This window comes from Lactuca serriola, chromosome 3, assembly GCF_051521515.1.
Source record: "Lactuca serriola cultivar US96UC23 chromosome 3, Lser_US96UC23_V15, whole genome shotgun sequence".
In the NCBI taxonomy this organism is placed as follows: Eukaryota; Viridiplantae; Streptophyta; class Magnoliopsida; order Asterales; family Asteraceae; genus Lactuca; species Lactuca serriola.
Window position 1 is genome coordinate 72,899,075 of NC_136410.1, and position 72,089 is coordinate 72,971,163.

The 72,089-nt window shown below is 36.7% G+C and overlaps 2 protein-coding genes across 2 annotated transcripts; both read right to left on the reverse strand.

Annotated features, from left to right (window-relative positions):
* Positions 1–42,466: 42,466 nt before the first annotated feature.
* LOC145092612 (uncharacterized) lies at positions 42,467–45,485 on the reverse strand. The gene is made up of 2 exons (XM_079030569.1): positions 45,010–45,485; positions 42,467–43,750 (listed from the first exon to the last, which is right to left on the reverse strand). The coding sequence occupies exon 2, from the start codon at positions 43,735–43,737 to the stop codon at positions 42,628–42,630; it is 1,110 nt and encodes a 369-aa protein (XP_078886695.1). The 5' UTR covers positions 43,738–43,750; positions 45,010–45,485; the 3' UTR covers positions 42,467–42,627.
* Positions 45,486–47,863: 2,378 nt separating this feature from the next.
* UGD1 (UDP-glucose dehydrogenase 1) lies at positions 47,864–49,790 on the reverse strand. Its single transcript, XM_079030570.1, has one exon. It carries the CDS (start codon positions 49,508–49,510, stop codon positions 48,056–48,058), a length of 1,455 nt encoding a protein of 484 aa, XP_078886696.1. The 5' UTR covers positions 49,511–49,790; the 3' UTR covers positions 47,864–48,055.
* Positions 49,791–72,089: the final 22,299 nt, after the last annotated feature.

The window sequence follows — 72,089 nt, forward strand, 5'->3', positions numbered from 1 at the left end:
AATTATATGTCTAAGTAGAGGAATCAAAAAAATTGAAGAAATGGTTAAATCAAGAAGTCAATCATACTTCGTTCCAAAAACAAGTCTCAGAGTTAAGATTGTGAATTGAGTGACAAGTCTCAAGAAGGTTTATAACATTCATCAAATGTGGAATTTGGAAAAGGTTTTCTTATTCTTGCACACTTGAAATTGGAAAGTTGTGATGTCTTGGATAAGACAAAGACCAACTAGGACCAATTTTGTGAAGTGTTTTGTCTTGATAAAAGCTACACTAACTCTTGAATATTTGTCTGTCAAGAAATGTTTATTGACAAGAGACTCTTATATGTCAAGGAGTCAGTGGGAGTCTCAATGGTCTTGAAAGGTTTCAAGAACAAATCATGAATAAACCTTATCAATCATCACTAGCACACGACTTGAGGTTTATGACCTATCGTGTTGACATTATTTTGTTTCTATGCCATTCCAATTGAGTTAATTATGCATGTGAGTTCTATGAGTTCTCATTTGAACGCATAAAAGGCAAGCACCTTGATCAATGAAAAGTACATTGATATGAAAGGGTGAGCTGCTTGGAAGACATGGTGGGCACTCGTGTTACCATAAGGCAAGAAATCAAGATTGAGAAAGTTCAGTCCATATGAGTTTGGATTTGTCGCAAACTTTGGTTTGACAAACTCACATGGATAGGAACACTTACACCATAAAATCTAAGTGTCATAAGATTCCCTCCTTCATGAAAATGACTGTGAGGAAATGCTTTCACTAAGAGAGATTTTAAGAAGATAGTGATTGTGAAAATTGTATTCTCGAATTCGATTATGGTAACGGTATCCCTTTCCATAATTCGAATTGTGAGATTTGGCAATTAGTCTGAATTGTTTAGACACGCATATGAGTTATCTAAGGCAAAGGTGTATAAGTTTAAGAAGCTTAGATAAAGGATTATCAAAGCATTAGGTATTAGAAATATGAACTTCAGAAATTCAATAAGTATTGTTTTCTGGAAGTTCAGTTGTTTTCTAAAACATGTCAAAGCTAGTGGGAGCATAAGTGTTATGCTTATATGATAATAATCATCATGATAGTGGGAGCATAAATGTTGTGCTTGTATGATTATTAAGGTAAGTATTGCAAGTTAGCAATATTAATTATAGAAAATAAAAGTTATACTTTGCAAAGTCGTTTGGGTTGAAAAGTTGTATTGCTATAATTAAGGGAGAGAATATTGTACTTTGTTTCAAAATCTAAAGCTTAGATTGAGAAATTTTAATAAATTTAGTCAAAGGATACATAGTGTGTTCTTAAATTTCGATTATGATTATAGTATCCCTCTTCATAGTTCGCATTGTAAGAACGTGACACATAAAATATTATGGGAAGAGATTGATAAAGTATCGTATCTTTATGTAAGACATTATGCATCGTGTCCCATACGCTTCGGGTATAGGATTGATTGCAAGTGCTATTATATTTGACCATTCTAAAATTTTCCAAATGTCTAGCGCATTTAGAGGGAAAAGGACTAGAATCGGTTTTGACTAAAATAATTAAACAACTATCAAAGGACGATCCAAAGCTTGCTGAGGATTGGTTGCTTGTGAGTAGTTGGAAGTATGGTATTGGATGACATTATTATGAATAGATAAGATTATATTAAGAATGAATTGTCATATGGCAAATATGGAAATGTTTCCATATTGGGAGTTTGAGAATCTATGTCTAAATTAGAAACTTTTTTGCAAGAAGGATGTTCAAAGGAATGTACTTTGAGTGAGACACATCATATCTATAGAATTGTTTCTGATAGAGATTAGCCAAGTCTTGATGATTTTGAGCTATGACTTTACGAAAGAATCATTGCATAAAATGTTAGAATCTAGCATAAGTAACAAGAATTTGATATTCTTGTACTTATGATAAGGATTGGGAGTTGTGAAATGAGTATGATTGGAAATGTGTTCATTTGATCTCTTTCACAAAGTAAGGACCATAGGTAAACATTGTGTGCATGCTGAGAGCATGGGACAAGTGTAGTAATAATTCAAGTAAGAAGTTGATTACCCGAAACAACAAATAATGAGTAATCAATATGGTGATTAAATAAAATGTTTTATTTATACCCAGAGTTTGGGGCCATATGGGATTAGTATTATTCTTGTGTTTCACTTTGCATGTTTTGACTTCCTGAATAATTAAATTGGTTCAGAACAATAAAATTATTCGAACGGACCACAGTCGTTCATATGTTGGAAGTAGGTATCAATGAAGACTGTCGTGAATTGGTGTGTGGATTGTCTAGAGTGTATTAGACATAAGCAAATGTTTGCTGCAACGTTCATGAGTGCTTATGAATATGATTTGAGCATTGGATTAAACCCACGCTCACTTGGATCACTTCATGGATTTTATCACGAGTGATTGGTGAGACGATAATATCTTATATTCTTGAAACCGAGATGTGCAAGTTGTATCTTGCGAGTTGGTTACACATTGATAATATGTAAACGCACCAGTAACTTGGTGTCATAAAACATATTGTTGTGTGTGATTCGGTGAGTGAGTGCAAGTAAGCATTGAATCAAAGTTTATCCGTTCCTTTTATCCAAAGTGGGATGAAAGCGATATTTGTGGGCCTCTCGATGATCTAGTGATGACACATAAGCGCTTGGCCAAGCCGGGACTAATTTGATGTGTTCAATTGTAGTTAGTCGTCAGTCGTCAAAAATCGGGAATTCGGGAAACAGTATAGAGAGAATGATTGAAATCCATGTCTCATGTCTATACGATATCTAGAATGGAGGAATATATGATCCCTTATCTAAAGGGCACGCTTCTAATAGGATCGACAACGGTTTTTTCTTAAAGCTACGATTACAGATCAGGATCTAAAGTCATACGCAGAATAGTTATTAGACTTATCCAAGTGGGAGACTGTTGGATTAGTGTCTAAGTCCATAACTATTTTGGTATGTACTTGACCCGATGGTGCATGGTCCTTTTGGGTTGCCTTCACCAAAGCAACTTGATAGGATGAATTATGGAGAGAGAGGAGGAGTAATTATGATTTATTAATATATTATAAGAATAATATATTAAAGGAGAAATCATATTGTTTAATTAATATTAGTCAATAATTAATAAGAATTGATTTTGTGGCTAAAAGATATTAATTAAATAAAGGGGACTAGAACTGTCAATTGTGTGATAGTTGAATATTGGGCTAATGGACTCCATAGAGGATGGAGTGGACGAATTCTAGGGGAAACCCATTAGAAATCGTCCGAGGCCTCTAAGGAGGGAGTCCATGGGTTGCTTAGGGTCTAAGCAGTCAAATTAGGGTTTCTTTGTTAGATAACCCTAATAGTCTCACTATTTAAGGACCCCTAGGGCACCAAAAATGTGGCCAACTAATTCCTTAGGGTTTCTACACGTTTTTGGGTGCCTCCTCTCTTATCATTCTTCATCCTCTTGCTCTTGGTGTTTGTGAGTCATTAGAGGAGTGACACTTGTGACTCTAAGCTTTCTAAAGCCATTACAAGGGAGGATTTGAGATTGTTATTGCTACATAACAATCAAGGTAAGATCTAAACTCCAATCTTATGTTAATATGATTAATTGTATGCTAGATCTAGGGTTTATAGCTTTGGATATTCAACTTCATGTTCATTAGACAAACTAGATCCAAAAGCTATTAGGGTTTGCATGTACACCATAGGAATGATGTTTTGCTCATAACCCATCAAATACAACATATTAAATATGGTGTACAAAAACATAAGCATTGATCTTAAAATTAAGAGGTATAAGGTTTTATGCTGAATTTACATCTAATACATCATTAAGCTCTCATTCTCCAAAATATTGACAATCCCGCTTATAAAATTAAAAGTAAAGTGAACAAATGAGTTTGAGGGGCAAATTCAATTTTTTTGAAAAACCTTCCATAGAAGTGTAATTCTAAAACTTGATATGTGGCCGCCCCACCTCCACCTCCTTTGGTAAAGAGTAGTGTGGAATTGTTTAAAAAAAATTAATTTGTATAATTTCTATTTGATTTTCATTTTATTATTTTATATCACAATTTTCGATTATTGTTATAATTGTAGAATTTGTTTTTAATATATTATAGCTACCGACATTACTTATATATTTGAAAACATAAATTGCTTTATCCATTCTTAGCATGATTTGAGCCTTACTCACTTTGACTTTCTAGTGGGTTGAAATAAAATAAGTGATATTTTTAATAACTTTTATTTGAATAAAAAATAACAATAAATGATATTTATTTAATAAAAAAATGATTTCGATTGGGTTAGTAGTGAGAGTAAGAGCTTGGATTTAGTTTGGTTATATAGGTGTAAGAAAAAGAAATTTTTTTTTTTAATGAATAGTTTGAGTTGTGAATGAGGACAGTGATAATAATCATTTGTTTTTTATTCCAATTTTTTTAATATAGGTTTGAAAATAGTTGAAATCGTATATAAATAAAAACTATTCGCGAAAAGAACTATCTGACACACAACCCCCACCCCCATCTCAAAAGGGTGAAACAAACTATCCGACATGAAAAAGAAACTAATCGCCAAAAAGAAACTATCAGTCGTAAGGAACAATCACGTGCCAATACAAAAGTGTTAGTGATCACCGATGAACAATTCAATGATAGTGAACTTTGTACTGTAAATGAGGTGTATAAAAAAGTATTGCATGGTCAATAATGCACAATCAATCATGTGTTCATTTACATTTGTAAAGAATCTCAATCTTCAAACTCAATTATAAGAGGTCATCGCCTCTAAAAACTAATTTCTAAAATAAATTATTTATACTCGTCGTTTAGCGTGGGTAAACAGCTAGTGTGTATATATATATATATATATATATAATTTCTTACCGTTAGAAATTAAAAAAATAATAATAATAAATTGTTTTTTAACCACTTGGAGGTGAGATTTAAGAAAAAACAAAAAAAAGAATATATATATATATATATATATATATATATATATATATATATGGTTAGGTTATTTTGTTTTTAGTAACTATTGTGTGTCATAATGCACAGATCTGGACCATTTGATGGAATATAATCAAAGGTCATGATCTGAGGGTCTATGATAGTAAAATAGGATAACATGTACCATATAATCACATAAATTTGAGCGTAAGAGCATTCTAGTCAATTAACCTATATTAAAAAAGGAAATTTTCGGATTTTTAGGGATAATTAATTCCTTTATTTTTAAAAATCTAAATATTTTAAATTAATTTAAAATTAAAAATCTGATTTTATTCTGTCAGAATGATAGAATTTTAACCATAAAGTAGTAAACATATTTTTCGATTTTATTCTGTCAGAATGACAGAATGTCAACCATAAACTAGTAAATATATTCTGAAAGAATTGCTGGGTCAAAATATGGTTTATACTTTGCTTTTTTGGGCAATTGTATTTTTCTGTAATATTTTTGGAGTTTACGGTCATGTTTACGGTTGAGTTTACGGTCGTAAACACCTTACGGCCGTAAACCCATTTACGGCCCATGTCCACCAAGCCCATATTCTCCAAGTATAAATATAGGTGTTAGGGTGAGGAGTATAAATTGATGAACCCTAGAGATTGTACGACCAAGAGAGAGAGGAAGAGAGAGCATATTGTGTGAGAGAATCTATTGTAAGGAATTTCATTCATATCATCAATACAATCAAGATTCTTAATATTCTTCTTCTCCTTCTCTTCTTATTGTGATCTGGCATCATCCGTTTGATTGGGATTCCGCACCATCAAACGGATCTGATTGATACACAGGCAAATTAGGGACTTACAATTGGTATCAGAGCCAAGTTGTATCAATCAATTTTGTCAGATTTAGGGCATAATTTAATCTTATATTTGAAATATTCTTGCGTTTTTGGATAGATCTCTGAAAAATAAGGAGGGTTTGTTCTTCGTGTTTTTCATAAAAAAAAAAAGTTTTTGATCGAGTTTTGGAGCTTCAAAGTCGAAAAATCGGTGTTTTTGGTCGGAGTTTGCGGCCGGCAGCTAGGGTGAGGAGTAGAGATTTGATGAACCCTAGAGAATTTACGGCCAGAGAGACAGATGAAATATTGTGTGTTAGTGTGTATGTGAATCTCTTATATCCGGATCATCATTCTATTCATTAATACATTGAGATTCATCATCTACTTCTTCTCATTCTCTTCTATTTGATATGACATCATCCGTTTGATTGAGATTCCGCACCATCAAACGGATCTGACTTACAAAAAGAGTTATAGTGGTTAAGTTTTGTTTTGTCAAATAATTTTAATTTGAATTTTATTTTTACTTTTATAATCTTAATTTTAATTTTTAATGTTTTTTTTCTAAACTTTATTTTTTTATTTTATTTATTTTTTTGTTTTTATTTTTGCATTTATTTTAATTATTTTTACTGTCATAGTTTTTACTTCATTTTAATTTTTCAACAGTTAAATTTTTAGTTTTCATTAGTTTTATTTTTATTTTTATTTTTCGAAATTATTTCTACATAATCCTCAAAGTTTTTTTAATTGTGTTGGAAGTTGAAAAATACTGGGTAGTTATCAGGTAAGAGGGTAATTGATGGTAAAAAGGTAAATAAGGAGTTCACTACCGGAATCTCCTCATTCACGAGATTCCGGCCGCAAACACCACCCAAATCCTCTCAACCTTCGAAAAAATTTTGTTTGATTTTTGGAAAACTGCTTCAACCATCACGTAGGTAATAACTTCTAGATCACAGATATGCATTTTATTACGATTTTCACCGTGTAATTTGACCGGAAATTGAAAAAACGACTCCGACGGAGCTTACGGCCGTAAGCTTGGGCCGTAAACTCCGTTTTGGCCTTCAATCGTTGTTATTTTATTGCAATGAGTTCATGATGGGTTTTGGTCCTAAGAACATCCTATGTGCTCATACAAACCCTAATGCTTGGATCTAGGTTTCTCTATTGTACATGCAAGTTATCCAAGACTATAAACCCTAATTCTAACATTTAAGTAATCATATTAACATGAGAATAGGTTTAAGATGTTACCTTGATTGTTATGTAGCAATAACAATCCCAAATCTCCTTGTATTGACTTTAAAAAGCTTAAAGTCACAATTGTCACTCCTCTAATGGTTCACAAACACCATAAGCAAGAGGATGAAGAGGAGAGAGGATGGAGGCTGCCCAAAAACGTCTACAAACCCTAGAGGAGTCTTGTCCATGTTTTTGGTCCTTTAGGGATCTATATATAGTGAGGCTATTAGGGTTATCTAACAAGGAAACCCTAATCTGGATGCTTAAGCCCTAAGCAACCCATAGACTCCTTTAATTAAGGCCTTGGACGATTTCCTTATGGGTTTCCCCATATAATTCGTCCACCCCTTAATACAAGGCAATCCATGGCCCAAATTGCAATTATCTTATAATTAGAATACCATTCCCTTAAGTTAAATTAATCTCTTTTAGTCACACAACTAATTACCAATTAATTATTGACTAATATTAATTAAACAATATGATTTCTCCTTTAATATATTATTCCCATAATATATTAATAAATCATATTTAATCCTTTCTCTCCATAATTCATCCTATCAAGTTGCTTTGGTGAAGGCAACCCAAAAGGACCATGCACCATCGGGTCAAGTACATACCAAAATAGTTATGGACTTAGACACTAATCCAAAAGTCTCCCACTTGGATAAGTCTAATAACTATTCTGCGTATGACTTCAGATCCTGATCTGCAATCGTAGCTTTCCAAAGCCGCTGTCAACTCTAATCCTATCAGATACGCGTGTCCTTAGATAAGGGATCATATATTCCTCCATTCTAGATATCGTATGAGACATGATTTCAAATCATTCTCTTTGTACTATATCTCGATTCCCGATTTATGACGACTGACTAATTGAACAAATCAAATTAGCCCTAGCCGGGCCGAGCATTTACGTTTATGATCACTAAATCATCGAGGGGCCTAAAGATATCGCTTTTATCCTTCTTTCGATAAAAGGAACGGATAAACTTTGATTCAATGTTCGCTTGCACTCACTCACTGAATCACACACAACAATATGTTTTATGACACCAAGTTACTGGTGCGTTTACATATTATCAATGTGCAACCAATTTGCAAGATACAACGCACACATCTCGGTTTCAAGAATATAAGATGTTATCGTCTCACCAATCACTCGTGATACAATTCATGGAGTGATCCAAGTGAGCGTGGGTTTAATCCAATGCTCAAATCATATTCATAAGCACTCACGAACATTGCAGCAAACCTTTGCTATGTCTAATACGCTCTAGACAATCTACAAACCAATTCATGACAGTCTTCATTCATACTTACTTCCAACGTATGACTAACTGTGGTCTGTTTGAATAATTCGATTATTCTTAATAAACTCAATTATTCAGGAAGTCAAAACATGCAAATGTGAAACACAAGAATAATACTAATCTCATATGGCCTCAAACCTTTGAGTATAAATAAAACACTTTTTATTTATCACCATATCGATTACTCATTATTTGTCGTTTCGGGTAATCAACTTCTTACTTGAATTATTACACTTGTCCCATGCTCCTAGCATGCACACAATGTTTACCTATGGTTCTTACTTTGTGAAATAGACCAAATTGAGCACATTTCCAATCATTCTCATTTCACAACTCCAAATCCTTTTTCATAAGTGAAAGAATATCAAATTCTTGCTACTTATAGAATATGCTAGATTCTAACATTTTATGCAATTGTACTTTCGTAAATTCACTGCACCAAAGTCACAAAGACTATTGCCAATGATATTACAAAGTTCTCTATCGTAGATTGTTACAAGACAATTCCTTAGATATGATGTCTCTCACTCAAAGTACATTCCTTTGAACATCCTTTTGCATAAAAGTTTCTAATCTAGACATAGATTTTCAATATTCAATTCCCAATATGGACACGTTTCCATATTTTCCATATGACAACTCATTCTTAATAGAATCTCATCTACTCATAATAATGTCGATATGATCCATCCAATATGGAAACATTTCCATATTTTCCAATACTATACTTCCAACTACTCACAAGCGACCAATCCTCGGCTAAATTTGGATGGTCCTTTGATATTTGTTTAATTATTTTAGTCAAAACCGATTCTTGTCCCTTTTCCCTCTAAATGTGCTAGACATTTGGAAAATTTTAGAATGGTCAAATATCATAGCATTTACAATCGATCCAATACCTGAAGCGTATGGGACACGATGCATAAAGATTTGATACTTCAACAATCTTCTGCCATAATATTTTATTTGCTATGCTCTCAAAATTTCGAATTGTGAAGAGGAATGTCGTAATCATAATCGAAATTTTAAGAACACACTATGTACCCTTGACTAAATTTATTAACATTTCTCAACCTAATCCTTTAGATTTGAAATGAAGCATAATATTCTCTCCCTTAATTATAGCAAAAACAACTTTACAACCCTTACGACTTTGCAAGGTATAACTCTTGTTTTCTATAATTAATATTGCCAACTTGCAATACGTGCCTTAATAATCATACAATCATAACTTTTATGTTCCCACTATCATGATGATTATTATAAACATAACACTTATGCTCCCACTAGCTTTGACATGTATTCAGAAACAGCTAACTTCCATAAAAACAATACCTATTGAATTTCTTAAGTCCATGTTTCTAATACTTAATGCTTTGATAATCTTTTATCAAGGCCTCTTAAACTTATACACCTTTGCCTTAGATAGTTCATATGAGTGTCTAAACAATTGCCAAACCTTACAATTCAAATTATGGAAAGGGATACCGTAACCATAATTGAATTCGAGAATGCAATTTTACAATCACTATCTTCTTAAAATCTTTCTTAGTGAAAGCACTTCCTCACAATCATTTTCATGAAGGATGAAATCTTATGACACTTAGATTTAAATGGTGTATTCATTCCTATCCATGTGAATTTGTCAAAACCAAAGTTTACGACAAATTCAAACTCATATGGATTGAACTTTCTTAATCTCGATTTCTTGCCTTATGGTAGCACAGCTGCCCACCACGTCTTCCAAGTAGTTAAGCAGCTCACCTTTTCTTATCAATGTACTTTTCATTGATCAAGGTCCTTGCCTTTTATGCATTCAAATGAGAACTCTTAGGACTCACATGCATAATTAACTTGATTGGATTGGCACAGAAACAAAATAATGTCAACACGATAGGTTGTAAACCTCAACTCGTGTGCTAGTGATGATTGATAAGGTTTATTTGATTTGTTCTTGAAACCTTTCAAGACCATTAATACTCCCACTAACTCCTTGACATATAAGATTCTCTTGTCAATAAACATTTCTTGACAAACAAATATTCAAGAGTCAGTGTAGTTTTTATCAAAACACTTCATAAATTGGTCCTAGTTGGTCTTTGTCTTATCCAAGACATCACAACTTTCCACATTTGATGAATGTTATAAACCATCTTAACACTTATCACTCAATGTCACAATCTTAACTTTAAGACTTGTTTTGGAACGAAGTATGATTGATTTCTTGATTTAACCATTTCTTCAATTCTTGATTCCTCTTCTTAGACATACAATTGTACTAAGACTCACTTAGAGGATCAATTGAGATATGGCTCTTAATCATTAAGACCTATCATAAAGCATAAAAGGTACTCTCCCTTCTTCTTAGAATGGAGAAACTTTTATTTTTCTGCCTACTTGATTCTTCTTATTCGTTCTGCTATTGATTTAAACTTTTTCAATCAATTCAGAATTACACTTAATCTTATAAGTATAATCATATTACTAAACCTTTAGTAAATCATGACGAATATCTTTGTTACTCTTATGGTGGACTTGATCAACACGCAACTTTGTGTATTCGATCTCCAAGTTCTTCACTTGACACTTTGTCAATGAATTAGTCTAATTTCCAAATATGAAATTTCTCATTCATCGTGCAACCAAGTTGCATGATTCCAAGTTTCTGTCCAATTGAAACTTGGGCGATGAGAAACTCTCCCTATTTGGTAAATTCTCGACTTTCCATAAATAACATAATAAGAACCAAATCCATTATTGCTAATATTCAAACATCAATTTTTCATATACGCCATTGCAAGGATATATAAATAATATAAAATCAAAATTTATTTTATTACGGAAAAATTTGTCCTTACAATGCAATTCATTGAAAAACTATGCTAATACATCTTTCTTAGCAATCTAATTCTAACTCCAAGTAGTAGCTCAAGAATCTAATCTTCGAGAAATGCGATCGAAATCCATTCCTTCACGGTTAGATTCTGCTCACTTCTTCCCTTAAGCTTCATTTCTTTTCTTCGATCCTACAAAACATCAATTGTAATCTTATCACATTATGTATTAAGGATCTAAAATAGAAGCTTAAAAGAGTTAGTTAATGGATTTTACCTATATTAGAGCCATACGTTTTGACTCTCCCATCTCTTAGATCTCTTAGGTAAATGGGGAAGCTTCGTCTCCAATGCCCTTTCTCTTGGCAATAAAAGCAAATTGACTCTTTTGGAACATGACATGGAACTACTTCAGACATTGCCTTTCTCTTATGATCAAACCTTTTGATCATAGCATGTCTTTCGTTGCCATTGTCTATATCCATAGAGGTCTTGAAGGCAGATTCACCAATCAACTTTGCTTTTCCATTGCACCAAAACATTTCTGACTCAGCAGCAATAAGCATATAGGTGAGATCTATAAGGTTCACATCGCGGTTCATCATATAGTACTCTCTTACGAACTCACTATATGAGTTAGGAAGTGACTGAAGAACCCAATCAACAGCCATTTCCTCACAGACAACGGATCCCAACATTCTTAACCTATCAATGTGTGACTTCATCCCTATGACGTGTGCACACACCGACTTTCCTTCTTTATGTTTACTTGCCAAAAGGGCTTGAGTGATCTTGAACTTTTCAAGCCTTTGAACTTGTGGGTTAGGGAGAACAATTGGAGGAGGTGGAGGAAGTGAAGCATGATTTCTTGTTCCTCGATCGAATCGTGGAATACCATCTTCATGTGGAATGCTTGTTCCACAGGATTTGGGAAGACCATAGTTGTCGAACTTTGACATCTACAAAACGGGAGAAAACAAACTCAAGTTAGTTGATTGAATGAGTCCTTAGTAAATCACCCAAATGAGATACTAAGGCTAGGACCCAACACAATATTCTACAATTCAGGAGAGGGATGCCGTAACCCAAATTGCAGAACATTTGAAGGTAAGTGAATGACGATTCACTAATTTCCACCATGAAAAACGAAAAGAAAATTGAAGTTTTAAATCTATGAAAACTCCTAGATCCTATGAGATTCATTGAACATTTCAATGGCATGTTTAAATCTCGATATGCCCCTCTAGTTTGTGACTGGGATGTTGAGGATCACAAAGCGGGTGTGAATAACCATGCAAACTACATGGTGCCCCCACATGTTACAGTCACCTATTCGATGTGCCGGTAAACCACACACGCTCCACCGAACTATGACAAACATTGAGTCACCCTTTGCTACCTTTGCTTAGAACCATATAGTGTGCCGGTAAACCACACACGCTCCACTAACGTCTTCGCAAGGGCACAAAGTGTAATTTCATGAAATTGCATCAATTCACTTTTGCCTAAGTAACTAAGATTGGGAATTTGAAAAACATTTAGTTACTTATGTACTTCATTATACTTATAATGGAAGGTTTCGTCTTATCCTACTCGTTCGGCTAACGACCCTCCACTAGTCAAGAGTACGGTGGGTAAGAGTGGATACCCATTCAATCGCCATTTTATAGGCAATTTCCTTAAACACCCCTTATAAACCAGCTTCGTGAATGAGGCCTACTAACGGTAAGACTGACTTTTACTCATACATATATATAATGTTTGACTTTTAATGTTATATATAGTATAAGGTGTATTTTACAACTTTTAAAATACTAGGTGGTCAAATTTAATAATCATACTTTTAATTCAATTAAATTGTAAACCTAAACTTTTATGGATTTATCAAACCTCTTTTAATTATACACCTTAATTAATTAATAAAACCATAAGGGTGTGATTTGAACTTTTCAAAACAATACTAGGGTTTTAGAATTTAACATTCCTAAATTAAACCTTTAATCAACTTTTAAATTCCAAAAGTTGAGGGCAAGTTTTGAAACATTTCAAAACATTAGGGTTTAGAATTTAAATATACATCAAAATTAAACTATTAATCAAAATTTAAATTCCAAAACTTGAGGGCAAGTTTTGAAACCTTTTTCAAAACATTAGGGTTTTAACTATTTAAATTTCAAAACAGCAAAACTTTTGGGTTCAAATTTAAACTATAAAACCTAAAGGTGAAAACATGAAACTTTTCATAACAACAAGAATCAAATAACAAATAATCTAAATTAACATTTAATCACATAATTATACATATTTGATTTATTTAATGATTTCTTGCAAAATAATTTACCAATTTAATCAAAATAATTAATCAATTATCACATAAGGAAACTAATATTTTATTAATTGATAAATATCTTAAATTAGATCAAGAATATAGTCAAATATATCATAAAATCGAATTTATATTGATCTAATATGATAAGGCAACTATCCTTAAGCAAAAACATCAAGAATTCCCGAGGTTTGCTCCATCTGACGAGTTGACTCGTCGAGTCAAGCATGGACTCGTCGAGTCAGCATGGACTCGACGGATTCAGCTATGGACTCGGCGAGTCCAGCCTCCAGAAACCAAAAAATCGAATTTTTCAAACATATGATGCATCAATACAATAGAAATCAGTCTAGGCTCTGATGCCACTTATGGGTTTTGGTCCTAAGAACATCCTATGTGCTCATACAAACCCTAATGCTTGGATCTAGGTTTCTCTATTGTACATGCAAGTTATCCAAGACTATAAACCCTAATTCTAATATTTAAGTAATCATATTAACATGAGAATAGGTTTAAGATGTTACCTTGATTGTTATGTAGCAATAACAATCCCAAATCTCCTTGTATTGACTTTAGAAAGCTTAGAGTCACAATTGTCACTCCTCTAATGGTTTACAAACACCATAAGCAAGAGGATGAAGAGGAGAGAGGATGGAGGCTGCCCAAAAACGTCTACAAACCCTAGAGGAGTCTTGTCCACGTTTTTGGTCCTTTAGGGATCTATATATAGTGAGGCTATTAGGGTTATCTAACAAGGAAACCCTAATTTGGATGCTTAAGCCCTAAGCAACCCATAGACTCCTTTAATTAAGGCCTTGGACGATTTCCTTATGGGTTTCCCCATAGAATTCGTCCACCCCTTAATACAAGGCAATCCATGGCCCAAATTGCAATTATCTTATAATTACAATTCCAGTCCCTTAAGTTTAATTAATCTCTTTTAGTCACAAAACTAATTACCAATTAATTATTGACTAATATTAATTAAACAATGTGATTTCTCCTTTAATATATTATTCCCATAATATATTAATAAATCATATTTAATCCTTTCTCTCCATAATTCATCCTATCAAGTTGCTTTGGTGAAGGCAACCCTAAAGGACCATGCACCATCGGGTCAAGTACATACCAAAATAGTTATGGACTTAGACACTAATCCAACAGTTCATTCCTATGCATCTGTTAGGGTATTGTTTGTCAATTCGACGTAATGGTGTGATTTTTGTAATTTATCCGAAAAATTGTTCATAGGCCGTAAACTCTCTTAGGTCATGAACTGGGAGTTTACGGCGCGAGAACTCGAAGTTTACTGCCCTCGAAAATTGTTCTTAAAATACATGTGTTATTTTCGTGAAATGTGTTTGTCGTGGTTCTTAGGCCGTAAACTTCGAGTTTACGGCCCAAGGAAAAAAGCTGTCAAATTTTTTAATTAATTTGGTATCTGTTTTTTTTTTTTTTTTGGCAGTAAACTCATTATTTAAATGTTTTTTTAAGAGAATTTTGTTTTGATCATATTTTTTAACTAAAGTTTTTTTTTGGGTCAAAATAAAATTTTATTTTTTTTAAATCATTCCTCTTACAGTTTGTGGTTGAGTGCAGAAAATGGCAAATTTGAAGTTTGCAGACATGCACAATCTCGCCATCGTACTTGCAGATCCTCCATCGATTCACTCAGACATGCGCTCAATGATTCACCGATTGCGGGAATGCTGTTTAGCGACTGCCATCACTGTCAACCCGGTCGTGTATCAGAACCTGATCAGAGAATTTTGGGCGACCGCCAGTACAAACATGGATGATGATGGTAACTTCACGGTGAAAGCTAGGGTCCAAGGACGTGAGATCGTGATCAATGAAGGTTTTATTCGAGAGGCTCTGCTCATTGATGATCAACCAAATTTCCCGACCGAAATTGGAATTGAAGATGCTCAACGAATTCTTCGAAGAATGAGCTATGAAGGAACATCTCCACCAACACTGAAAAAGTTATTGCATCTGTATTGGAGGTTCCTGGCGCACGTGTTTGTTAGTTGCGTCTCGGGTAGAAGGTCGGCAGCAGATGAGATTTCTCAACGCACAACTGGTGCCCTCGTCTCTCTCGCTGCTGGAGTAAGGTTTAATTTTTCCAAGTTCATCTTGGATGAGTTCGTCATTAACATTAGAGCCTCCACCCAGGACACCTTCCTCTTATATCCTCGTTTTATTCAGATGTTCATCAACATTCAGCTCCCAGATGTGAGAAAGGAAGGAGAGACTCTCGATATGAAGTCTTTGGGTCCACACACCGTGGGACTCATTAAACAAAATCGCAGAGGCAAAGTTGTGTTTCAGGGGTTGTATCCACTAGAAAATTTTGGAAAGTTCACCGAGCTAAATGAACCCACAGAGTCCTATGGTTCTTCCGAGCGAACCTCTTCTGAACCAGCTTCTGCTGAAAGATCGACTCCTAACAATCCAGTTATTGATGTTTCTGAGGATGAGAGTACTGAGGAAGAAGACACACCAACTCCTAATGCTCAAATAGTTTCAGAACATTATTTGAGAGTATGTGTCCTTGCGGGAAAGGAAGAAAGGAAGGGATCACGCATGGGGTTAGTTCTTAATGACGTAAAGAATTTTTCGGATCTATTCTGAGATGACGCATGCTATTCTCAGACCTTCTAAATGCAGATTCAATCGGTGAATTACGGTTTGCGTTTTCTTCTCTATACTACAGAGTTTTTCTTAAGCTGATTCGCTTTAAAGACTAATTTTTGTTTAAGGATAGTTTAAATTTGCGCATTTATTTTTGTTTCTCTCCTATGCACAAATTTAGGGGGAGAAATAAAATCAAAACAAAATTTAGAAAATTCAAAAAAAAATTCCAAAAACATTACAAAATCAGAAAATCCAAAAAAAAATATGGTGTTAATGGAATGTGCTTGCAGGAGATGTTTTGGGAAATGAAATTAGCAAGTGATAACAGGCAATCTGAATCGGCGTAACGTACCTAAGTTGAATCGTCTACGCTCTGTGTTCGATGCGCTGGTACGCAGGAAAGATTTTAAATGGACTTGACTAGGGAAAGTTGAACCTAATGAATTTAAGGACTTGACAAACTTTGACCTAGTTCGATCCGTTTAACCTAATTTCACGACGCTCGGATAGGTTGAGCAGGGAGATATACATGGGAACCTACCGGTCACATTAAATAACCCGTATCTAGAACTGTGGATTCACTTTTCCTCGATGTGCGGATTCTGTCCTTAATTCCGGTTGGATGGGGCGACTGGTAAATTCCGATAAATTAGGTCTGTAAAAAATCGTTTTCTTTCTTTCTGTCTGTTAGTCATATGTTGTTTCCTTTGTGTGACTTCCAATCCGACCTGGTACACAACATATGCAACTCTATTTCTCTGCAGGCTATATATATATATATATATATATATATATATATATATATGAAATTCCTCTCATCTGTTAGCCATATGTTGTCTCCTTAGCGTGACTTCTAATCCGACCTGGTACACAGCATATGCAACCTTCTACTTCTCAATCCCTCTGAAACAATAAGTAATAGAATTCTGAATCTATCCTCTCTCTGAATGGTTGTCTGCTCACCCGGTGTAAGGAGTACTCTGGAAGTTCTTCATGGTTGGGGCATATCAGGAAGCGGGAAACATGTTCTAGTACACTTAAAATTGAACACATACAGATTGTCTGTAGATCTCGCTGCTCGATATAGGTGGACAACAATATCCCTGGTTGTAGTCAGTTAAATGGTCATAAGAAAAATTTATTTAAGAATTAGGGTCAATCATGATAATAAAGTTACAATTAGATATATGCATGTATCATGTCATTGGTAAATTGTCCAAAATTGTCACAAAATTTTTCGTGTTTAAGTGGACCACAATAGTGGCGATCGATCAGACGAAGATGTGAAGATAAGGGTACCGACAAGTGGAATAAGGTTGTCCAACAAATTTGATCCCAAATCACTCTTAAAGTTAGCTATAAAGGGGAGAATTAAAAAAAACAAACAAAAATAAAAAAAAATCAAAATAAAAAAAATAGCGTTATTTTTGTTTTACTTTTATTCTAAGTTTTCTTTTAGTTTTGTTTTGTCTTGAAAAGTGATTTCAGGTGAAGATGAAATTCATGGAATTTGTGTTGAAGATTTCTGAGCCAAAGCCTCGTCCGTGAGCATCGAAGAATTCGCATTCGAAGGAGCAAGAAATGAAGATTATTCTTTCAACATTCAATCTTTCAACCCTAGAAGCAAGGTTAAGCTGAAACTGAAGATTATGTGACGGATTGAATTGAAGCCTCCTCAATCAGTCTGCTGCTATCTTTGTACCTGCTGAAGTGATCTAGAAGTTCAGTTTTCTCTGATGTTCTCTCTGAAGATTCTCAAGCTGAAAGCGCCATCTTTCAAGAATCAGTACGTGAAGCCTCCTCACCCAATGTGCGTTCAGAGTCAAATCTTGAAGAAAAATTCAAGGGCTCAAGATGAAGTCATTCATTGAAGATTCATCACGTTCATCTTGAAGTTGTGAAGAATTTGAAGATAAATGCTGAAGGCAATCTCCCAATGAAGATCAACAAGAAGAGCCAGCTACTTATTAGGGGGAGCTTGTTGGGTCAATTAAGAAAAGAAAGCTATAAACCAAGGGGAGATTGTTGGGTCAAAAATATGGTTTATACTTTGCTTTTTTGGGCAATTATATTTTTCTTTAATATTTATGGAGTTTACGGTTGAGTTTACGACCGTAAACACCTTACGGTCGTAAACCCATTTACGGCCCATGTTATACGGCCCATATTCTCCATGTATATATATATATAGGTGTTAGGGTGAGGAGTAAAGATTGATGAACCCTAGAGAATTTACGGCCAGAGAGACAGAAGAACTATTGTGTGTTAGTGTGTGTGTGAATCTCTTGTATCCGGATCATCATTCTATTCATTAATACATTGAGATTCATCTTATTCCTCTTCTTCTTCTCTTTTAAATAAATCAATTTGTTCCCGAAGAAATTTAATTGTAGCTTCACAAGCTGGAGTACATGTAACTTCAGTGACCGGAATGTTTTCAGAACTCATTGTTTCTCTACACTTCAAAGCATCAAGTTCTTGAATTACATCAGCAAGACTAAGATGATTGAGATCTTTTGTCTTCTTGATGATAGCCACGTTCATATCCCACGATTTCGGAAGTGAATTCAGTAGCTTTTTGTTTATCTCAGATTTGGTCAAGAAGATCTCAGCTATATTCATCTCAGTAGTAAGTGTAGTAAATCGCTGCAACTGAGTTTCGAGGGTTTCTCTAGGGATATAATCGAAAATGTTGAAATTTTGTCTTAACATATCCTGACGACTCTCTTTCATGTTTTCAACTCCCTCGTAGACCTTAAAATCAGTTAAAAAGCACAACTAAGACCCAAAATCAAACTTAAAAGTCAAACCCTTTGATTATAAACCTCAAAAGTTAACCTTAAAAGTCAAATTTAAAAAGTTAAACTCAAAAGTCAAACTTGAAAAGACAAACTTAAAAGTCAAACCGAAAAACTAAATTTGAAAGTTTAAAAGTTAAACGAAAAAATCAAAGTTTAAAATCAAAAGTCAAACTTGGAAGTCAAAGTCAAAATTTAAGGTCAAAAGTTGAAAAAAAAATAAAATATAAACTGATTTAGTTAAAATCCGATTTACTGCAGTATAAAGAGTTCACTTCCAAAAGGGGTTTGCGGCCATAAACTCAGAGTTTGCGGCCGTAAACTTCAAATTTCCGGTCGAGAGGAGAATACGGTTCTTTGATTTAAATGGATTTGACTTTAAGATTCCATTTTTGAGAATTAATTAAAATTAATTAAGATTCAAAAATAAAATAAAATTAACTGTTGAAAACAAGATTTTCTGCTGAATATAGTTTACTGCAGGAAAATATAGTTTACTGCCGAAAATAAAGCTTACTGTCGGAAGGAGTTTGCGGCCGTAAACTTCAATTATTCGATTAATATTTTTCAGTTCAATTGTTAACAAAAATTCAGGAGATTAATTTAATTCACGGTCCAGGGTTCAACGCGATTTAGAATACGGTCTTCAAATTAACAAACTTGCACCAAAAATCGGTTCACGGCCAAAGACCTACGATTCACGGTTGAAGAACTTGATTGGTTTGCGGCCGTGTATCGGAGTTTACGGCCGTAAGCTCGGACCGGAAACACCAATTATTCAGATTCCAGACGAAACAATAAAACATTTTGACTGATACAACCAGGCTCTGATACCAATTGTAAGTCCCTAAAATACCTGTGTATCAGTCAGATCCGTTTGATGGTGCGGAATCCCAATCAAACGGATGATGTCAGATCAAATAGAAGAGAAGAAGAAGAAGAATAAGAAGAGGAATAAGATGAATCTCAATGTATTAATGAATAGAATGATGATCCGGATACAAGAGATTCACACACACACTAACACACAATAGTTCTTCTGTCTCTCTGGCCGTAAATTCTCTAGGGTTCATCAATCTGTACTCCTCACCCTAACACCTATATATATACATGGAGAATATGGGTTGTATAACATGGGCCGTAAATGGGTTTACGGTCGTAAACTCAACCGTAAACTCCATAAATATTACAGAAAAATATAATTTCCCAGAAAAGCAAAGTATAAACCATATTTTTGACCCAACTTGCTGCTGTAACTGAAGAACTTGACGCTTTAAAAATTAAGTGTGGAAAAACATATGTCAGTTTCAAAAATTATACTGCGTCAAGTCAGACAGTCGGGTCCTTATATGAAACCCAATTAAAATTCAAAGAAAATCAAAACAAGAGTCTAGGGTATGATAGTGTACCTCCTCCTTATAATCATAATTACACATCCATCCCTATGAAACATGACGAAACTGACAGGGAGCCACATCTTCGATATGGCAAACGAGCTGGATTTGTGTCAGGAGGATTTATTAATGTTGAAAATACTAATGTTTCTACTTCATGTGCAGGTAAAGTAGCAGAAGATGAGAACAAAGAGAGCACTACTGAACAAACCAACATCTCCTTGAACTCTGAATCTGTTACTTCGAACTCACCTGTTTCTGATCAACCTGTTGTTGAGAAATACAGGCCACCAATTCCAACGCAACAGAGTTCTTGTGGAAACTGTGCATATGGGAACAACAAGAGGCAAGGCAAAGATACGCCACCAGGGGCAGGAATAAATAACTTCACAGACTGTGGAACACCTGGACACATTGCCAGAAATTGTCCTAATCGTGCATACGTTCCCTACTATGCACAAGGATGGAAAAACGCGCCAAGTGGGAGATACTTCAAAAGAAACCCTTCTAGGTCACGTTCAGACAATGGTGACTGGAACGCGCACAAGGCCAAGAATCAAACCCACAAGGCAAAGAATCTGAATCCCAATGGAAAGAAGGAAATGTCAGCCAAGAAGCCCAATCCAAGAGATGCTCCAGTGAAACAAAGACCGGTTAGGTCAAATGATGGGTTTTGGTCCTAAGAACATCCTATGTGCTCATACAAACCCTAATACTTGGATCTAGGTTTCTCTATTGTACATGCAAGTTATCCAAGACTATAAACCCTAGATCTAGAATATGACAATCAATATAACATATAATTAGGGTTTAGATCATACCATGATTGTTATATAGCAATAACAATCCCAATTCCTTCTTGTATTGAGTTTAGAAAGCTTAGAGTCACAAATGTCACTCCTCTAATGGTTCACAAACACCAAGAGCAAGAGGATGAAGAGGAGAGAGGAAGGAGGGTGCCCTAAAACGTGTGAAACCCTAGAAGATTTCTTAGCCACGTTTTTGGGTCATAAGGGATGTATATATAGTTAGGCTATTAGGGTTATCTAACAAGGAAACCCTATTTTGGATGCTTAAGCCCTAAGCAACCCATAGATCCCTTTCCTTAAGGCCTTGGACGATTTCTTATGGGCTTCCCCATAGAATTCGTCCACTCCTTAATATAAGGCAATCCATGGCCCAAATTGCAATTATCTTATAATTACAATTCTAGTCCCTTAAGTTTAATTAATCTCTTTCAGTCACAAAACTAATTACCAATTAATTATTGACTAATATTAATTAAACAATATGATTTATCCTTTAATATATTATTCTTATAATATATTAATAAATCATATTTAATCATTTCTCTCCATAATTCATCCTATCAAGTTGCTTTGGTGAAGGCAACCCAAAAGGACCATGCACCATCGGGTCAAGTACATACCAAAATAGTTATGGACTTAGACACTAATCCAACAGTCTCCCACTTGGATAAGTCTAATAACTATTATGCGTATGACTTCAGATCCTGATCTGCAATCGTAGCTTTCCAAAGCCGTTGTCAACTCTGATCCTATCAGATACGCGCGTCCTTTAGATAAGGGATCATATATTCCTCCATTCTAGATATCGTATGAGACATGATTTCAAATCATTCTCTTTGTACTATCTCTCGATTTCCAATTTATGACGACTGACTAACTAAACAAATCAAATTAGCCCTAGTCGGGCCGAGCATTTACGTTTGTGATCACTAAATCATCGAGGGGCCTAAAGATATCGCTTTTATCCTTCTTTCGATAAAAGGAACGGATAAACTTTGATTCAATGTTCGCTTGCACTCACTCACTGAATCACACACAACAATATGTTTTATGACACCAAGTTACTGGTGCGTTTACATATTATCAATGTGCAACCAATTTGCAAGATACAATGCACACATCTCGGTTTCAAGAATATAAGATGTTATCGTCTCACCAATCACTCGTGATACAATCCATGGAGTGATCCAAGTGAGCGTGGGTTTAATCCAATGCTCAAATCATATTCATAAGCACTCACGAACATTGCAGCAAAACTTTGTTATGTCTAATACGCTCTAGACAATCTACAAACCAATTCATGACAGTCTACATTCATACTTACTTCCAACGTATGACTAACTGTGGTCCGTTTGAATAATTCGATTATTCTTAATAAACTCAATTATTCTGGAAGTCAAAACATGCAAAGTGAAACACAAGAATAATACTAATCCCATATGGCCTCAACCCTTTGAGCATAAATAAAACACCTTTTATTTATCACCATATCGATTACTCATTATTTGTCGTTTCGGGTAATCAACTTCTTACTTGAATTACAACACTTGTCCCATGCTCCTAGCATGCACACAATTTTTACCTATGGTTCTTACTTTGTGAAATAGATCAAATTGAACACATTTCCAATCTTTCTCATTTCACAACTCCAAATCCTTTTTCATAAGTGAAAGAATATCAAATTCTTGCCACTTATAGAATATGTTAGATTCTAACATTTTATGCAATGATCCTTTTGTAATGTCACTGCACCAAAGTCACAAAGACTATTGCCAATGAAATTACAAAGTCCTCTATCGAAAATTGTTACAATACAGTTCCTTAGATATGATGTCTCTCACTCAAAGTACATTCCTTTGAACATCCTTTTGCATAGAAGTTTCTAATCCAGTCATAGATTTTCAATATTCAATTCCCAATATGGACACGTTTCCATATTTTCCATATGACAACTCATTCTTAATAGAATCTTATCTATTCATGTCGATCTGGTCCATCCAATATGAAACATTTCCATATCTTCTAATACTATACTTCTAACTACTCACAAGCGACCAATCCTTGGCGAACTTTGGATTGTCCTTTGATAGTTGTTTAATTATTTTAGTCAAAACCGATTCTAGTCCCTTTTCCCTCTAAATGCGCTAGACATTTGGAAAATTTTAGAATGTTCAAATATTAAAGCATTTGCAATCGATCCTATACCCGAAGCGTATGGGACACGATGCATAATGTCTTACATAAATATTTGATACTTTATCAATCTTCTGCCATAATATTTTATTTGCTATGTTCTCAAAATTTGAATTGTGAAGTGGAATGTCGTAATCATAATCGAAATTTTAAGAACACACTATGTACCCTTGACTAAATTTATTAACATTCCACAACCTAACCCTTTAGATTTGAAAAAGCATAATATTCTCTCCCTTAATTATAGCAAAACAACTATTCAACCCTTACAACCTTGCAAAGTATGAATCTTATTTTCTATAATTAATATTTCTACCTTGCAATACTTGTCTTAATAATCATACAATCATAACATTTATGCTCCCACTTTCATGATGATTATTATAAACATAACACTTATGCTCCCACTAGCTTTGACATGTATTCAGAAACAGCTTAACTTTCAGAAAAACAATGCGTATTGATTTTCTTAAGTTCATGTTTCTAATACTTGGTGCTTTGATAATATTTTATCAAGGCTTCTTGAACTTATACACCTTTGCCTTAGATAGTTCATATGTGTGTCTAAACAATTGCCAAACCTCACAATTCAAATTATGGAAAGGGATATTGTAACCATAATCGAATTCGAGAATGCAATTTTACAATCACTATCTTCTTAAAATCTTTCTTAGTGAAAGTATTTTCTCACAATCATTTTCATGAAAGAGGAAATCTTATGACACTTAGATTTAAACGGTGTATTTGTTCCTATCCATGTGAATTTGTGAAAACCAAAGTTTACGACAAATTCAAACTCATACGGATCGAACTTTCTTAATCTCGATTTCTTGCCTTATGGTAGCATAGCTACCCACCATGTCTTCCAAGTAGTTAAGCAGCTCACCTTTTCCTATCAATGTACTTTTCATTGATCAAGGTCCTTGCCTTTTATGCATTCAAATGAGAACTCATAGAACTCACATGCATAATTAACTTAATTGGAACGACACAGAAACAAAATAATGTCAACACGATAGGTTGTAAACCTCAACTCGAGTGCTAGTGATGATCGATAAGGTTTATTTGATTTGTTCTTGAAACCTTTCAAGTCCATTAAGACTCCCACTGACTCCTTAACATATAAGATTCTCTTGTCAATAAACATTTCTTGACAAACAAATATTCAAGAGTTAGTGTAGTTTTTATCAAAACACTTCATAAATTGGTCCTAGTTGGTCTTTGTCTTATCCAAGACATCACAACTTTCTACATTTGATGAATGTTATAAACCTTCTTAACACTTATCACTCAATGTCACAATCTTAACTTTAAGACTTGTTTTGGAACGAAGTATGATTGATTTCTTGATTTAACCATTTATTCAATTCTTGATTCCTCTTCTTAGACATACAATTGTACTAAGACTCCCATAGAGGATCAATTGAGATATGGTTCTTAATCATTAAGACCTATCATAAAGCATAAAAGCTACTCTCCCTTCTTCTTAGAATGGAGAAACTTTTATCTTTCTGCCTACTTGATTCTTCTTATTCGTTCTGCTATTGATTTAAACCTTTTCAATCAATTCAGAATTACGCTTAATCTTGTAAGTATAATCATATTTACTAAACCTTTAGTAAATCATGACAAATATTTTGTTATTCTTATGGTGGACTTGATCAACACGCAACTTTGTGTACTCGATCTCCTAGTCCTTCACTTGACACTTTGTCAATGAATTAGTCTAATTTCCAAATATGAAATTTCTCATTCATCGTGCAACCAAGTTGCATGATTCCAAGTTTCTGTCCAATTGAAACTTGGGCGATGAGAAACTCTCCCTATTTGGTAAATTCTTGACTTTCCATAAACATCATAAACAAGAATCATATCCACTTGTTGTAGAAATATGCAAACATCAATTTTCATAACGATTTCATTGCAAGGAAATAAACAAATTAATAAGTCAAATCAAAATTTATTTTATTTATAAAAACAGCGGAAAACATTTGTCCTTACAATGCAAAATCCATTGAAAACTATGTATTTTAAAAGGAAAATTTCTAACAACTCTATCATAACTATCTAAGCTCAAAATCTAATCTTCAAGTCCATGCGATCAAGATCCATTCCTTGTGATTAGATTCATCTTGCTCTTTCACCAAGCTTCCTTTCTTTTCACCGATCCTGCAAAACATTCAAATGCAATCTTATCACATCATGTATTAAGAATCAATGAATAGGAACTTAACGGAGTTAGATAGTGGATTTTACCTGAAGCGTAGCCATACTCTTTGACTCTCACATCTTCTGGACTCTTCAGGCTCTTTGGGCAGACTTGCATCCAACACCTTTTCTTTTGGCAGCAAATGCAGGTCGGTTCTCCTAGAACGTTCTCGGAAGCATGGTCGGTTGACTTTCCCAACAAATACGCTCCATTGCTTCGCCAAATCATTTCTGATTCAGCAGCAATGAGCATGTAAGTTAGGTCAATGAGGTTGTCGTCATGATCCATCATATAATACTTTCTTTTGAACTCATTATACGATTCAGGAAGTGACTGCAAAACCCAATTCACAGCCAACTCATCCGGGAATGACACACCCAACATTATCAACCTATCAATGTGTGATTTCATTTCTAGAATGTGGGCACACACGGGTTTACTATCTTCATGTTTCATTTCCAATAGGGCTTTAGTGATATTGAACCTTTCAATTCTTCGATCTTGTGGGTTAGGGAGAACAATTGGAGGAGGTGGAGAAAGTGAAGCATGATTTCTTGTTCCTCGATCGAATCGTGGAATACCATCTTCATGTGGAATGCTTGTTCCACGGGATTTGGGAAGACCATAGTTGTCGAACTTTGACATCTACAAAACGGGAGAAAACGAATTCAAGTTAGTTGATTGAGCGAGTCCTTAGTAAATCACCCAAATGAGATACTAAGGCTAGGACCCAACACAATATTCTACAATTCAGGAGAGGGATGCCGTAACCCAAATTGCAGAACATTTGAAGGTAAGTGAATGACGATTCACTAATTTCCACCATGAAAAACGAAAAGAAAATTTAAGTTTTAAATCTATGAAAACTCCTAGATCCTATGAGATTCATTGAACATTTCAATGGCATGTTTAAATCTCGATATGCCCCTCTAGTTTGTGACTGGGATGTCGAGGATCACAAAGCGGGTGTGAATAACCATGCAAACTACATGGTGCCTCCACATGTTACAGTCACCTATTCGATGTGCCGGTAAACCACACACGCTCCACTAACGTCTTCGCAAGGGCACAAAGTGTAATTTCATGGAATTGCATCAATTCACTTTTGCCTAAGTAACTAAGATTGAGAATTTGAAAAACATTTATGCTAAAACTCGGGAGAGGGATGTCGTAACCCAAATTGCAGAACATTTGAAGGTAAGTGAATGACGATTCACTAATTTCCACCATGAAAAACGAAAAAGAAATTTAAGTTTTAAATCTATGAAAACTCCTATATCCTATGAGATTCATTGAACATTTCAATGGCATGTTTAAATCTCGATATGCCCCTCTTGTTTGTGACTGGGATGCCGAGGATCACAAAGCGAGTGTGAATAACCATGCAAACTTACATGGTGCCCTCACATGTTACAGTCACCCATTCGATGTGCCGGTAAACCACACACGCTCCACCGAACTATGACAAACATTGAGTCGCCCTTTGCTACCTTTGCTTAGAACCATTTAGTGTGCCGGTAAACCACACACGCTCCACTAACGTCTTCGCAAGGGCACAAAGTGTAATTTCATGGAATTGCATCAATTCACTTTTGCCTAAGTAACTAAGATTGGGAATTTGTAAAACATTTAGCTACTTTTGTAATTCATTATACTTATAATGGAAGGTTTCGTCCTATCCTACCCGTTCGGCTAACGACCCTCCACTAGTCAAGAGTGCGGTGGGTAAAAGTAGATACCCATTCAATCACCATTTTATAGGCAATTTCCTTAAACACCTCTTATAGACCAGCTTCGTGAATGAGGCCTACTAACGGTAAGACTGAATTTACTCATACATATATAATTTTAGACTTTTAATGTTATATATAGTATAGGGTGTATTTTATACTTTTAAAATACTAGGTGGTCAAATTTAATAATTATACCTTTAATTCAATTAAATTGTAAACCAAAACTTTAATGGATTTATTAAACCTCTTTTAATTATACACCTTAATTAATTAAGAAAACCATAAGGGTGATTGAACTTTTTCAAAACAATACTAGGGTTTTAGAATTTAACATTCCTAATTAAACTTTTAATCAACTTTTAAATTCCAAAACTTGAGGGCAAGTTTTGAAACATTTCAAAACATTAGGGTTTAGAATTTAAATATACATCAAAATTAAACAATTAATCAAAATTTAAATTCCAAAACTTGAGGGCAAGTTTTGAAACCTTTTTCAAAACATTAGGGTTTCAACTATTTAAATTTCAAAACAACAAAACCTTTGAGGTCAAATTTAAACTATAAAACCTAAAGGGGAAAATATGAAACATTTAATAACACAACGATCAAATAACAAATAATCTTAATTAACAATTAATCACATAATTATCCATATTTGATTTATTTAATGATTTCTTGCAAAACAATTTACCAATTTAATCAAAATAATTAATCAATTATCACATAAGGAAACAAATATTTTATTAATTGATAAATATCTTCAATTAGATCAAGAATATAGTCATATATATCAAAAAATCGGATTTATATTGATCTAATATGATAAGACAATTATCCTAAAGCAAAAACAGCAAGAAATCCCGGTTTTCCCTCTTACTGACCAGCCGACTCGTCGAGTTAGCATGAACTCGACGAGTTCATCTAAAAAAACTCGGCGAGTTCAGCCCCCAGAAACACAAAATCGAATTTTTTTTAACATACAAAGAATCAATACAATAGAAACCAATCAAGCCTCTGATACCACTGATGGGTTTTGGTCCTAAGAACATCCTATGTGCTCATACAAACCCTAATGCTTGGATCTAAGTTTCTCTATTGTACATGCAAGTTATCCAAGACTATAAACCCTATATCTAGAATATGACAATCAATATAACATATAATTAGGGTTTAGATCATACCTTGATTGTTATATAGCAATAACAATCCCAATTCCTTCTTGTATTGACTTTAGAAAGCTTAGAGTCACAAATGTCACTCCTCTAATGGTTCACAAACACCAATAGTAAGAGGATGAAGAGGAGAGAGGAAGGAGGCTGCCCTAAAACGTGTGAAACCCTAGAAGATTTCTTAGCCACGTTTTTGGGTCATAAGGGATGTATATATAGTTAGGCTATTAGGGTTATCTAACAAGGAAACCTTAATTTGGATGCTTAAGCCCTAAGCAACCCATAGATCCCTTTCCTTAAGGCCTTGGATGATTTCTTATGGGCTTCCCCCATAGAATTCGTCCACTCCTTAATATAAGGCAATCCATGGCCCAAATTGCAATTATCTTATAATTACAATTCTAGTCCCTTAAGTTTAATTAATCTCTTTTAGTCACAAAACTAATTACCAATTAATTATTAACTAATATTAATTAAACAATATGATTTCTCCTTTAATATATTATTCTCATAATATATTAATAAATCATATTTAATCATTTCTCTCCATAATTCATCCTATCAAGTTGCTTTGGTGAAGGCAACCCAAAAGGACCATGCACCATCGGGTCAAGTACATACCAAAATAGTTATGGACTTAGACACTAATCCAACATCAAATTCATCTCGGCAGCCGACTTCAAGTTCCAAATCAAGTGCCGAGGCACCCATCGGATCGAAGAAGAAATGGGTTAAACCCGTATATAGATGGGTACCAAAGGTGAAAACTCTCAAATCTTCTAATGACTCTAATATTTCATTGTCTTCTGTTTGTGATAAGCAGGACATGTCATGGGAGAAAGTATTGTGTGTTGATGACAAAGGTCGACCCAGTTTCAAAATGGATTGGGTTCCAAAGACCAACTGATCCCGCTCTGTGTCGGAGCAGCTATGGAGGCATATCATCAGACTTCGGTTTGTTGGTAGTGGCTGCTCCTGGCATATGATTGGGGACATCTCTCAACTGTACAACACTCAGAACATTATTTGAGAGTATGTGTCCTTTGCGGGAAGGGAAGAAAAGTAGGGATCACATGGGGTTAGTGCTTAATGATATGAAGAATTTTTGGATCTGTTCTGAGATTATGCTTGTTGTTCTCAGACCTTCTGAATGCAGATTCAATCGGTGAATTATGGTTTGCGTTTTCTTCTCAATACTCCTGAATTTTTCTTAAGCTGATTCGCTTTAAAGACTAATTTTTGTTTTAGGATAGTTTAAATTTGCGCATTTATTTTCGATTCTCTCCTATGCACAAATTTTGGGGGAGAAATAAAAACAAAACAAAAATTTTAAAATTTAAAAAAAAAAATCCAAAAACATTACAAAATCAGAAAATCCAAAAAAAAATATGGTGTAAACGAAATGTGCTTGAGGGAGATGTTTTGGGAAATGAAACCAGCAAGTGATAACGGGCAATCTGAATCGGCGTAACGTACCTAAGTTGAATCGTCTACGCTCTGTACTCGATGTGCTGGTAGGCACGAAAGATTTTAAATGGACTTGACTAGGAAGATTTGAACCTAATGAATTTAAGGACTTGACAAACTTTGACATAGTTAGATCCGTTTAACCTGATGTCACGATGCTCGGATAGGTTGAGCAGGGAGATATACATGGGAATCTATCGGTCACATTAAATAACCCGTATCTAGAACTGTGGATTCACTTTTCCTCGATGTGCGGATTCTGTCCTTAATTCCGGTTGGATGGGGCGACTGGTAAATTCCGATAAATTAGGTCTGTAGAATATCATTTTCTTTCTTTCCTTCTGTTATTCATATGTTGTCTCCTTTGCGTGACTTCCAATCCGACCTGGTACACAACATATGCAACTCTATTTCTCTGCAGGCTATATATATGAAATTCCTCTCATCTGTTAGCCATATGTTGTCTCCTTTGCGTGACTTCTAATCCGACCTGGTACACAGCATATGCAACCTTCTACTTCTCAACCCCTCTGAAACAATAAGTAATAGAATTCTGAATCTATCCTCTCTCTGAATGGTTGTCTGCTCACCTAGTGTAAGGAGTACTCTGGAAGTTCTTGATGGCTGGGGCATATCAGGAAGCGGGAAACACGCTCTAGTACACTTAAAATTGAACACATACAGGTTGTCTGTAGATCTCGCTGATCAATTTAGGTGGACAACAATATCCCTGGTTGTAGTCAGTTAAATAGTCTTAAGAAAAATTTATTTAAGAATTAGGGCCAATCATGATGATATAGTTACAATTAGATATATGCATGTATCATGTCATTGGTAAATTGTCCAAAACTGTCACAAATCTTTCGTGTTTAAGTGGACCACAATACTGGCGATCGACCAAACAAAGACATGAAGATAGAAGGTACCGACAAGCGGATAAAGATTGTCTAAAACTTTGATCCCAAATCATTCTTAAAGTTAGATATCATTCTATTTTTGTTAAGTTTGTTCATAGTTTTCTTCTAATTTAAATATTAGGGGAGAATTAATATATATATATATATATATATATATATAAATTAAAAAAATTAAAAAATAATAATAAATAAAATAAAATAAAAATAAAAATAGTGTTATTTCTTGTTCAGAAAAACAAAAACAAATCCAAAAATATTTTTGTTTCTGTTTTAATTTGTGTGCTAAGTTTTCTTTTAGTTTTGTTTTGTTTTGAAAAGTGATTTCAGGTGAAGATGAAACTCATGGAGTTTGTGTTGAAGATTTCTGAGCCAAAGGCTTCGTCCATGAGCATCGAAGAATTCACATTTGAAGGAGCAAGAAATGAAGATTATTCTTTCAACATTCAATCCTTCAACCCTAGAAGCAAGGTGAAGCAAAAATTAAAGATTATGTGACGGATTGCATTGAAGCCTCCTCAATCAGTCTGCTGCTATCGTTGTACCTGCTGAAGTGATCCAGAATATTTGTTCTCTCTGATGTTCTTTCTGAAGATTCTCAAGCTGAAAGTGTTATCTTTCAAGAATCAGTACGTGAAGCCTCCTCACCCAATGTGTGTTCAGAGTCAAATCTTGAAGAAAAGTTCAAGTGCTCAAGATGAAGTCATTCATTGAAGATTCATCAAGTTCATCTTGAAGTTGTGAAGAATTTGAAGATAAATGTTGAATCCAATCTCCCAATGAAGATCAACAAGAAGAGCCAACTACTTTTTAGGGGGAGCTTGTTGGGTCTATTAAGAAAAGAAAGCTATAAACCAAGGGGGAGATTGTTGGGTCAAAATATGGTTTATACTTTGCTTTTCTGGGCAATTGTATTTTTCTGTAATATTTTTGGAGTTTACGGTCATGTTTACGGTTGAGTTTACGGCCGTAAACACCTTACGGCCGTAAACCCATTTACAGCCCATGTCCACCAAGCCCATATTCTCCAAGTATAAATATAGGTGTTAGGGTGAGGAGTATAGATTGATGAACCCTAGAGATTGTACGACCAAGAGAGAGAGGAAGAGAGAGCATATTGTATGAGAGAATCTATTGTAAGGAATTTCATTCATATCATCAATACAATCAAGATTCTTAATATTCTTCTTCTACTTCTCTTCTTATTGTGATCTGGCATCATCCGTTTGATTGGGATTCCGCACCATCAAACGGATCTGATTGATACACAGGCAAATTAGGGACTTACAAGAATACACAAAATCGATTCTTGAACTAATAATATACCAAATAATTACATTGTACGATTGTGATTCATTGAATTATAACAAACATTCTGAAAGAATAACAAGTATAATTCTTAAAAAATAACAACATTCTAGATGTCTTGTGTATGTTTGACCTCTAAGCCAATTCAAAATATGCTAGCATTCTATGAGATTGACATTTTGTGACATTGACATTCTGTCAGAATTGTATTGCATGAGAATGATTTTATACAAGGAGCCTTTCCCATCAGGTCTTCAAGCCATTTCTATCACAAATTCATTGCCAAATACTTTGTAGTGATACACTTGTAACAATTGCACATTAAACATATAATTAATTAATTACAAATTATATCAGAATAAAGCAATAATATTCTTATATAATAAACTATTCTTTCAGAATGGAAATATTATAAAAAGGTAATAGTGTATCTTTCATCATCTGTAGCAATTGAAGCTTGATTAGAATATATAGAATATTCAACACAGAACATAAAACATAAGTAAAAGTAGTTAGAATAACTAGTATACAACATACATTAGAATAAGTAGAATAATTTGAAGTGAACATTTTATCCAACCACCATGCATAGAATAAATAAACGTAAACCATAATGCTTAAAATATTTAAGGTATACATAACTTACAATATCTAGAATAAATCAAAAGAAATCATTATCACATAAGAATATGTAGAATGTTTAAGGAAGAATGATGCAATGTTGGCATTATGTCGAACACCTGGTGGGTAGAAGTTACACATATCAAATTAACATGTCAAGATCAACATCAGATTCAACAACAAGGTAAACATCATGTGCAATTTCAGATAGCAATTAGATTCAAGGTGCAAAATCAGAAATCAATTTCAAAACCAATCAATCGATACATACTCAATCAGAATCATAAATCAATTTTGACTCAAAGTGAATAAGTCTCGATCCTTCAAAGACGAAACTTCCAACGAATCAGAAATTAAGGTAGAAGAAATCGATTAAGTTGAATAAGAAATAAAGGAAATATAACTAACCTTTTGGCGTCTTGAGAAATAGAATTCGTTTGAATTCGTTGCTACTAGTGCTGGTATTTTGATTATCATTCACTCCCTCAGTCTTGTAACATTTGTTGGTTGTAGCAAGGTTATGGTCGACATGTTCATCAAAACTCAACTGATGCGACCGAAGGTCAATGGAAGGGGGAGGATACGATTTTGTGGTTGCCGATGGAAGAGGCAATATGGAGGAGGCATAAGTAGAATACATATGATATAAGAAGCTAGGGTTTAATAGTTGGTCAAAGAAATTTTTATGGTAATTTCCATGAATTAAGGGATTTTATTTTAATTATTATGCTAAAGTTACATAATTACCCTTATTACAATTTTTAATTATTTAATTATTCTTAAATTCCTATTGGTGCATTCATGCACACAATAATTGTTGGAATAGTGTCTAAGGCTGTAACTATATCCGGTTGTGCATGGTCCTTTTGGGTTGCCTTAACTATAGCAACTTGATAGGATGATTTATTAAGAGAGAATAAATATTATTAATATATTATGAGAATAATATAATGAATAATATATTTGTTATTTGATTAATATAAGTCATAGAATTAATTAGAATTAATTTGGTGACTTATAGAGATTAATTAAATAAAGGGGTAGAAACTGTCAATTGTTTGATAGTTAAGCTTTAGACTGTAAATCCATTTGGATATGGTATTGACGAATTCTAAGAGGTTTAGGATAACTAAAATCGTCCATATGCTTATCTAGGGATGGATTTGGATAGCCTTGAGAGAAGATTATCCAATTAGGGTTTAGGTTGTAACCCTTAAGGAGTCTACAAGTATAAATAGACCCTATGGCTGATGGAATTCGACACTTGACCTAAAGTAAGGAACCTCTTATCGAAATTCCTCCCCTCTCCTCTCTCCCAAATCATTCTCTTTGCTTTGGTGTTTGTAAGTCATTAGAGGAGTGACATTTGTGACTCTAGAAGCTCCAAGACCTCAAGATCAATAAGGTACTCAAAGGTATGATTCTAGATCTGTTTCAATGTTCTTATTTAACCTAATTAGTAATTAGAAGACTTGGATTCAATGCATGTTTATTAGAAAGCCTAGATCCAAGCATTAGGGTTTTGCATGCGCACATAGGAAAGTTCTTATGGCTAAAACCCATCAGTGGTACAGAGCCTAGCTTGGTTTTCTGTAAATTGTTGCTTGATTAACTGAAACAAACCTGCAAAATTCGATTTTTGGTTTCTGAGTCATGGACTCGGCGAGTCTCAAAGTGGACTCGGCGAGTAGGCCTGACTCGGCGAGTCCCTTTGTGCACTCGGCGAGTCCAGGCGTCAGGAATGGCCAGATTCGGGATTTCTTTGTGTTTATCCTATCTTAACTTACCATAAACTAATTAGATCAATATTAATTCGTTTTTCTGATAAATATAACTATTATCTTGATCTAGTTAAAGGTAATTATCAACTAATTAAATATTTGATTTCCTTATATGATAATTAATTAATTATTTTGATTATTTTGGTAATTATCTTAAAAAGAAATCTTGAATAAATCAAATATAGATAATTAGGATATTAATTGTTAATTGGAATTATTTGTTATTTGATCCTCCATGTTTTAAATGTTTAAAACCTACCCTCTTGTCTTGAAATTTACTTTTGTGATTAAAAGTTTTAATTTAGACAACTTAAATTTCAAACCCTAGATTTTAAAAGTTTAAAATACAACCCTATACTAATATGATATTACTAGAATAATATATATATATATATATATATATATATATATATATATATATATATATATGTATAACTAAATGCTAGTCTTGCCGTTAGTAGGCCTCATTCACGAAGCCGATCTATAAGGTGGGTATAAGGTTGCGGCCTATAAAATGGCGCTTAATGGGTGTACACTCACACCTACCGCTTGCTTGATTGGTGGAGGGTCGTTAGCCGAACGGGTAGGATAGGGCAACCTCATCCTCTCATTAAAAGTATAATAAGAAATATAAAGTAACTACACATTTTTTAAAATTTCCCAATCCTAGTTACTTTAGGAAAAGTGAATTGATGCAATCCCATGAAATTACACTTTGCACCTTGCTAAGATGTTAGTGGAGCGCGTGTGGTTTACCGGCACGCTAATTGGTTCTAAGCGAAGGTGGCAAAGGGTGATTTGTTGTTTATCATAGTTCAATGGAGCGTGTGTGGTTTACCGGCACATTGAATAGGTGATTGTTACAATGAAGGCGCCATGTGAATTTGCATGGTAATTCACACCCGCTTTGTGATCCTCGGCATCCCAGTCACAAACAAGAGGGGCATATCGAGATTTAAACATGCCATTGAATAGTTTCAATGAATCTCATCCGAACCTAGGAATTCTCAAAAACACTTAGGACTAATAGTTTAAGTTTCGTGATGGAGAATTAGTGAATCGTCATTCACTTACCTTCAATTTATTTGCATGTTAGATTACGGCATCCCTTTTCTAGTATGTAAATGTTATTGTTGGATCCTAGCCCTAATTTTCTTATTGGGTGATAATTAGGGATTCTTATTCTAATCTATCTTTGTCCTTTTCTAATTGTAGATGTCGAACGCAAACAACGTTGCTGCTAGTTCTTTCACATTGATGAGCCTTTGCCAAAAGGTCACCTTCGATGGAACGAACTTTAGCGAATGGATAAGATACATTCGCACCATTGCTCGCTATGAAGACAAAGAGTATGTCCTTGATGAGAAGCTCGAGAAAATCAACACCGAAATCGCTACTCCGGCCGAAATCACCGCCTTTGAAACTCATGAGCGAGATGCAACGAAGGTACATTGCATCATGATCGCCACCATGAACTCCGAATTCCAAAAGTCCTACGAGGACATGTACCCGTACGAGATGCACCAAGACTTATTGGAGAGGTACCACCAAAACGCGAGACAAGAGAGGTACGAGATTTTCACTAACATGATTTCCGCGAAGATGGGTCATGGAGAATCTCTTACCGTGCACTTGCAAAAGATGCAAAGGTATGTCGACCGCCTTCGCAAGTTAAATGTTGACTTCGGTGAGGACTTGGCAATCGACATGGTGCTTCACTCTTTACCTCCGATGTACAACCAATTTAGGATGACCTACCACATGAACAAAGAAGAGGTCACCCTAAGCAAGCTCCAAGGTCTCTTGAGGGTTGCTGAGAGCAACTTCAAGGACAAGTCTGTTGCACCCACTCCCAATCCGCCCGCTGCTCCTGTCTTGGCTATTGGACAAGGGAAAGGAAAGAAGAGGAAAGCTTCATCGAAGAACTATCGCAAGGTGAAAGCCCGAGATGGTGCCTCTTCTAGTGGGACCAAAGTTGATCCTGCTAAGCCCTGCTCTAACCCAAAGGAGGCAGAGTGCCACCACTGCCACAAGATAGGACATTGGAAGAGAAGCTGCCCAGATTACCTGCAAGCAATCAAAGAAGGAGAGATCAAGCCATCTTTCGCGGGTATATATACAATCAAATCTAACGATTCTAATCATGCTATTTCTTGGGTTCTTGATACCGGTTGTGGTTATCACATTTGTTCTAATGTGCAGGGACTAAGAAGAAGTAGGGATGTGGAGCAAGGAAGGATCAATCTAATCATGGGGAACAGAAGATCGTCGCCTGTGACCAAGATTGGAGTGTATTCCTTAGTGCTTAGGAATAGTTTAGTTTTAGATTTGAACAATTGTTGCTATTCGCCAGAAATGGCAAGAAACATCATTTCATTTCATGGTTTATATAGACAAGGATTTAGATTTTCTTTTAATAATGAGAATGGTTCTATTTCGGCTTATCTAAATGGTGTCTTTTACTTTGAAGCTATACCATGTAATGGAATATATGAAACCGTTATGATTGTTGATAACTTAGGAAATGATGTTTTAAATATTGATTCTTCCGCTAGTATGGATAAAGCATCCTTGTGGCATTGTCGTCTTGGACATGTCAACAAGAAACGCATAGCCCAACTCCAAAAGAATGGAGTGTTGGAGTCATTCGACCTTAGGGAAGATGACACATGCGAGTCTTGTTTGCTTGGAAAGATGACTAAGTCGCCCTTCACGAGCACTTGTGAGAGGGGCGAGGGTCTGTTGGACCTAATACATACCGATGTATGTGGACCGTTTAGATCAACCACGAAGGATGGGAACCGCTTCTATGTGACTTTTACCGATGACTATAGTAGATATGGGTATATCTACTTAATCAAGCAAAAGTCAGACACCTTTGAAAAGTTCAAAGAGTTCAAGAATGAAGTGGAGAATCAATTGGGCAGGAAAATCAAGATGCTTCGATCCGATCGAGGAGGAGAGTACCTAAGTCTTGAATTCCACGATTATCTCAAGGAGTGTGGAATAGTTTCGCAATTGACGCCTCCTAGGACACCGCAGTTGAATGGTGTGGCAGAAAGGCGTAATCGAACCTTATTGGATATGGTTCGCTCTATGATGAGTCGTGCTTCACTACCAATCTCTTTTTGGGGGTATGCCTTAGAGACTGCCGCCCATATCCTTAACCGAGTCCCTACTAAGAAGGTTGCCAAAACACCTCATGAGATGTGGACAGGGAAAGCTCCCTCGTTGGCACATATCAAGGTTTGGGGGTGCGAGGCTTTCGTAAGACGAGATACTCACGACAAGCTTGAACCTCGAAGTGAGCGATGTATTTTCATCGGCTACCCGCAGACATCCTTTGGATATCTCTTCTATAGACCGAAGGACAATGTTGTCTTCGTTGCAAGGAGAGGAGTTTTCCGAGAGCGAGAACTCATAAGCCAAGGAGACAGTGGGAGGCAAATCGAACTTGAAGAGATACAAGAATCGATAGATGAAGGAATCTCTACCGCTGGCACTCAACCCGAGGAGGAAACTCCGGTTGAACCAATTGACGAATCCTTACCTCTTAGACGTTCCGATAGAATTAGAGTTCACCCCCAGTTTTATGGTTTTCATATTACTACCGAAGGGGACACGTATATTAGTGATGGTACACTAGTAAATCTTGATGAACCTAATAGCTATAAGGAAGCCATGGCAGGCCCGGAGTCTGTAAAATGGAAAGAGGCAATGGATAGCGAGATCCAATCCATGTATGATAACCAAGTTTGGAATTTGGTTGATTACGTGCCCGGACGTAAGACCGTTGGGTGCAAATGGATCTTCAAGAAGAAGACCGACGTGGATGGGAATGTACACACATATAAAGCGCGATTGGTCGCGAAGGGCTTTACTCAAACTCCCGGAGTTGACTACGATGAGACCTTCTCACCAGTTGCGAAGATTAAATCTATTAGAGTGATGTTAGCAATTGCCGCATTTCATGATTATGAGATTTGGCAAATGGATGTCAAGACCGCTTTCCTTAACGGAAAGTTGGCTGAGGATGTTTACATGGCTCAGCCAGAGGGGTTTGTGGATCCGAAGCATCCGAATAGAGTGTGTAAGCTTGAGAAGTCCATCTATGGACTTAAGCAAGCATCTCGCAGATGGAATCTTTGTTTCGATGAGAAAGTCAAAGAGTTTGGTTTTGTACGAAGCGAAGACGAATCTTGTGTATATGTCAAAGCCAGTGGGAGTATAATAAGCTTCCTCGTTCTATATGTCGATGACATATTACTCATAGGAAACGACATCCCGACCCTGCAGGAGGTAAAATCATGGCTCGGGAAGTGCTTCGCTATGAAGGACCTCGAAGAGGCTTCTTACATTTTGGGAATAAGGATAGTAAGAGAAAGAAGTAAGAGACTAATTGGACTTAGTCAGAATACTTACTTAGAAAAGGTACTAAAACGTTTTAGTATGGAAAACTCAAAGAAGGGAGAACTACCAATACAAAGTAATGCCAAATTGAGTAAGACTCAAAGTCCGAGTACCGAAGCTGAGATAGCAGAAATGAGCCAAGTTCCATACGCTTCCGCAGTTGGCTCAATCATGTACGCTATGACTTGTACTCGCCCTGATGTAGCCTTCGCTTTGAGCATGGTTAGCAGATATCAAGGGAATCCTGGCAAAGCCCATTGGATTGCGGTGAAGAATATCCTTAAGTACCTTCGGAGGACGAAGGAATGGTTCTTAGTCCTCGGAGGGAGTGATGACTTGAAGGTGCGAGGGTATAGTGACGCCAGTTTTCAGACCGACAGGGACAACTACCGTTCGCAGTCGGGCTGGGTCTTTACCCTAAATGGAGGAGCAGTGACATGGAAAAGTTCCAAGCAGGAAACCGTAGCTGATTCAACGTGCGAATCAGAGTACATTGCAGCGAGCGAAGCGTCGAAGGAGGCAATATGGCTAAAGAACTTCATCGGTGATCTTGGAGTCGTACCTGCCATAAAGGAGCCCATGGAAATTTTCTGTGATAACGAAGGAGCGGTTGCCTTAACCAAGGAACCGAGGGATCATGGTAGATCAAGACATATCGACAGAAAATATCACTTCATCAGACATCGTGTAGAAGAAGGACAACTCGTAGTGAAGAGGATATCATCAGAAGATAACCCAGCAGATCCGCTTACGAAGGGACTGAGTAGGGTTAAGCACTTACAGCATGCTAGGAGTATTGGGCTGAAGGATGATATTAGAATAGATTAAATAGTATTAGAAACGTGTAATAGATAAATGTAATTGACATTTGATGATTAAATAAAGGAGTTTTATTTATGAGTAATGTTACTATCTTATGTTAATTGTTTAGCTATTGTTTCACTTTGCATGTTTTGACTTCCAAAATAATTGAGTTTATTAGGAATAATCGAATTATTCAAATGGTCCACAATCGTTCATATGTTGGGAGTAGATATGAATGAAGGTTGTCATGAATTGGTGTGTAGAATGTCTAAATGGTGTTAGACATAGCAAAGGATTGTTGCAACGTTCATGAGTGCTTATGAACTAGTTTTGAGCATTGGAATAAACCCGCGCTTGCTGGATTCACCTTATGGAATACGATATAAAAGGTGATCGCAAGACGATAATATCATATAGTCTTAAAACCTAGATATATGGTTTATTATTTGTTAATTGATTGTACATTGATAATACGAAAACGCATCAGTAACTTGGTGTTATAAAACGTATTGTTGTGTATAGTTGGTTAATGAATAAGTAAATGCATATAAGTCGAAGTTTATCTGTAACTTTTATCTAAGAAGGTAAAAGCGATATCTCGGCCGCTCGATGATTTGATTTGACTTATGTGCCGGGCCCGGTCAGAACTGAATTGATGTGTTCGATTAAGTTCTATGTCAAATAAATCAGAGATCGAGAAACCTAAATGCTTGACTAACCATTCCATAGGATTGTCAGCATGATATCTAACAGAGGACTGTACGTTCCCTTATCTGAAGGACAAGATTGATTAGATTAGAGTTGACAGCGTCTTTGAGAGCTACGATTGTAAACCGAATTGTACTTGTATAGTTACTAGACTTATCCAAGTGGGAGACTGTTGGAATAGTGTCTAAGGCTGTAACTATATCCGGTTGTGCATGGTCCTTTTGGGTTGCCTTCACTATAGCAACTTGATAGGATGATTTATTAAGAGAGAATAAATATTATTAATATATTATGAGAATAATATAATGAATAATATATTTGTTATTTGATTAATATAAGTCATAGAATTAATTAGAATTAATTTGGTGACTTATAGAGATTAATTAAATAAAGGGGTATAAACTGTCAATTGTTTGATAGTTAAGCTTTAGACTGTAAATCCATTTGGATATGGTATGGACGAATTCTAAGAGGTTTAGGATAACTAAAATCGTCCATATGCTTATCTAGGGATGGATTTGGATAGCCTTGAGAGAAGATTATCCAATTAGGGTTTAGGTTATAACCCTTAAGGAGTCTACAAGTATAAATAGACCCTATGGCTGATGGAATTCGACACTTGACCTAAAGTAAGGAACCTCTGATCGAAATTCCTCCCCTCTCCTCTCTCCCAAATCATTCTCTTTGCTTTGGTGTTTGTAAGCCATTAGAGGAGTGACATTTGTGACTCTAGAAGCTCCAAGACCTCAAGATCAACAAGGTACTCAAAGGTATGATTCTAGATCTGTTTCAATGTTCTTATTTAACCTAATTAGTAATTAGAAGACTTGGATTCAATGCATGTTTATTAGAAAGCCTAGATCCAAGCATTAGGGTTTTGCATGCGCACATAGGAAAGTTCTTATGGCTAAAACCCATCAATAATTACTAGAAACATTTGAACCTCTTTCTCTCTCTCTCTCTCTCTCTCTCTATATATATATATATATATATATATATATATATATATATATATATATATATATATATATATATATATATATATATATATATATATATATATCGAAAATGTTTGCACCAAGAGAGAGAAAGAGAGGAGGGGGGTGATACCCCCTCCTACCTTTCACCTACCCCACACCTAGGGTGTGGTGTTCCTGGGTACAATTTGCTAAACCGCACGATTCCTTCCGGCCCTAGAAACAATTTCCTAAATGTGTGCTTTCATCAGTATTGCATAGGGTATCAAGAAACCAATTTGTAGATAATCAAGAACAATGAAATCTTGATTTCATGCTTAAAAATGAACATCAAACATATAGAATACTTTGCTTTGTTTGATGCTTTGAGAGACAATTAATTTGGCAGAGTAATATATTGCTTTTTATGTGTGTATTTTCTCAAAAAAAAAAAAAAAACTGAACATCTTTGTATAGAGAGAAGACGACCGAAGTTAAGAGCCGGATCATTTCATTCGGAAACTTTGTTGCTATCGGTAGTTTTTAAGTTCCTATTAACATTAAGCTTACGATTGTTATGAGGCCTAATGAAAGTATAGATCGATCCTTAGCCTAAATAACAATAACAATAACAATAACAATAATAATAATAATAATAATAATAAATTCTTGAATAATAATAATAAATTCTTGGACGTGGAACTTGTTGACACCCCCTTGGTTGTCCTTCATTTACATGAATCAATAAATTAGGCTAGAAGATGAGCAAAGCGGTAAACACAAGTAAAAAATATAATGTAATAGAATGTTTTGCAAAACACCATGTATGAAAAAAAAATATGTCGACAAAAATTAGTTGTACTTTTAGTTTCAATCAAGCAATGACTTAGGTTTAATCAGTTTCAAAAGAAATACAAAATAAAAATTGTGTAATTTAAAAGTATATATTACGTCAATTTAAATTATATACCAGTTTTGGATAACCAAATAGTTAAAACACAATAGTGAGTCAACGAAAAAAGATTCTAACAAGAAAATCAAAATTCCAATCTGTATATGCAACTCATCAAAGATTCTAAGTTTCTAACACGAAAATCAAGACCCATTCCAACAAAACTTAATATACAAAACGAACGAACTAAAACAAGTCATCTAACAAAGCCAAGAACAAGAACCACCTACTGTCAAGACGATTTTGCCCCAACTTCCGGTTGGCCCTCTTCAAAACCAACAACCACATCACCACCACCACCACCACCATAACTGCCGCCATCACCACCATCTTCAGAACCAGATTCATCATCTCCATCGAAACCAAAACCTCCACCAACTACAAAATCATCATCTTCTCCACCACCAAAACCCCTACCATAGCCTCCCCGCCACTCATCATCATCACTATCAATATCCAAAAATCTTGATCTGTTTTGAATTGCACGTCTTCGAAGTATAAAAACATTGAAATAATAACTCACAAGTTCCTTCATTGTTTTATAAGGAAACGTAATCGAGAGTTGTTTCCATAAGCTTTTCCCAACAGATCCGGTGTTCAAATACACCACCTCATGAAAACGTCTCTCTTCTTCATCACTCCATTTGTAAGCAACTTCTTCTCCCATTTCCACCATTCCCAAATCAACAAACTTCTCACGCCCAAGCGATTCCATCAGTTTCAGTCTCGCTTCCTTCACATGTTGCTGCACACATCTAATCGAACCACCATCCAAGCACTCACAATTTGAAAAGCCAGAACCGGAATGTCTGATTCCATTGGAATTGTTGATTCCGTCGGAATGGCTAATTCCGTCAGAATCACCGATTCCAACGACAGAAACTCCCAAGAAACGTTCAATTCCACTATTGTTTTTATAAGTTCTCGCCAGCTCAGGGCTGAATTCCGGGACATCAGCTTGATGATCTGGTCCGATTGGAATCGATTTCCTGGGAGGGCGATTCATTAGAGATGAGTAGATATCTTCGTAACAAAACAGTGGTCGCCTTGGGAAGTTGTTTTCCAAGAATTCAGAGAAAAGATTAGGGCAGTAAACAGGCACAGATCCGGAATCGGATTCATCAGTTCCGATTCCGGTCACCAACGGTAAAGGTGCAGTTGTCTCGAACTCTTTGGGAACCATGAAAGGGACAGTAACATTTTCACTTTCCGGACTTTCATCTGAACGGAAATGCTTACGTCCATCATCAGTAAATGAAGCTGACTTATTTCCATAGTCAAGATGCTTCGGGTGCTCAATGAACTCCTGAAGATCTTCATTAAAGGCTCGTTTGGTTCCCATCACTATTCGCAATCTGTAATGAAATCCAGAAGTAAATGCAACAGAGTTGAGACAGAATGTGCAAAAAAAAGAATGGAACCGAGTTATGCATGGAATTACAGATCAGTCCTTGCCAAAAATGGGGAAAAGAAACTAAAGTTATATCATTGTCAGTGTTGAGAGAGAATGGGAGAAATAATTACCATTGATATACAGATATATGTACACATATATATATTAGTAAAGTATCGGAAATCGTATCTTGGTTTTTATAACCCTAAGGATTACAAACATACACATATGGTTACCTAAAAAGAAAAAACATGAGAGAGAGAGAGAGGGTGACTTCACACTACATAAAAGGTATGCACAAGCGAAGGGTAAGCAGATATATAAACAAGAAGGATATACAAAAATCAGAACAGAAGATTGATTTTCCTGCATCAAGACAAATCCTGTGATCATTCTAGGAAACTTATACAATTTGCAGTGAACCTTACAACATCCGGTTGAGACAATAAAATAGAAATTAGATAAATGCACCAAAAAACTTCAAATCGGATACAAACAACAAATCGTGTAATGGAACGTATTTAGAAAGGTAAAACAACAAGATTTGTAAAGATGTGAAATCATAATGATAAATTGATGTCATTAAAGTGGCCATATAAGTTAAGGTTGGTTCTAAAGTTTTAGTCCAACATGAAGCAAAAGCAGTGTCAATCACATTTATGTTTCGAATAATGTCAATAAAAGCCTTAACAAATAATAACTTTTGGATTATAAAGATACATAAAACAAACAGATTATTTATAAGATGGATGATTAAAATGTCTCTTTAACTCAGTAACACCATCACAGCTTCTTATGCACAATTTAAGGAAATAAAAGACAAACTTCTCGGCTATAACTATGAACACACTACTACATTAGTGTGCATGACATGGTGGTATGCTCGAGATAAACAAATTTTTGACATATGAAAACATGTTATTAGGGCATTAAAATTCCTTTCAAAGATTTTGAATGTAGTTTAGAAATGGGATAATTAACATTAAAATTAAGAATTACACAAACTTGCATTCCATATATCCAAAACCTTACATTTTAAACAGAAAACATCCTAAACTTATCAATCTGGACGTATCTCAGGTACTAGGACGCCTAATTTAAGCAGGTAAAATTATCCCCAATTTTTTTCTTGGAACCCTAACCCTAAACAGTAATATATGCATAAATCAACAAATTTTCAATCAATACGAATAATAAATCGTAATTAACGAGCATGCTTACCAAATCCCTCAATCAATTTACAAAGAAAACGAATTTTTCCAACACGCGCGCTTCAAAACCCTAAATGTAAATTATGCTAAACAATCTACAATTTACGATCAACGAACATAGGGTTATTTGCGAGGATCAAAAATCGACCAAGAGAATATCACCGATCGAAAGGGAAAAGGTTTAAATCGGAAAATTGAACGACAAACCCTAACCCTAAAATTAGATAAAAGAAACGAAATAGAGAAAAATTAAGATCGATCGATAGATCAGGAGTAGTTTAGAACTATTGAAAATTTAAATTTGACTATCGATTTAGAAGAACAAGATAAAACGAAGCCCGATCCGGAGAGACTTCGAAGAATACGATGAAAAGAGGGGAGAATCAAGAATGGATACGGTTCTTGTTTATCGAAAGCTAGGAGAACGGTTCGGATATGTTACCGGTTTGGCCAAATTAAGCCGGTTACACGTGTCCAGTAGCCTTTCCTTTGAAAACCCGCTTGTTTATAAAACGTGCCCTTATGCAATGTCTTTTTACATATATGGCCCTTATTAGTTAACGATAAAGTTTAGAGGACCGATGTGGGATGCAAAGCATTCACCATCCACTCGATTGTTGATGTGGATCTTTGCTTTTGACTTTTTATCTTTTTATTAAATACACAACCACAAATCTATTCCTATGTGGAAATGGAATGGAGTGATTTAATATAAGATATTATTAATCTAACTGTATTTTTATTTAATATAAAAAAATAATTTAAAAATAAGTTTTCTAAAAATGATCAAAACTTTTGGAATAGTATTTTTGACCATTATGTCACAATCGGAAGAAATGACTTTTATTTATTAGGATAAATTTTCTTAAGTATCATTTGATTCTTGTAATCTTGTTAATTTAAAAAATCAATACATATCGACATAAGACAAATGGATAACAAATTGTGCCGCTAACTCTTTCTAAATGACAAAACAATATTTTTTTTAAAAAACAATATATATGGATCTAAGATATATAACATTAATATGCATGACTCGTTAGACTTTGTTGAGGAACTCCACCACCTTTGGTGTGAAAAAACTGAAAGTATTAAATGTGAAATGTATAAACACATGTTGATTTTCAATGCATGCATTCTCGTGCTTTTCTAGTTTGCATTTGACGGCTTTCAAAACAGCATGCCCCGTTGTAAAACTATCACTTCTCAAACAAACGATAGAGGAGGTCCCAGTAAGATTCACACAGGCGTGTTTCACAATTATAAAAATATATTTTTCTTATTACAAAACATTTTGAATTGATATCAAGATGTTGGATCCGATATTCAAGATTACGAACGTGTAAAAAAAATATTCCAGAATTTTCAGAACAAATCTGAAATCTGATAAACGATTCGGAAATTTTAATATATATATATATATATATATATATATATATATATATGTGTGTGTGTGTGTGTGTGTGTGTGTGCGCGCGCGCGCGTGTGTGTTTATTAAGCCTAACAAAAAATTAAAAAAAAAACAAAACAAAAGATTATTCCAAAATAATTGTGGATCAACCATGCAATATGCAATGACAACAAACCAAGCATGTATGTGATCTCTCCTATAAAGTTGTAAGTTTCTTTTCTCTTTAGCAGTCTAACTATTCTTTTTGTGGGTTTTTAAAAGGGTTGTGTTATAAATACACTACGGCCCCTCCCTTCACTCACATAAATAGTCAAATTAGGACGACATACAAACACTGTTACACTCACATGGAGGGGAAGAGGGGTACACAAGATTGGGGTCAGATACACGTTGGTTTGTTGTCATTGCATGGTTGATCCAAAATTGTCGCCTCTCCTATGAAGTAGGTTTTTATCTCTTCTGTGGTTATGTGTGTAGAGGTTTTTATTATTCATTTACTTCAACTTCCAATGCACATTGTCACCTCTCCTATAAAGTAGGTTTTTATCTCTTTCGAAGCCTTTGTTGTAGATTTCACATACAAATCGGCTTGTTGATGTTCGTGGTTTTGGTGAAAGTGTCGTCATTTTAAATTTCGCATAAAAGCCCCGATGACCCATTACGGCATGAAATGGTTCATTTAGAGCAGTGTTATTTTTGTAAACAATGTCTAAAAACTTGATTATTTTCTTAAACACCTTATTTATAAAGGTTAGTTTAATGAATATCATTGTAATATATTACCATTAACTTATATTTAATTTCTTTAAATGTCTTGAAACTATTAATATTGTATTATATCTTACTATATGAATAAAGTACAATGTCTATTATAATCAAAGTAGTTCTTGCTTTATTAACTTTTATGCTATATTTTCTTATATATCATATAAATTATTTTCTTTCATTTATTGTCATCATTCTTTTATAAAATATATACAATTTATTACTTAAAAATGTACAAATCATGGATTGGAAAACCATTGGTCTATCATTTACACAAACAAACCTTAGGCAGATATGTATGATCACATAAGGCTGATTTGACACATCATTTATGCGTGAACACCATTTCCAGACCTTTGTAGTCATGGTATGGCGTGAGGTGGGCCCCCCACTCATTATTTCTCTCTCTTCTTCCCCATGCATAAAGACCGTCCTCTTTGGTTGTGATGTGTTGGTGAGGTTTGGATGTGATAGATGTGTTTTGACGCGTTAAACTGTGATGGATGTGTTTTGACGCGTTAAGCGTTCCCGTTAGCCTTACTTTTTAGGATTCCACTCGCCAACTTTTGGCATATCACTACACGGCCAACCATTTGTTTCGTTAATGCATGCATTTCCATCACCGCTTACTTTTTATCATGTTTATTATTGTTATATAGTGTCCATAACTAATTAATATCCTTACGAAGAAGAAAAAACAAATTATAGCAACAATCTCTAACTCTAAACAACTTATTACTTAATTAAAACTACACTTACATCAAAACCGTAACTAATTAATTAATATCCTTATGAATAACCAAAAAAGAGCAAAAATGAAACACTAAACGTTGGAAAGTTAAAAGTTTAACCTAATTAACCAATACTACTCCATCTTAACTCAAGCAACGGCAGGCATGTCCTTCAACCATGGGTCCAACGGCTTCCCAATCGAGTAAACAATAAACCCAATCTGCCTTAACTTTCCCACATCTACAACATTCCTACCATCAAAAACATAAGCTGGTTTCGGCATATTATCAAAAATCTTCTTATAATCAAGACTCTTAAACTCATCCCACTCGGTAAGAATACAAATCGCATGAGCATCCTTTGTAGCTTCATAAGCATTATGAACCATTTTAACACTTTTCCTAACAGTCTCTTCATCTATCTGAATCGTTGTCGACCCTGAAGGTTGGTCCCAGTCGAACTTCGGCATCGAAAGATCCTTCATCATTTGCTCTTCTGGAACCTGAGGATCATATATAATCAACTGAGCTCTATCCGATAACAAACCTCTACACACATCAATCGCCGGAGTTTCCCTCGTGTCACCGGTGTCTTTCTTGAAAGAAAACCCTAAAATCGCAATCTTTTTTCCTGACACCGTGTTAAACATGGAAGACACAAGTCTGTTCACAAATCGATTCTTTTGGTAATCATTGATCTTTATAACTTGTTTCCAGTAGTTTGCGACTTCGGGGAGACCATTGCATTCGCAAATGTAAACTAAATTCAAGATGTCTTTTTGAAAACAAGACCCACCAAACCCAACACTCGCGCTTAAAAACTTTGACCCGATTCTTTGATCTTTACCTACGGAATAAGAAACTTGGGTAACATTGGCACCTGTTGCTTCACATAAAGCTGAGATTGAGTTAACAGAAGAGATTCTTTGTGCTAAAAAAGCGTTGGCAGCGAGTTTGGAAAGCTCAGCAGACCAAAGATTAGTACATATGATTCGTTCTTCTGGGACCCAATGAGCGTAAACATCTTTTAATGTTTTAATGGCTTTTAACCCTCCCGGAGTTTCTTCTCTACCTCCGATAAGGACACGATCGGGGTCAAATAAGTCGGCGATTGCAGTACCTTCAGCGAGGAATTCCGGGTTTGAGAGGATTTGAAATTCGATGCCTTTATTGTTGTGGGTGAGAATCTTTTCTATGGCTTCTGCTGTTTTAACGGGAACTGTTGACTTTTCAACTACGATTTTGGAGGATTTTGATACGTCGGCGATCATACGTGCAGCGCTTTCCCAGTACGTGAGGTCGGCGGCTTTTCCGGCACCAAGTCCTGAACTTTTAGTTGGAGTATTGACGGAGACGAAGACTATATCTGCTTGTGCGACATTCTTTTCAACTTCGTTACTGAAGAAAAGATTCTTGCCTCTGCATTTCTTTACGACGTCGTCGAGTCCAGGTTCGTAGATAGGGAGTTTTTCACTGTTCCATGCTGTGATTCGAGGCACGGAGACGTCGACAACAGCCACTTCGATTGACGGGCATTTTAATGCTATGACAGCCATGGTTGGACCTCCGACATACCCAGCTCCGATACAACAGATTTTCACCATTCTTGTTTATATTTTCTTCTTTACTCTCCTGAAACTGAAACTAATACCAAAAACACATTTAAAATGACAGGAATTATTCAACAAGATCGATCAGATGGCGGATCTTTGCGAGAGAAAACCCCATGATAACATAAATATATACATATTTACTATTATAAAGAAATTTAAACAGAATATTAATAAGTCAAAATTCAACAATTTCCGTATCAGATAATCAAAACCAAAAATATGGCTTCTTATAATCCAGATCTAGCCTTCCTTCACAATATCCATATATAACGTATAGATTAAGAACATGAGAGACGAATAAGAGCAAGCGAAATCCGTTGGTTAAATTTACCAAGAGAACAAGGACGTGGAACATATCTAGCCGGCGGCATGAGGATGAAATGCAACAAACGTAAATCCCAAATTAAGTAACGTACAGATAAAGTGGAGTAAGAATTTACCTTTGTTTGTGGTACGCGAAGAAGAGTGAGAGGAAGTGGCAGATCGAGAGAATAGATCCAAATGGAATGGAGGTGGTAGGGAGATTATTATGGAGAAAAATGTGGAAATCAGTAAGTGATCTGAGTGAGAGCTGGAGATACAGGTGGTACAGGAAACAGTTAGCTAGTGAATTTTTTTATTAATTCATACCACCGTGAAAACAATTAATTTTATTGTTATATACTGCATTTTTTTGAAAATCTTTTATAACTAATAAATAATATATAATAATTAATAAATGAAATAATCCTGCATAATAATATTTTGTCATATGCAATAATTACAGTACAATATGTATATTATATAAACTTCTAAATCGTAGCATTGTTATGTATGACAAAAAAAAATTATTATGTAAGGATTATCTCTCAATAAATACACATCTTATGTTGATACATGTTCTTTTTCAAGCCCTCCTATTCTTTTTTTCATGCTCATTTTTTTATCTAGCAAATACCTAAAATGCCCCTTTCACTATAAACACCATTGACCAACGCATACTAAAATAGATACACTTTCTAACTCCAAGAACGAGAAATCATTGAAACAAAGCTGAGGCTCTGCAAGGAATATTTAAATTCATGTGATTCGATTTCGGATCAAAGCTTTTGTTTCAAGTCAATTTTGATTAAAGCATGTTCATTCAAGTCATTTTCAAGGCTAGCGCCTATTTGCTTTGAAAAAAGAAATTCACTTCCATCTTAGTGTGTGTTCTTCCATCTTAGTGTGTGTTCTTCTGTACGTGTTCCTTTGTGGGTGTTCTTATGCTTTAAACAATTAAACTGTAAATTTCTGAAAATCAAAATCGTGGAATCTTATTATGTCTACGTATTATTTTGTTTGATTCATATGATTTGTTTTTTCTCGGTAAATATGGGCAAAGGGGAGTAAAGGATAAATATTAAACATGTTGGAAGTATCCACATGGTCGCAACAAGTTTGTGATACTTTTTCAAATTGCATGGTCATTATGGGTTACACCCAAGACATTATTTAAACCGACAAAAAAAGGAAAACTAGAGGGACTAGTTTGTTAACTTGTCAATTAAAAACTAAAAAGGTTGAAGTGTAATTATATTGGATTTGAATTGTTAAGTATATATAGTTGTTAGATTAAAGGATAAATATATAAAACTAATCAAGATAATTAGGGATTTAACCTTGGGAACGGGTCCCATAGAAAAGAATCAGCTCTTTCCTTCTTTTTTCACTCCCTCAAGATTTTCTAAGGTGTTCTCGGCCTCCCCCCTCATCAAGCTAGGTTTTTTTTTTCGTAATCAACAAGAGAATTGACCATAAGAAAGGTATGTTTTTATGACAACTAGGAAATTCCTATCAACAACCATCACAGTGATTAGCATCGACAAATAATAAGAAATAGAGTTTTTCATATTTCTGGAAAATATGATCAGATATGTTATGATTTTTAAGTAAGAAAAAGATTAATAGGGTCAAAAAAGAATGACCAAAAAATTATACCACTATTAATAATGGTCAATATACTTAGAAAGTACACAACAAAGTGTTCCCAATGATATAAACATTGTCAAAAATCTGACTCCGATTGGAGGATTTATGATTTTATAATAAGTAAAAAGCAATTGTATTAAACTATTAATAATGCTATTAACGTCAAAATAGGATAAAGAAATCAGTTTAGTTTTGGCTAACATCATTAAAATAAAATCCGTAGTACTCTGAGAGATAAGAATTCTAAAAATAAAATGGTCAAAAACGAAGTTCGTATAAAGAAGATATAGTTTTTAGAAAAATATAATATACAGGTTAAAAATAAAAGTTAAAATTTGGCAACGTAACCTTAAGGAAAGTTATAGTATTAGTAGAGAGCTAAACAAATATATAAATAGGATAAGAAACAAGATACTTATAAGGAATAAAGGAATTTTTATAAAAGATTTAGCGATGCACGCCAAGTGCGCGTCATGCTCGATGCGCAAGTATGACACCCAGATTCGTCGAGATTGGAGAGACGTGGACCATCAGAAGAGTGACATGTATCAAACCTTGGATGGAGCCACGAGTCGAGTGCGGGACGCACATGAAGTGTGTCACACACATAAGCACTATAAATAGAGGTGCTCACTTTCTGAATTCTTTACACCCGAAAATCTCTCTCTCTCTCTCTCACTCCCTCTCCCTTTCCATTTCTCTCGATCTATCTCAGAAACCCTCTCAATGGAGCGACACTTCAGATGTAGTAGCAAGGATATCCCCGATCTCATTACTAAGGTGAGTTCACAACCTCATTTTACTATTTAAAAGGTTTTACCGGGGAGGGGGGGTATACTACATCTAATGGCTCACAACAACATATGAACAACAACATGCAAACCCTAATTTGATCTATGTCTTCTCTAGTTGAACACACCATATGAACAACAACATGCAAACCCTAATTTGATCTATGTCTTCTCTAGTTGAACACACCATATGAACAACAACATGCAAACCCTAGATATATGTGTTGTAATTGAAAATCACATAATAAGGATTAAGATACATTTGATTGTTATTTAGTAATAACAATCCAAAACCTTATAGATCTTGAGCTTGAGAGCAAGTATCACAAGTGTAATACATCTAATGGATCACAAACACACTTAGTAAGACGATGAGTTATGAAAAGGAAGAAAAGCTCTAAATTTCTGTTGGAACTCTCTAGGGTTTCAAGGTGGCTGAAAATCATAAGTTAAATGGTCTTTATATGGTTAGGTGACTTAGAGCCAAAGCTAGGGTTATGATAAGGAAACCCTAATTACTTTGCTCATGGACCAAGCAAGCCTTAAACCTTCCATAAGATAGCCTATGGCCGAAAATTCTAGAGCCTCTCTAGAAGATTTTCGTCCAAGCCTCTTAGGAGGGTTATACGGCTTCTTCTTTAACTATCAATAAATTACCAAACAACCCTTACACTTTTAATTAATACAATTAATCCCAAAATTAACTCCAAATTAATTTCTAATTAACAATTAATTAATAATACGGTTTCTAATTAATATATAATTTCCATAATATATTAACAAATCATTTATTTCAATTTATTAATCAAATTAATAAATTCTTCCTATTTCTCAATTAATCATCCTGTTTAGTTGCTAGTGTGAAGGCAACCCAAAAGGACTATGCTACTATCATTTTAAGTACACACCAAATATAGTTATGGCTTAGACACCTAATCCAACAGTCTCCCACTTTGATAAGTCTAATAACTATAGTTGCAAGTATGAATTCAAAAATTGACTAACAAATTGTAGCTCTCAAAGCCTCTGCCGAATTCTGACCTAGTCAGTAACGTGTCCTAAGATAAGTGATCATATAATCCTCCGTTCTGCAAGATATCATGCGGACAAATGACATGGAACATAATCATTCTCATTGTCTAACAATTTGTTTCCCAGATTCTGATTTGTAATGACAAAGAACTTAATCGATCACATCAACTCAGTCATGACCGGGCCCGACACATAAGTCAACACCAGATCATCGAGGGCCCAAGATATCGCTTTTCCCCTTAGAGCAAAAGGAGCAGATAAACTTTGACTTATATGCTTGTACTATTTACTCATCAAACCATGCATAACAACATGTTTTATAACATCACGTTACTGATGTGTTTACATATTATCAATTCACAACCAACTCGCAAACAACAACTCATATATTTGCATTTAAAGATTATACGATATTATCGTCTTAGAATTACTCGTGATAATGTAACATCCTAAAAATACAGACCAAAATTTTCATTTTAAATACGTCATTATAAAACCAACAGTGTAATAAAACATTTGTAATATCATGTCGTGATAAAACCAAAGTAGAAATAATCAAACATGTTATCATAAAACAATATCAGAGTGTAATCCCAAAGATCTCATGTGCGGAAAACCATAGTGTGATGCGCTGCGATCGAGCCGGCTCCTTCCCTTTGAAAACGAAGTACCTGAAACCAAAACTAAAAACCGTAAGCACAAAGCTTAGTGAGTTCCCCCATCATACAACATACCACACAATCATATAACATACATATACTGTCAGGCATATCTGGGTGCCCGACCTACCTCTTCGGTCCTCTCGACCGGATACTGCCTAGCATATCTGGGTGCTAGCCTCCCCTTCGGTCCTCTCGACCGGATACTGCCTAGCATATCTGGGTGATGGGCTCCCCTTCGGTCCTCTCGACCGGATACTGCCTAGCATATCTGGGTGCTGGGCTCCCCTTCGGTCCTCTCGACCGGATACTGCCTAGCATATCTGGATGCTGGCCTCCCCTTTCGGTATCTTTCAACCGGTAATCGGGGACTATTTCACCCCCTAACACTACCACATAAATGCATAGCATAAACACATAAGCCATATACTGCCTAGCATATCTGGGTGCTGGCCTACCCCTTCGGTCCTATCGACCGGTAAGTGGGGACTATTTCACCCCCTACTACCACTATCACATAACATCATATCATGCTAGCACATAAACATAACATGTAGTAGCAAACATAGACAATTATCACAAAGAAAATTATCTAACAACAACTCCTACTGGTGGGCCGGCATTGTGGCCGTAGACCCACCGCTACTGGAAGGTAACTCACCTCACACTGCTGAAGTCCCGTAGACACAATCCCACACTGCTGAAGTCACGCAGACTCAACCCCAACTGTTGGATGACAGATTCCCAAACTGTCAACACCAAAACATCACCCAATTAATAATTGGGTCCCAACACATAACCAATAGTACATTCTTTGGATAATTACTACATTACCCCAAGCTTGGCTTATTTAAGCCCAAGGCCCAATCTATAGGCCCAAAGTCAATTAGGAATCAAAGCCCAACACATGGCCCAATTTTCCAAATTGGGCCTAGGCCTATACATGGTCTCATTCTAAGGCCCAACATCATATAATCATTAAGGCCCAAACTATGGCCCATCTATGACCCAATTTTCCAAATTGGGCCCAAGCCCCTTACATGGGCCTTACCCTAGGCCCATTAAATTACTCTAGGCCATTTGCTTGACCTTGGATAGCCCATTTAATAACCCAATCATCAAGGCCCAAAAGAAAAGCCCAATAATAAACCCAAGTGAAGTTAGGGTTTCTCATAAAATGCCGATTAGGGTTAAGTTTCCTACTTAACCCATTAAGGACTTAATCCACTAACGACTTAATCCATTAAGTCCAATATTGCTTAGATTAGTTTTTGCCAATGGTTATTATTTAATATCTCCAGTTATTAAATAATTCATGTGCGTGTCCCAATTAATTCTCAAAATTAAGGTTTTATCGCCATTAGGGTTTCCAACCCAAATACTAGTCCATTTATTAATTCGTTGGACTTTTAGGTTATTTAAGGCTTTATTGGGCCTATCAAGCCCACTAGGGTTTTATTGGGTCAATTAGAGCCCATTAGACTCATTAAGGTTTTCACTAAGCCCATTTGGCTTCATTGGGCCCATTAGGCTAACAAGGCCCATTAGGGTTTCAAGCATACCCAATCGAGTCAACTCACAAGACAAGCACACCGCCACTCGACACGACGGCCGGTGGGGGCAGGAGGCGGCAGCCACCACCCTACGGTGGTGGTTTGGGTTCCATTTCACTATTCCATTTTTATTACATTTTACAATGTTAAAATCCCAAATAATCACACACACACACACACTAATACAACACATGCACACAACAATCTAATGGTGGTTGGCGGTGGCGAACGGCGGCAGCCACCATGGCTGGTGGCCATGGTGGTTTCTTGACAACTCCGGCCAACAGAAAAAGGACCATACACCCGATCACACACTCATGGCGGCGACAACAGAAGACTTGCGATGGCATCCACCACCTCACGGTGGTGGTGGTGATTCCTTTGGTTCTTAGTCAATCAGCCACACATACCAACAGCCCCAACTCGGAAATGAACTCGATACCCACCTGTGGTGGGCAGCAATGGTAGCAGCAATGACTTGACGGCGGCAACAGCCTAAAACCCATCCCCGATCTTTGACAGTTCCCCCCATCAGTCGCCCACGACGCCACAGGCGGCGACTGTGGTGTTTGGGTGGCGAGGTAACAGCATCAATGTAACAGTGGAACGGCGGCGCCGATCCTTGGTTGTCATAGGGCTCCAACAGCGGCGGCTAGGGTGGGAAACTCCCACCGGATGCAATGCAACGACAATGAACAGGAAATGGAGGAGAAAGAGTGAATACAACGAGGCAGAAGGCGGTGGTCTTGTCGTCATCAGCGAAGGGTGGTACGGCAGCAAGCATCCTCACCGGCATCAACGGCTTGCGGTGGCTTCGGCGGTCGGAAAAACGAGAAAGAGTAGGGTGGTGGTCAGCTGGGAATGATAGTGGAGAAGGTGGTGGCTAGAGGATCCCGACGATGGCGGCTGTGCTCTATCAGTTAGGGTTAGGGTGGACTGGGGGGTGACGGGTTATATACCCCGATCCCCCGTGAACATAATGTCCATAACGCCAAAAGTGGTCCCTCTCTTCCCCATTCCTTTCAAAATAAACCCGATAATTACCATTTAGACCCTCAGCCTTAAAATCCTTACAAATTAGGTACAAAAGTTACCAAACAACCCCTAATATATTAATTATGACATATTCTGCCCTTCCATCTCATTTCCTTTTAAATTAGACCCAAAAAGTTACCACAGAGCCCCTGACCTCTTAAATACTTACAATTTAAGTCCGGAACTCACACTTTTAACCCCTGACTTCCAGAACTGTGACAATTAGCCCTTCGAGACCATCCGTTGATATATAATTATTTATTTTTGGGCTACTATTCGTTCGTTAATTAATTTTTTTATTAAATAAATAAACGGGGCTTTACAACTCTCCCCCACTTAAATTAGATTTCGTCCTCGAAATCATTCCTTACCAAGACTTACATACCAAGCCACTCTAGTAACATAGTCATCTTCCAGGACACACCCTAGCCTTCCCATGGTAGCCGTGACCAATCTTCGCAAAGCCCTACAATATGTAGGTGAACGAATTCCTTGCAACAAGACCACATGTAATCTATCCGAAATCTGCTATCTCGAGATGGTTTGCATCCCTGACAGACCACTCATACTAAATCATTATCGATGAATCTAGTCTGTTCATCCCTCAACTGACTACTTAACTTCTGATAGCATGTGGTTCTCGCCATAAACCTAGGTGACAACCCCAATTACCTCTGCAGATCACTTATTCTCGGCTAAGGCTCAACTGATCCCATTGTGGGTGACTTGTCACTCCCCAATAAACCAGCTATTCCGTGTGCATATGCAACTCACACACACATACTATTACTGCCCAAACATTGAAACTGCTCAAACACTGAACCGCCTGAAGCAGTATACGCTGCTACATAGCTGCTTACCAAAAGCTACCAAGACCTCCTGGGTCTTAATTTGCTTGCCAATCCTCTGACATACTGGGTTTCCACCCGACTGCGGAGTCAAAGGACTCCCTACTTATTTGCCTCACATGACTTCTAAGTGAAATCCTTCTCTGGAACTAGTTGCCACTAGTTATCATGCCACTGTGACTCTACTACTTTCTGATCTAACTGATCGGGTCCATGCGTCGGATCCTGTCATCATCAAATCCAAGAATAAAAGTGATCGCTACCTAACCAATGGTAGCCTTACATCACCAACGCCCTTACGCAGTCCATTACTTCCCTGATCTCATAACTGTAGTGGCATTCCTACAGTCTTATCACTGGCTCAACCAGATCTAATCCATCTAGGTAATTCCGAAATCCAATCCGTGGACTTCCTTATCCTCACTGCTGCACTCGAACTAGTGGGTACTATTGTGCCTCCCGCATTCTAACAACACGTTTATGCCATCTATCAACCTAGTGAATGCTACGGCTACACCCGCAGACTTACAACACTCTATCACTATCTAGCTGCTAGTGAATGCTATGGCTACACCCGTAGACTTACAACACTCTCTGTGCTATCTGACCGCTAGTGAATGCTACGGCTACCCCCGTAGTCTTACAACACTTTCCAAACCCGGGTCGAACACGCATTCGACCTAACCCTCAACTGAACTCGAGTCCTAACCGGAACTCTAACCTGGTTCCCAAAACCTGCTATCACGTGACCCCATTGTATCAGTACCGTACCCATGCCCATGATCAAAGCATCGTCGTAAACCACGAAATCATTTACACCCTCTGGTAGCGTGAGAATCAGTGCCTCGTACAACTACTGTCTGAGAGCCTCGAAGGCTGCCTACTGCTCGGCCCCAAACGAAAGGTCATCGACTTCTTAGTCATTCAGGTCAAAGGATCCACAATCTCGGAGAAGTCCCGTATAAATCTTCGGTAATAACCTGCTATACCCAGGAAACTCTGAATCTCGGATGGAGACCTCAGAATTTCTGACTGTATCATGGCCTCTATCTTGGCCAAATCAACTAGAATACCCTTCTGGTTGACAAGGTGCCCAAGAGATTGCACCCCACGCAACCAGAACTCACATTTGGAGAACTTTATAAAAAGTCCCCCCCCCCCACTTAGATTCAACTAAGTCTTCACGGTACGGAAGAATTGAAGGATCCCCAATCCTTCTTACTTCTTATTAGTCCACTACCGACAACCTAAGCTTACTAATGCTAACGATCAATTACCAGTCAAACCTTATGATCACCCATCCTCTGAAACCTTGAAGAGTACTCTTGAATCTGGTACAGTCTGACACCTCAGACCATCTCCCATGATGTTCACTGAAGACCTTAATCTTCACTCTGGCTGACGAGTCCTCGTTCCCACTTCCAATCTCACAGTACCACTGAACACTAACTTCACTGCAGAACTATCGCTCTAACCCTGACCGAGGATCTTCCAAACAATACTCCTGCACACATCTCGACAAAGATTTGGAATGATGACGGTACACGAGGAACCCTCTCTGCAAGGTACGTCCTTCTGTGGGTTCATCAAGGACCTTTCGGCATGTTGGATGGCATATATGATCCCTGATAACCCAAACACTAGCAGAAAACCGACCCGAGATCTGACTTACCCAAACTCGCTCACAATCCCAAAGCGATACGTATTCCCATCATCCATTTATTAGCAATAGAATACGACATACCCACAACATCTGAAGGAATACTGAACACCCTCAACTGTCACGATCAACCTCGCTACCATGTAGTAGCCTAAACCCTTAGAGCGACAAACTCCCTTGTGCACTTTCCTGTACGTTATGCACTGACTCTGGCCCTGCTAGCCTTTCACCCGATGACCGGAAGTCATGGGTCTCTTCCCGTGACCCTCTACTAAACGCACCTGACACGAACCTCTCGTTCCAGGGTGCTCCCAAATCGATCCCGCATCTACAACTCTTGGAAATCATATCCTTCAGGGTCTGACACCCTGTCACGCGCACTAGCTCGCTTGCCAATGGCTAATCTGCAACAACGGGAACATCCTCTGTCCCCAAACTGGTCACAAACTCTTCCTTGAAGCTTCTTAGATTCTCCAAGACTCTCACTGATTTGAGTATGGATCATGTGCTTTCAGCAGTACGGGCCCAATACTACCTTCCACACCTATCCATACTTTCCTCATCAATCCTCCAGAATCCTCCAAGTCGCTTCCTCAAACTGGTACACCCAAGTCTCACTGAACCTCACTACTAACTCACTGGAATATATCCTAGGCTTCCCTAGGTTCCCGTACCCACCCATTCCTCAGCTGCTGAAAGATTCCCAGTAATGTCAACTAGCTACCTCATGAATATAGCCACATGCAACAGAGATCAGATAATCCTTCGAGTAATAGACCCATCCCTAGAACGGTTGGACTCAAACAAGAGCTGCACAATAGGGTCAAATCTATCACTCTGAGATTATCCAGCCTGTGCCACATGTGACTTAGCATATTCACTTAATAGTTAGCTCACATTACTAAAAGTCCCACAAAGCACAAAGCAAGCAACATTCAGATAATGGAAACTCTAACCATCATATTCCAATCAAATCATTCTATCCTCTAATCAGGAATTTGTACATGCAATTCAAAGGCTCATACAATCAGGCATAACCTAAACAGGCTATCCTATCACTGAATGATTTGTACTAGCATGCAAGTCTACAAGCACATACAATAGGCATATAAGGCATCCTACAAGATCCTTAGCCCTAATCTAGCATGCAGTTCTCATAATCATATCATATCATATCATAACATGTATGGGTATCTTGGGGAAAACTTACTTGAGCTCGGCTGATTGCACACATCACACACTTTTCTCTTCTCAAAGTTCTTTTCTCCTTTTAGATTCTTTTCAAACTCCTTTTATAAAATGGTTTTACTTTTGAAAACTTTCATACCAAGCCCTTAGTTTGAGTTCAGACACACCCAAGAGTATGTCCGAATCCCTCAAACCAAGGCTCTGATACCAACTTGTAACATCCCAAAAATACAGGCAAAAATTTTCATTTTAAATACGTCATTATAAACCAATAGTGTAATAAAACATTTGTAATATCATTTCATGACAAAACCAAAGTAGAAATAATCAAACATGTTATCATAAAACAATATCAGAGTGTAATCCCAAAGATCTCATGTGCGGAAAACCATAGTGTGATGCACTGCGATTGAGCCGGCTCCTTCCCTTTGAAAACGAAGTACCTGAAACCAAAACTGAAAATCGTAAGCACAAAGCTTAGTGAGTTCCCCCATCATACGACATACCTGTAGTGACAAAGAACATGGTTTGGCATGCGGAATTAAAGCTTGCACAATTGAACATGGTGATTTGGGCGTTTAAGAGATATATTGAATGTATATGGTGTTACACAAAAAGGATCTAGATCTAGACTACATAAATAACACACACTTACACACTCACTTTTACATCTCTCAAGCACACCTCTACAAGTGGACAAACCCACTATTTATAGAGGTGTTTACATGTCTCTCTCTCACTCTCTAACAAATGGGTCTAAAGGCTAAAACACCACATGCAAGTGGGTTTTACAAAAGTCAAACATTTACAAAGTCATGAATGAATAACTTTGCACCCCAACATTCTCCCCCTCAAAGTTAGGAATGAATGACCCACTTCAAATCTTCCAAAATAAGCACTACGTGGTTCGAGCCTCAAAGGTGACACATGTCGAAACGAACTTCAATCTTCAATTCTTCCATGACTCTTCAATTTGGGCTCTAGGATGTGAGACCATACAATCCGAGCAGCAACGAATGATCAAGAGTATTCCAAACTCAAAATAATCACCCCAAAGTTGCGCATAAAAACACACCCCAAAAATCTTCAATAATTCCAAACCCATTTCGAATACATCACTTCCGAACTTCCAATTGCATCATCTCGTAGCTTCAAAACTTCAAGATCACTTCGGTCTTCAAATCCGCGTAATATGAAAAATTCAAGTTCGAATTTCCATATAAAACTTCTCCCCCTTTTTATAATCGAAATTTGATTATAAAACTCCAAAGGAAAAAGAACGTGCTCTATTTGGAATTTTTCGTATCAAAACTCCCCCTTAACATGTGGCATAAACAATGTGCTTCAATCTGGAAAATCCAAAGCATATTGAATTTTTATCTTCGTTCACGGATCGCCTTTAACAAAATTTCTCAAAAATGGGTAGAAATTGTCAATTTCAAAATTCTGCAGTGACCCGGTGCGCCTAAAATAGCAAAATATGCAAAACTCTCCCCCTTTTTCAAATCTGGGTAGAAAGCGTCAATTTGCACAAACTGCAGGGGCTTGAAATGCATTTTCTTCAATTTCCAGCAAAAACAGTCCTTTTTCAAATTTGGGTATGAACCGCCAAACATTCGAAGCCTCAGGGACTATTTTCGAAAATTCTGTCATTTTGCACCAAACATGCGAAGAATTGTCCCAAACATTCGAAATTTCAGAAAATATTCGAATATGGGTGAAAAGTGTCAAACATGCGAAATTTGAGTTAATTTGCGAAGTGTAAAATATTCAAAGGTTCAGGGGCCGTTTTCGAATCTTCTTCCCTTTTGTTCTCCAAACATGCGAAGAGTAGGCTTTTTCGTACGAAATCTCTTGTCAAACAAACAAAACTTTAAGGACCAGTTTCGTAAATTCGACTTCTTCTTTTTCAATTCATATCACACGCTTCGCATTAATCACCTTCGCATTTTAATCCACATACCCTTCGCATCTTCCAGCCAATATAACCAACTAAACAAATATGTGAAATTGATTGTGATCCAAATGTGAACTCGTCTTTGAGTCACTCGAATGCGAAATCAATTGATTTTATATGCGAACCAAAAATCCAATCTTTAAAATGATCCACCAAATGCGAAGTGAATACCAAAATGAATCACCTTCGCATCCGTCTTATACCCATTCAAATTTTCGTTCTTTTGCAAACAATGATTTCCCATTCGATTTTCTGCAAATATTTTTCATAGCTTCGTTCCATCAACAATCGAAATCATCTTCCAAACCAACAACCCAAATGCGAATCCAAAATCAAAACTCATCTGTTCGTTCATTACTTCAATCGATATCATATGAGCCAGCAAAAATCAAGCTTACAAACTCAAAAATGAAACGAATCAACAAACCAAACTCGATTTCAATCATTAGTTCGAACTGTTCATCATCGATCGTCTTTTGACTTTGGAAAGTCAATCCAACTATCGATTCCAAAATTAACCTTCAGATTTGATTCACAATCATCCTCAAGATATCAAATAACCTGATATACATATCAAAGTCATTCGATTCCAGTTCAATTGTTTGATGATTTCCATTCAATAACCATTTTAATTCAACCTGATTGTCGAACAAATTTAACCCCAAGAACTAGTAACACGATCGAACATCGACTCCAAGATATGTTGAAATCAAAATCATTAAAAGACTAAAATCTGAAAGTGAAATCACCGATCGACTTCAAATCAATATTCAATTTCGACTTTAAAATTAAGAAATCGATCATCATGGATGGAGAAAAATATGATAAAATCATATTGAGCACAAATCGATTGATTATGAATCGGAGATTCAATCTTTGTATCGCAAGACATAGCGAAAAAAAATTTAGTATTCACGAATTTCAATTCACAGATTGAATGATATGTGAGGAAAGAACGAAACGGCATGAATCAAAATAAAGTTTGGAATGAACAGTAAACGAACAGATGAATTGGATCAATAAATTGGTAAGGACTAAAACTTTTGGATCGGCCTTATGAATTGATAAACAAAACTTTTTCTTTGAATTGGGCTTCGAATTAATTTGATGAACAGTAGCAAACATATGAATTAATTCATTTAGAATTAAATTTGAATTCAAATGAGAAATTGTAAAAATTTGAGAATCGAATCGAATACACGAATATTGGATTGGATTGGGCTTTGATCAACAGAAAAATTATTGGATCACAACAAATGAGTTTTTTAAAGAAAATTTGATCCAACGAGTCAAACGATCAAAATTCAAAAACGTTACGCACGATTTAAATGAAATTATGAGAGATCATAGAGAGAGACTCACCAAAATTGATCAAATTGCGACAAAAATTGTCAAACCGAGAATCGTTCTTCAAATATCACCTTGATCTTGAAGACCCGCTCTGATACTAATTGTAGTGACAAAGAACATGGTTTGGCATGCGGAATTAAAGCTTGCACAATTGAACATGGTGATTTGGGTGTTTAAGAGATATATTGAATGTATATGGTGTTACACAAAAAGGATCTAGATCTAGACTACATAAATAACACACACTTACACACTTACTTTTACATCTCTCAAGCACATCTCTACAAGTGGACAAACCCACTATTTATAGAGGTGTTTATATGTCTCTCTCTCACTCTCTAACAAATGGGTCTAAAGGCTAAAACACCACATGCAAGTGGGTTTTACAAAAGTCAAACATTTACAAAGTCATGAATGAATAACTTTGCACCCCAACAATACCACACAATCATATAACATACATATACTGTCAGGCATATCTGGGTGCCCGACCTACCCCTTCGGTCCTCTCGACCGGATACTGCCTAGCATATCTGGGTGCTCCTCTCGACCGGATACTGCCTAGCATATCTGGGTGATTGTAACGCCCGTGTTTCTAGGCTTGCCATTTTTAGCAATGTAATAGTCTAGGTTAACCTTGTAACTCAACTTGAAATAATAAGAATGTATTATTTGTGAATTATTTGAATTATGTGATTTATGTGTGTATTTTCTTAATTTTCATAATTTAATGAATTAAGAATAAAATAAGCGTCAAAATTTAAGTGTGAGATAAGCCCGACATCTTTGCATAAAGTTGTAGTGGTCGAAACAAGGATTCCGGAGATATAAGGAATGCCAAAATCCGAGTTATAACGAAGAAGTTATGACCTGTCGAAGTTTCGCGACAGAACCGGTACGACGCTGAGTGACGTAAAATATGAATTTAAGATAGAGCGATATTTAGCCTTAGCGATCTAAACGAAAGTCGTAGATTTCGTTAAACCGAGAGCATGCATAAAAGGAACGCCCAAATCTGACTTCGTATGAGGAAGTTATGATTTTCTGAAGTTTCGACGTGGCAGTATGCAGCCCGAATACTCGATTTGAGATCGAGCGGTTTTTAGCCGAAACAATCTAAATAAGAATCGAAGATCTTGTGGTTAGTAGCGAAACGATGAAAAGTTAGGCGAGAACGGACGTCAGACGAAGAAGTTATGAATTTATAACGAAGTTTTTCTGTCCCGGCCTTCTAAAAATAAATAATAAAAATAAAAGTCAAAATTAGCCGACGGAGTCTAAATGAAAGTTGTAGAGTATGGTCTGACCTTCGCGTGGATATAAAGAACGTCGAAAACGGAGCTCGTATGCGAAAGTTACGCAATTTAGAAGTTTGACAAGTCAATTACGTCCCGCGTAATTTGAGTACGCCCCGCGTACTCAGTCGGATGCAACTTGTCTGACCAATAATCGAGTGCCACCAGTCGACGCACGCAGTGACGTCAACGTACGCCCCGCGTAACCCGAGTACGCCCCGCGTAATTTGAGTACGCCCCGCGTAATCCCAGACCCAGCAGCCTATAAATAGAACTCGAATTCAGCCATTTTCTCTTGTTCAAACTCTTCCCTCTCTCTAAGTTTTGCCTCGATTTGCGTGCCAAACATACCCCAAAGCCCCGGTAATATTCCCGAGCCCCGAAGTAAGATCCGAAGCCCCGAGGATCCCGAAGAGCGTTATTCCCGAGCCGAAACGCTGCCCGCGAGGAGCCCGGTTTTGTGAAGATCTTCCAGATCTACGGAGAAACACCTCTTCTACAAGCCGTAGTGCTGCCCGATCATCTTTTGATCAAGTGAGTGTGTAGTTATTTTCATTCCAACGCAATATTATGAAGTATTTACTATAAAATACGTGTTATGTGTATATACTTGGTTGTTATACGTGTGAGTGTATATTCACTCTCTTCTATCTTATAGATCTGATGTATTCTCTATGAAATACGTGTTATGTGTGTATGCCTCATCTGTTATGTGGAATATGTGTTGATTAAAACATGTTATACAGGTTTTTAAACTATGTATAAAAACGTATATTTTTATCTACTAATATGTTGGGTAGAACATGGGTAGGTAATTGGTGTGTAATAAACAGATGAGAGGCCTCGGTGTTATTGGTGTTATTGGTGTTATTCTAGTCATTCAGCAGAGTATGGATGACGACCACGGACTATTCTAGACTGTCCTGTGGAACACTAGCAGGCTCATTACCTGTAGGTGTTGTGAACGACGTGTTCACCGGTGTACTCTATCCCCCACATGGTTGCCTTTAGGATACTTATTGTTGAGGAAGCCCCTCTGCAGTAATATCCGTCCCGATGAAAAATCCTAAAATAAGTTCCTTATAATAGACGTTATTTTTAGGAACGTAAGGTGAGGATAACGGGAATGGGTAATCGGGTTTATTGTGGATTGTTGTAATTAAATATAATTATTGTGGGTTTGAAAACCCTATATGCTCACCAGGCTCCCAAGCCTGACCCACTCAGTTGATTTATTTTACAGGAAGTGGCGCAAGAGCTTAAGATGGGCGAACATCAAGTTGTTTTGTTTACAAGTCTGTATATGTATATATTTGTTGAACGACTTGTAATGTTATCGTTTATGCTTTATGATCTGTATCGGAACATGACATCCCGTCTTTTGATTATGAAATGAAATCATATTTCTTTATGAAATGTTTTGATAAATATCTATTTTATCATGTTTTGTTTTTGGGAACAAATTCCGCATCTCTTTTAAAAATTAAAAGGATTTACTCTGAAAATTATTTTAAAAAGCATAAATGAAATCGGTCTTTTCTGGCCGAGATTTTGGGGATGTCACAGTTGGTATCAGAGCATTAGTTTAAGCGAATTAGGAATTTGTAGGATTTCTAAACTTAAACTTAGCATTCTAAGTGGAGATTGCGAGGTGTGTGTCTGTTGGATTTTAGACACGAGCACTAGTTTATTTTAGGAAAGTTGCCTAAAATGCTTTTATGTGCTAAATGTTATATGTTGCCATATATGATATCGTTTGTTCGGATCTACGGTTTATTGCCAACCGGATCTGAAGGTTTATGTGTTTAGGATTCTAAGCGTATGTATACGATATTAGAACTAGCATTTAATCGTTTGGAGTAATAAGGTGAAATTATTCGGTGTATAGATCAAAATGGTGAGAACAAGAAGCGGAGTTGGAAATGCTAATGAAAACAGGAATCAACCACCTGTAATCGAGCAAGTACCTGTCGTAGCTGCTGCACCTGAGCCGATAACAATGGCTGGTGTACAAATGATGATTCAAATGATGATGGATCGTCAGATGGAAGAAACAAGACGCCTGCTTAGGCAGAATCGTGAAGAACCGTCAATTCAAGCGGAAGAGCCCGAGGAGAATGGAGGGCAGTCTGAAGGAGAAAACTTTAGTGGGATCATTGGTCAAGACGAACAACCAGTGGTTAGACGCAATAACCAGTATGGAGGAAATGATGTTCGTGGGTGCAAGTATAAGGATTTCATGGCATCCAAACCACCATGCCTATCCGGAAGCCCGACGCCGGTACAAGTTATGGACTGGATCTCTGAAATGGAGACTATGTTTGAAAGTTGCGAATGCAGCAACAGGCAGAAGACCGCTCTTGCGATCCCTCTGCTAAAATCTGGCGTGTTGAGTTGGTGGAAACTGTTAGCTGACTCTATGCCCAAGGGAGAAGCAAGCAAAATGTCTTGGGAAGACTTTGTGGAACAACTTAAGCTGCAATACTGCTCCGAGCAGGACCTTCTAGAAATCAGTAATGAGTTTCAGAATTTGAAGAAAGGGAAATTGAGCGTTACTGAATACGCTACAAGTTTCACGGAAAAGATGAAGTTTATCCCATATTTGGTGCCTACAGAACTCTCTAAGGTCAACAAGTTTGCCCTTGGACTACCAGCGGACTATGGTCCAATGGTTAAGCAAGCAACCACATTGAAAGCCGCCATCTGGGCTGCTAGAAATGTTGAGACCCAGATCAGGGAAAAAGGTCTAGAAAGGTCAGAGGTTGGTGAGAAAAGGAAAATCGATGGATTTTCAGGGTCCAGCAAGAAAAGTAAATTCTCGAAGTCTAGTTCGAGAGGAAGTGGAGGAAAGGTAGAGGTGAAATGGTGCGACAAGTGCAAGAAAAAGCATCATGGGAAGTGTGGCGGGGAAACCACATGCTACAAATGTGGAAAGCCAGGGCATTATGCCAACGAATGCACCTTCACCAAGAATGTTTGTTATGGTTGCGGTGAGGAGGGGCACATCTCAAGGGATTGTCCGAAGAAGAAGGAGGCAGCAAGACCCAACATTCCGCCAAAGCCAAAGGCGAGAGCATTCCAGATGACACTGGAAGCTGCTAAAGACGAAGCTGATGTTGCTTCAGGTACCTTTCTCGTTAACAAATTGCCTGCCCAAATTTTATTTGATTCTGGAGCCAACTACTCCTTTATATCGCATGAATTTGGTAGAAAACTAGCTTTGCCTATTGTGAGACTAGATAATGCTTTATTAGTCGAAGTTGCTAGTGGCAAGATTGTACCTGTTAGCCATCGTATGAAAAACATTTTAATTGATTTGAATGGGAATAAGTTCCACGAGGAATTATTACCTATAGAACTTAATGGTTTCGACATCGTTTTGGGAATGGATTGGCTTAGTGCCAATGATGCCGAAATTTTATGCAAGAAGAAAATAGTGAAAGTGAATCCGCCTGGAAAGGAATCGTTTATGGTGTATGGAGATAAACGCAGAGTAAATTCTGGAATCATTTCTCTAATGAAAGCCAGAAAGTGTTTGACCAAGGGATGTACATCATATTTAGCATTCGTGATCGATGCTAAGAAGGAAAAGAAGGTGATGCAAAATATTCCTGTTGTGTGTGATTATCCGGAATTATTTCCCGAAGATCTTCCTGGATTACCGCCCGATCGACAAGTAGAATTTCGTATTGACTTGTTGCCCGGAACAACGCCAATTGCAAAAGCACCTTATCGATTAGCACCGACGGAGATGAAGGAGCTAATGATGCAACTTCAGGAGTTATTGGACAAAGGTTTCATTAGACCTAGTTCATCACCCTGGGGAGCTCCGGTGTTATTCGTAAAGAAGAAAGATGGAAGCATGAGGATGTGCATTGATTACCGAGAGCTGAATAAGGCAACAATAAAGAATAGATATCCGTTGCCGAGGATTGATGACCTATTCGATCAGCTACAAGGTTCAAGTTATTTCTCAAAGATCGACTTGAGGTCAGGATATCATCAGCTAAAAGTAAGAGAGCAGGATATAGAGAAGACTGCATTCAGAACCCGATATGGACACTATGAGTTTTTGGTTATGTCGTTTGGACTAACCAATGCTCCCGCAGCATTCATGGATTTAATGAACAGAGTTTGTAACCCGTTCCTTGATAAATCTGTGATAGTGTTCATAGATGACATTCTGATTTATTCAAAAAGCCAAGAGGAGCATGGCAGACACTTGCGAGAAGTTTTGGAAGTCTTGAAGAAGGAGAAGCTGTATGCGAAGTTCTCCAAATGTGATTTTTGGATTCGAGAAGTCCAATTCTTGGGTCACGTGGTCAACCAAGAAGGTATAATGGTTGATCCAGCAAAGATTGAAGCTGTAATGAAGTGGGAACAACCGAAAAGTCCCACGGAGATTCGAAGCTTTTTAGGATTAGCCGGATATTACCGAAGGTTTATCCAAGGCTTTTCTTCGATTGCTAGTCCATTAACAGCTTTGACCCACAAAGGAGCTACTTATGCTTGGAGTGATAAGCATAAAGAAGCATTCGAGAAGCTAAAGAAGAAACTATGCGAGGCACCGATACTTTCTCTACCCGATGGAGTTGAAGACTTCGCTGTTTATAGCGATGCGTCTGGTGTTGGATTGGGTTGTGTTTTGACCCAAAGAGATAAGGTGATCGCGTATGCATCTCGACAGCTGAAAGAGCATGAAAAGAACTACCCGACTCATGATTTGGAGTTGGCAGCGGTAGTTTTCGCTCTGAAAATATGGAGGCATTACCTCTATGGCACGAAGTGTAAACTTTTCACTGATCATAAGAGTCTCCAATATCTCTTTAGTCAGAAAGAATTGAATATGAGGCAACGACGCTGGCTGGAACTACTTAAAGACTACGACTGTGAGATACTTTACCACCCCGGTAAAGCCAATGTTGTCGCTGATGCTCTCAGTCGGAAAGTCAATCTTGAAAAGAGAAGGCCAAGAGCGTTGAGAATTGAAGTTGTCTCAACCATTTTGGAAAGTATAAAGAAAGCTCAAGAGGAAGCTTCGGAGAAGAATGACCGAAAGGAGGAACGTTTGGGCAAAACGTTGGTGTTCGGTGTAAACAGTCATGGACTGAAGGTGTTCCAAGATCGGATTTGGATACCTAAGACAGGAGGAGTCAGAGATCTTCTGATGGAAGAAGCTCACAAGACCATGTACTCAATTCATCCCGGTAGCACTAAAATGTATAGGGACCTGAAACCCTATTATTGGTGGCCGACAATGAAGCTCGACATTGCGAAGTATGTGGCCGAGTGTGTGACTTGTGCAAGAGTCAAGGCACAACATCAGAAATCGTACGGGAGTTTAGAACCATTGCCTGTGCCTATGGGTAAGTGGGAAGACATTACAATGGATTTTGTCACTAAACTGCCCAGAACAAAGAATGGTCACGACATGATTTGGGTGGTCGTCGATCGATTCACTAAGAGTGCGCATTTCATAGCAGCCAATGAGAAATGGTCTATGGAAAAGCTTGCGAATTCCTATGTGAAGGAAATTGTGAGACTTCACGGTGTTCCGTTAACAATTGTGTCGGATCGTGATAGTCGTTTCACCTCAAGATTTTGGAAAAGTCTACAAGAGGAATTGGGTACCAAGTTGTGTTTAAGTACAGCTTACCATCCGCAGACTGATGGTCAGAGCGAACGGACGATACAAACACTTGAAGATATGTTGAGAGCGTGTACCTTGGAATTCCTAGGTAATTGGGATGAACATTTACCTTTGGTAGAATTTTCCTATAATAATAGTTTTCACTCGAGCATAAAGATGGCACCTTATCAAGCCCTGTATGGACAGAAGTGTCGTACGCCGTCTTGTTGGCTTGAGGCTGGGGAAAAGCAGTTTATGGGGCCGGAGATAGTCCATCAAACTGCTGAAAAGTTGAAAATAATTAGGGAGAGAATGTTAGCAGCTCAGGATCGTCAAAAGAGTTATGCTGACAAAAAGCGAAGACCGATGACTTTTGAAGTTGGAGATTCGGTTTTGCTTAAAGTCTCGTCGTGGAAGGGACTTATAAGATTTGGAAAAAGGGGAAAGTTAAGTCCAAGGTTTATTGGACCGTTTAAAGTTCTTCAGAGGATTGGGAACCAAGCTTACAAGCTCGAACTACCAGAAGAACTGAATGGAATTCATAACACTTTCCATGTGTGTTATTTGAGGAAGTTCACGGGAGAAGTTCCTAACATAATTCCACTTTCAGAGTTGAGGATCGATGAGAACAAAAGGTTGATTGAGGAACCGGAGGCAATTGTTGACCGAAAGACTAAGAAATTGCGACGTAAGATGGTGGAGTTGGTGCTTGTCCGATGGAAACACACGAATGGGCCAAATCTCACCTGGGAGACGGAGAGTGACATGATGAGTCGCTATCCGCATTTGTTTGCTGGTGTGTGATTCCGGGGACGGAATCATTCTAAGGTGGAGAGAATTGTAACGCCCGTGTTTCTAGGCTTGCCATTTTTAGCAATGTAATAGTCTAGGTTAACCTTGTAACTCAACTTGAAATAATAAGAATGTATTATTTGTGAATTATTTGAATTATGTGATTTATGTGTGTATTTTCTTAATTTTCATAATTTAATGAATTAAGAATAAAATAAGCGTCAAAATTTAAGTGTGAGATAAGCCCGACATCTTTGCATAAAGTTGTAGTGGTCGAAACAAGGATTCCGGAGATATAAGGAATGCCAAAATCCGAGTTATAACGAAGAAGTTATGACCTGTCGAAGTTTCGCGACAGAACCGGTACGACGCTGAGTGACGTAAAATATGAATTTAAGATAGAGCGATATTTAGCCTTAGCGATCTAAACGAAAGTCGTAGATTTCGTTAAACCGAGAGCATGCATAAAAGGAACGCCCAAATCTGACTTCGTATGAGGAAGTTATGATTTTCTGAAGTTTCGACGTGGCAGTATGCAGCCCGAATACTCGATTTGAGATCGAGCGGTTTTTAGCCGAAACAATCTAAATGAGAATCGAAGATCTTGTGGTTAGTAGCGAAACGATGAAAAGTTAGGCGAGAACGGACGTCAGACGAAGAAGTTATGAATTTATAACGAAGTTTTTCTGTCCCGGCCTTCTAAAAATAAATAATAAAAATAAAAGTCAAAATTAGCCGACGGAGTCTAAATGAAAGTTGTAGAGTATGGTCTGACCTTCGCGTGGATATAAAGAACGTCGAAAACGGAGCTCGTATGCGAAAGTTACGCAA

Coding starts and splice junctions, on each gene's coding strand:
- UGD1 (XM_079030570.1), bottom strand. CDS start 49,510: ATGGTGAAAATCTGTTGTATCGGAGCTGGGTATGTCGGAGGTCCAACC.
- LOC145092612 (XM_079030569.1), bottom strand. CDS start 43,737: ATGGGAACCAAACGAGCCTTTAATGAAGATCTTCAGGAGTTCATTGAG.